Raw genomic sequence first — 70,614 nt, 5'->3', positions numbered from 1 at the left:
ACAAAGGCTGGCTGTTGCTCTGTCCTCCAACATGGAGACTTTCTTTTCCTCCTTTAAAAAGAGACTCATTTCTTCTTTTAGGGCTTGTGTTCACTCTGCAGTATAAAAAGCTCATTCTAAATAGACTTTCAATCTAAACAGTGTCTGCAGATAGAGATATGAAGGAGTGGGCTCTCTTCTTCTAAATATGAATGAAGATGAAATAAAAGCTCTCATATGAACTCATGTGACTGTGTGAGGCTCTTCTTGGATCCTTCAGACTCAGACAGAGGAAAATCCAGCAGAGAAGTGGTCAGCTGTATTTACCTTGATGACACAGGATAGCAGCATGTATATGAAGCTGATGGTGACTGACAGGTCTGCTGCTTGTCTCCCTGAATGTAGCTGTGTCAGTAAACCAGTATATCTGGGCTGATGAAGCTCAATGAATACTGTTTGATCTCATTGTTTAACCCAGTTATGCATACAGTACTTTGAATCCATGTTTCTAACATCTGTGACTTCCTTAGTTCTGTTCATGCTGAGATTCACTTCAATCTATCCTCGTCTTTTTCAGAGTGCAGACTCTGTACAGACCCCTGTGGACAGAAGAGTGTGTGTGTGTGTGTGTGTGTGTGTGTGTGTGTGTGTGTGTGTGTGTGTGTGTGTGTGTGTTTCTGAAGGACCGTGCTGTGTGTACTTTATATCTTCAAAATGTCCTCTGTTCAACGTCTGGTGTTAAACGCCACTTTGAGACCGAGCAGAAGAAATCTTCTGAAGATGAAGACCAGATAGGTGTGTGTGTGTGTGTGTGTGTGTGTGTGTGTGTGTGTGTGTGTGTGTGTGTGTGTGTGTGTGTGTGTGTGTGTGTGTGTGTGTGTGTATGTGTGTGTGTGTGTGTGTGTGTGTGTGTGTGTGTGTGTGTGTGTGTGTGTGTGTGTGTGTAGTTGTGGGTATAGGTGTGGTGTGGGTGTAGGTGTAAGTGTATATGTGTATGGTCGGGTGGTGTAAAAATATTGTCATCTACCAAAGGGGGGCCCTGCAGTAAAAGTTTGTGACCCACTGTCTTAAAGGAATAAGAAATCAAGATGCTTTTTTTAGTAAAAGAGATGTTTTCTTCTGCACACTCAGTGTTTGAGTTCTTGTTGTCTGCTCATACCTCAGTGTTTGCAGTCCGCAGAGTGGATCCTCCAGTCCAGCAGACAGAAGATCCACTCCTGAGTCTCCTGGATGGTTGTAGCTCAGGTCCAGCTCTCTCAGGTGGGAGGGGTTGGAGCTCAGGGCTGAGGCCAGAGAAGCACAGCCTTCCTCTGTGATCAGACATCCTGACAGACTGGAGTTGGAAAACAAATCATGCAGTAATTAAAAGTCTTCTGATTATTACTATTTCTAAAAACCTGAAGCATAATGAGCAGGAAACCGGACCTGAGAGTTTCCAGTTTACAGTGAGGACTCTTCAGTCCAGCAGACAGCTTCTTCACTCCTGAATCCTGCAGGTTGTTGTTACTCAGGTCCAGCTCTCTCAGACTGGAGGACTGGGAGCTGAAGACTGAGGACAGAGCTTCACAGCTTCTCTCTGACAGGTTACATCCACTCAGCCTGAAGAAGATGATGAGAACAAACAAATGGTTTCAGTTGTCATGAACAGAATTAATTCTATTTCAAATGTCTCACTCATGAACTCACACAGCTTTGTTGGAGGCTTTGATCACTGGCAGCAGCCTCAGAAGAGCCTCCTCTGAAGCAGAGTATTCCTTCAGGTCAAACACATCCAGATCTTTCTCTGATGACAGTAAGATGAAGACCAGAGCTGACCACTGAGCAGGAGACAGTTTCTTTGTGGAGAGACGTCCTGATCTCAGGGACTGTTGGATCTGCTCCACTAGAGAACGATCATTCAGTTCATTCAGACAGTGGAACAGGTTGATGCTTCTCTCTGCAGACAGTTTCTTACTGACCACCTTCTTGATGTACTGGACTGTTTTCTGATTGGTCTGTGAACTACTTCCTGTCTGTGTCAGCAGACCTCTCAGGAGGGTCTGATTGGTCTGCAGTGAAAGACCCAGGAGGAAGCGCAGGAACAAGTCCAGGTGTCCGTTTGGACTCTGTAAGGCCTGGTCCACAGCACTCTGATGGAGATGTGTCAGTTCAGGTTTGTCTCTAAAGATTTTAGAGATCAGGGATGTTGGTTCTAGTTCCATCAGGTTGAGTCCAGACTTGGTGAAGGTCAGATGGACATGAAGAGCAGCCAGAAACTCCTGAACGCTCAGGTGGATGAAGCAGAACACCTTGTCCTGATACAGTCCTCTCTCCTCTCTGAAGATCTGTGTGAACACTCCTGAGTACACTGAGGCTTCCTTGATCTTGATGCCACACTCTGTCAGGTCGGACTCATAGAAGATCAGGTTTCCTTTCTGCAGCTGATCAAAAGCCAGTTTTCCCAGAGACTCGATCATCTCCCTGCTCTCTGGACTCCAGAGTGGATCAGTCTCAGCTCCTCCATTGTACTTGATGCTCTTCAGTTTGGACTGGACCACCAGGAAGTGGATGTACATCTCAGTCAGGGTCCTGGGCAGCTCTCCTCCCTCTCTGGTCTTCAGCACATCCTCCAGAACTGTAGCAGTGATCCAGCAGAAGACCGGGATGTGGCACATGATGTGGAGGCTTCGGGATGTCTTGATGTGGGAGATGACTCTGCTGGCCTGCTTCTGGTCTCTGAACCTCTTCCTGAAGTACTCCTCCTTCTGAGGGTCAGTGAACCCTCTGACCTCTGTCACCATGTCAACACACTCAGGAGGGATCTGATTGGCTGCTGCAGGTCGTGTGGTGATCCAGAGGCGTGCAGAGGGGAGCAGGTTCCCCCTGATGAGGTTTGTCAGCAGCACATCCACTGAGGTGGACTCTGTAGCATCAGTCAGGATCTGATTGTTGTGGAAGTCCAGAGGAAGTCGACACTCATCCAGACCGTCAAAGATGAACACAACCTGGAACTCTTCGAACCTGCAGAGTCCTGCTTCTCTGGTCTGAGTAAAGAAGTGATGAACAAGTTCCACCAAGCTGAACTTTCTCTCTCTCAGCACATTCAGCTCTCTGAAAGTGAAGGGGAATGTGAACTGGATGTCCTGGTGGGCTTTGTCTTCAGCCCAGTCCAGAGTGAACTTCTGTGTTAAGACTGTTTTCCCGATGCCAGCCACTCCCTTTGTCAGCACTGCTCTGATTGGTTGATCTCTTCCAGGTGAGCCTTTAAAGATGTCTTCTTGTCTGATGGTGGTCTCTGGTCTGTGTGGTGTCCTGGATGCTGCTTCAATCTGTCTGACCTCATGTTCATCATTGACCTCTCCAGTCCCTCCCTCTGTGATGTAGAGCTCTGTGTAGATCTGGTTCAGAAGGGTTGGGTTTCCTGCTTTAGCGATCCCCTCAAACACACACTGGAACTTCTCCTTCAGGTGAGACTTCAGTTTACGTCTGCACTCTGGAACAACAGTTCCTGAAAGAACCAAAGAGAAATGTGATGAATGATCTGAAGCTACAATCAGTCTGATGAATTTACACTTTCAGACATCAGGATGGATTTGATTTTCCTTCTCTCTGAAATCTCTTCATCAGCTGTGAACAGTTTCTCACAGCTCTTAGATGTGATACAAATGTGTGCATCATATTAACAGCAGAGTTTGAAATGTAAACCTCTCCCATGTTGTCTCCATTTCCTCTCTCCATCATGTTCAATGTGTTCAAATCCTCTTACTGCTCTGCAGACAGTCAGCCAGCTCCTCCTGCTTCATTCTCCTCAGGAAGTGCAGAGTGATCTCCAGAAAGGCCTCTCTGCTCCTCCTCTGCTCTTCATCCTCATCCTCCCTCTGACTCTCTAAGCATTCTGGGTAATCTGGACTCAGAGCTCTCTGGATCTTCTTCAGCTCGGTCTTTACAAAACTGATGATGTTCTCCTGGAGCAGCTGGAGCAGAACAAAATAGAACATCAGATCATCTGTGACAGACAGAGTGCCTGCTGGTCTGCAGAGTCCAGCATGAAGACTGGATCACAATGCTGCTTCAGGACTTAGTCTGTGGGTGGTCCTGTCTTCTAAATTTCAAGTTTCTTATTTTTAAGAATTACAATTGTATTGCTTTTTTCATATTTTGCAACATTCATACATTTACATAATTTCATAAATGCCCAAAACAGAATAACATTGTGTATTTGCTTCAAACAACAAATAGGAAAGAAAGAAAAAACAATAAACAAACAAATAAAATTGCAACAAAATAATAATAATGAAAATAAACAAAAACACAAATAGATAAAAAATAAAAGCATGAAAATACAATTACATACTGTGTCCTTGTAAGTTGATTATAAAGATCTGGTAGCTCTTCCGCTTTAAAAGATAATCATTCCACCTGTTAGTCTGTCTGTAGAAAAGTTGTTTATATGAGGCCACCCTTCCTAGTTCGAGGAACCACTCTCCATATGAGAGGGCTTCTGTATTTTTTCCATCCTCTTAATAGAGTCTGTCTTCCCACTATTATGGCTGTTTGAATCAATTCTGCATTTCTGCAGCCTCTCAGTATAGATGGGTCACCCATTACATATAGCCTAGGACAGAATTCAAAATGGTCTCTTGTGATCTCCTTTATGCAGTCGTGAATTTGTTACCTAAAGTTTTTCATCTGTGGGCACTGCCAGAGAGCATGCAGTAATGTCCCTACTGAATCCTGACATTTCCAGCAATCAGCTGTATTTTTAAGACTGAGGTGACATAACCCCCAGGGTGTCCAATAAAAGCAATTCAATATTTTAAACTGAATTAGTCTTACTTTCATGCCTCTTAACAGTTTCTATGATTTGACAAATCGTTTTCCATTCTGTATCATCAAATGAGTGTTTTAAATCTCTTTCCCAAATAGTTCTTAGTGCTGACGGAAGTGAAGTGGCCCAACCAAGTATTTTAGAGTAATGAGAGGCCTCATGGCCAAGCCCAAGATGGATGTCTATATTATTTGAAGGGGTATGCATAAGACTGACATGACACTGTCATAACCATGACATGACAGCTGTCATATGCAAATGAGAGATGACTGGGTGGGACTTCCTCTCTTTCCACAATTTAGTGGACAAACATGCTAATGGGGTGAGGGGTGAACACACCTCCCTTTCAACGCAAGAGGATGGAGGAGCACCTTCTGGTGGAATGGACCACTGAGCTATGTGTCTGAGGTTAAATGCATGGTGATAAATTAACAATTTAGGAAGTCCTGGACCAGCTCTGTCTACTGGGAGTTGCAATTTTTCTAACCGTATCCTCGGTCGTTTCCGATTCCAAAGATTTTTTTTAAATAAACGATCAAACTGTTCAAAAAACTTTAAAGGAATATTTATTGAGAGAGATTGGAGAAGGTAGTTCATTTAAGGAATACAGTTCATTTTCAGAGTATTAACTTTCCCCCACAAAGACAGAAATAGTGGAGCCCATCTGTCAACATCCAAAATCAAGTTTCTATGTAATGAACTTCCTGTTGGAGAAATCTCCTGGTGTGCTTTCATCCAGAAATAGTCTGCAGTGACTTTAGACCTGATGTGTTTATTAGAATGAAGCTGAAAGCAGCAGCTGTCATTAACATGAAGCAAAGTGTTTCTGTTGTTTAAACCTCAAACTGGATTCACTTTGTGAACTATGCTGCCAAAGTCTGAGTCTGTGTGAGAGCAGCATGACCTCTGACCTCTGACTGTGTGCAGCTCAGAAATGTAAGGCTTCATTCAATCAGTCAAACACTGATTGTGAAGAGAATTCAGGCAGAGATGATGTTTACAGTGTAATCAGGAAACAGAATCATCCAAACAGAATGAGTGTGTGCTCTGATTCTCAGGAGGAGCTGTGTTTGTACATTTACTCACCATCAATATGGAGTCCAGCTGTGTTTGATGCTGCTGGGCAGACTGACCAATGGGAGCCTCTGATCTCTGAACTCTGTGGAACAAATAGAATATCTCTAGTGTATATAATATAATGACACACAGTGTTGATGTGATAGAGTCTATGTAGTGCAGGGGCAGAGCTTATGGGGGGGCTGGGGGGGCGGTGCTCCCCCGGCCCGGGGTGGAGGGGGGCCCGGGGAGGTGGGGCCCGGGGGGCTGGGGGAGGCGGGCCCCTCCCGCGGGCGGGCGGACTCGGAAAATGTGCTATGAGCTCCATTGGTAGAGCTGGATATGTTTTAAAATTTGTGCGTAGTAGTGGTATCAGTGTGTGTGGGCTTATATAGGTTTCCCCAGTCAGGGTGAGTCATGGTTGGTTAAAACCTAACTATAAGACTGACTTGAGTCGTGTAGTTGAGTGTAAAATATTGAATAAAATGTCTGCTAAAACAGTCATCAACCCAAACGTCATCAACCGTCCACCAACGTCATCATCCGTCACTTGTCAACAAAGTGCAAGCTCGGTGGAGCATTTTGATAAACCAAACATGAGTGGCAATTTGTATAAACATAAAAGTGGAGCGACAAAGCGCAAAGAAAAGGAAAAAAGAGAAGAAGGAAAAAGCAAGTTACAAAAACTGGACACATATTTTGTTCGTCCTACTGGAGATGAACCTGGCGTTGTTGGCAGCGGTTCAGGCCCGCCAATACTGGCAGCACAGTCAGGGAGCCAGATTTACAGGTAGCAATCTAACAATCATGACACTACAGTCTAAACAATGTGTGAGTTAGTTGTAAACTGTTGATTGTTATTTAAAACCATTGACACTGTTCTTAATGCCCCACAGCCTGTCAACTTGGAGGCATCTCATGCATCATGCAATAGCTTCCTACACTTTTTTATTGATAAGGTGGCTGCTGCAAGGTCTCTCATCTCAGCTCCTGTTCTTGACCCCTCTGACCCTGTTCCCTGTTCTGCAGCTCTTGATAGGTTTGAGTCTGTGTCTCTGTCATTTTTGGAAGATCTGGTTGACCATCTTCAGCCTTCGGGTTCTCCCTGTGATGCTGTCTCTCCTCGCCTGTTTAAAGAGGTTTTCCCTAGTATAGGGCAGTCAGTCTTGGCTATCATCAATAGCAGTCTGTCCTCTGGTATTGTTCCCCTAAGTTTTAAGCATGCAGTGGTGCAGCCCCTACTTAAGAAACCTGGCCTGGATCGCAGTGTGCTGGCCAACTATAGGCCCATCTCCAAGCTCCCTTTTATCTCAAAAATTTTAGAGAAAGTTATCCATGTCCAGCTGAAGTCATTCCTGGACGAGCATGAAGTCTTGGAAGTTTTTCAATCTGGTTTTAAAACACGCCATAGCACTGAGTCGGCTTTGTTAAGAGTTTGTAATGACATCCTCCTGGCAAATGACTCTGGTGACCATGTCATCCTTGTCCTTTTGGACCTAACTGCAGCTTTTGACACGGTGGACCACAGTATCCTAGTGGCTCGGCTAAGCCATCTAGTGGGCATCTGTGGTACCGCACTTGAATGGTTCAAATCATATTTGTCCAACAGGTCTATGAGTGTACGCATTGGAAACTCTGTTTCTGACTCAGCTCCGCTTCTGTATGGGGTTCCACAGGGGTCCATTTTAGGTCCACTGCTGTTCTCACTGTATCTACTGCCTCTGGGCTCCATCCTGAGAAAGCATGGCATCTCCTTCCACTGCTACGCTGATGACAGTCAAATATATGTGCCGCTGAAAAAGAAAAATGCCTTTTCCCTCTCACCACTTCTTGCGTGCCTTGAAGACATCAAAGCATGGATGGCTTTGAACTTCCTAAACTTCAATGAAAAAAAGACAGAAGTAATGGTGTTTGGTCCCAGTGGCCCTTGTGAACTCCCTCCGGTTGATCTGGGCCCTTTGGCCGTCTATTTTAAGTCGAAAGTCTCAAACTTGGGTTTTAAGCTTGACAGTGATTTTAAGATGGATCAGCAGATCAGCTCTATAGTAAAGTCCACTTTTTTTCACATTAGGCAGCTGGCAAAGGTGAAGCCTTTCCTTGCACGACAGCACTTTGAAACAGTAATCCATGCCTTTGTCACATCCCGGCTGGATTACTGCAATGCACTTTATTTAGGAATCAGTCAGTCCTCCCTCGCACGTCTCCAGTTGGTCCAGAATGCAGCCGCTCGCCTCTTAATTGGAGCACGTAAAAGGGAGCACATAACGCCCATTTTAGCCTCCCTCCACTGGTTGCCTGTGCATTTTAGAGTCCATTTTAAGATTATTTTATTTGTTTTTAAATCTTTAAATGGTCTCGCCCCGCCCTACCTCTCTGAGCTGATCCATCTCTACGCCCCTGCTCGGTGCCTCAGGTCAGCTGATCAGCTGCTCCTGGAGGTACCGAGGTCCAAGCGGAAGCTCAGGGGGGATAGGGCTTTTTCTGTCGCTGCTCCCAAACTGTGGAACGATCTTCCTTTAGCCGTCAGACAAGCCCCCTCACTGTCCACTTTTAAAAGTCGTCTTAAAACCCATTTTTATTCCCTGGCTTTCGACTCAGCATGAGACCCTGCTCTTGTTTCAGTGCCTTTTTATTTGTATTTTTATTTTTCAACTTTATTTTATCTTATTGTTCTTATTGATTTTATGATTTTATTGTTTGTTTTTATCCATTATGTTTCTGTACAGCACTTTGTGTCCAACTGCTGTTGTTCTTAAAGTGCTTTATAAATAAAGTTGAGTTGAGTTGTTATTGTAGTAGCCTAGCCACCTAGCTTATATCCCCTTCTTTCTCTCTCGGCTGTATAGCGGTGATGTTACGGACTCAGCAGTTGCTAGCTGCTCCAGGGTAGAGCCAGACCTAGTAGCTGACCAGCAGCCCCCCTCCTCACTCGCGCTGGACACTGGAAATGAAAGCAGCAGCAGGTCTCCTCCTCACGCTGCAGGTGACACGCAGACCACGGCGGATGAAAACCCTTCTCCGGAGGGTTTTCCGACTGATCGGGCCAATTTTTCTGAAAACATCCTGGACGCCAACATTAAAAGATACATCCTTAAGATGGGCCCATGCAGACCCAAAGGTCCATTTCCCACTGATAAAGACAATCTGTGTTTTTCTGAAAGTTATTACACCTCTACCACTAAAGTTGGGATGAAGCTTCCCCGCAGCTGGATGTGCTATTCCCCCAAATTAGACTGCTGTTACTGTGAGCCTTGCTGGCTTTTTGCAAACGGAAATGCCCCTTACTACAGTAACGCATGGGTAAACGGAATAAGAGACTGGAAACATCTTTCTGCCAAAATTGAGAAGCATGAATCCACGCAAATACATCTTGGTGCATGCATAGTCTATGAGCAGTGGAAACTCAACGGCACGATAGACGCCGAAATGGAGAAGAATGTGCGTAATGCAGCCTTGTTTTGGAGACAGGTCGTGGAGCGCATTGTAAACGTGACTCTTACACTGGCTTCGTGCAACCTGGCATTCAGGGGGCACAGGGAGATTCTTGGCAAGGGTAATGCTGGCAACTTTTTGTCAATAATCGAATTATTAGCTCGCTACGACCCTGTTTTGAAAGAGCTAATCAACCGACCAGAAGGGTCAGTGAAATACCTAAGTCACCAGATTCAAGATGAGATTATTTACATATTATCTCAACGTGTTAAGGGTGGCATAATTAATGAAATAAACGAAGCCCCGTTTTATTCCATCATCATGGACACAACTCAAGATGTGTCAAAGATAGACCAGCTGAGCCAGGTTTACCGTTACGTGACTGTTGTTAAGAATGACAGGGATATCGCAACAGATATAAAAATGAATGAAGTGTTTATGGGTTTTGAAGCGACTGTGGGCTCATCAGCTTCAGAGCTTGAAAACCAAATCCTGGGCTCAATAGAGAAAAACGGAATAGATCTGTCAAAGTGCCGCCGACAGGGCTATGACGGGGCCGCGAATATGAGTGGTGTGTATTCAGGCGTGCAGGCAAGAATAACAGAGAAGGAGCCCCTTGCCCGCTATGTTCATTGTGCTGCTCATAATCTCAATCTAGCTCTCAACGATTCTGTTAAAAACGTCCCTGGAGTGAAGCAGTTCTATGACACCGTAGAGATGCTGTACAACTTTTTTGGTCACAGCATCAAACGATGGGCGCTCCTCGATAAGTTAATGACACCAGAGAGCAGAAATGTCACATTAAAACGCCTCTGTCCCACTCGCTGGTCTTCTCAACATGATGCGCTTTTTGCTTTAAAGCACAGATATGGAGACATTATGAGAGCCCTCGTCAAAATATCCCTGACCAGTGACAAAAAAGATGAGCGTGGTGAAGCAAATGCGCTCAAGAATGCCATAAGCAAATTTTCTTTCATATTTCTGGTCAACATGCAAACCAAGATTCTGGAATGTATAAACGCTGCCTCACAGTTACTGCAAGCTAAGGACGCGGATATTCTGAAAGCATCTACTCTACTGAAAAACGCCATCAGTGTGTTGATGGAGTTTAGAGAGCAATTTGATGAGGCTAAGTCTGCCACTCTTGCTCTAGCTACTAAATGGGGAAGTCAAACGCAGTTTGGAACAACCAGGGCCAGAAAAATTAGGCATCACTTTGATGAACTTTCTGAAGACAGTCGCCTCACTGACGCAGAGAGCAACTTTCGGGTGAACGTCTTTAATGCCTGTCTTGACATCATCATCCAGCAACTGTCCCAAAGATTCATTAGTTTAAATGGAACTGTGAACATGTTTGAGGCAATTCACCCAAACACACTGCTGCAAGCACGAGATGAGGAGTTACATCAAGCTGCCCTGCGGCTTAGTGAGGACTACAGTCGGGACATCGACCCCAGCTTCGCTGGCCAGCTGCTTTCCTTCAGAACATCTTTCAGGGACCAGATACCAATGCAAAAGTCTGTTGCAGATCTGGCAAAAATGCTTATTGTCAACCACCCAGCAGTAACTTCTGCATTCAGCGAGGTTTGCACCGCCCTGCTTTTGTTTTTGACTCTTCCTGTCACAGTTGCAACCTCGGAGCACTCATTCTCCAAGTTAAAACTGATCAAAAACCACTTGAGGAGCACGGTGGGACAGGAGAGAGTAAGTGGACTTGCAATGTTGTCCATTGAGAATGAAAGAGCAAAGAAAATGGACATACAGCACATCGTAGACGAGTTCGCGGAGCGCAAGGCTCGTCGTATACCCTTCAAATAGTGGTAAGTAGGCCTAGTACATATTGATTTTGTGTTTGTAAGTGAACATGTGGGCCGCTGTGCCAATTTCACTAAACTGTATATCTGTTGATACAGAGACCCACTGTGCTCTCATTAGCTGAAAGAGTTAAAGTGGGTGTCAGAATGATGCGGTCGCTATCCGTGGTGCTGAAGTGCTTTGAATTTGTGTTGTTTCATTATTTGGGGCCAGGTAGTCTAATGTTTTTGTTGTTCTCTTGGTTTGTTGGACTTCATGTCCGTTTGATTGACTTCAAAATGACATAACTGTGTGTAAAAAATGTAGAAATGCGTGTAAGCCCCGCTGTTGCGGACATGTATGTTGTAAAGCAATGTTATGATGAGGGTTTTAAGGGCCCGGTCATGTGCCCCGCCCCCGGCCCGGCAATGATATGTTCCGCTAGTGATGTAGTGGATCCTGGTAGAAACACTGCTGGATCCTCCTACAAACACAGGACACACATGAAGATACTACATGCTGAGTACAGTTCTTTCTGCCTCCAATCCTGTTTACTGTGTTGATCCTGATAGAAACACAACCAGTGACTAATGTTCACCTTCACAGAGAAAACACCAACCACAGTTACAAATGTTTCACACACAACAACAGGAAGTTCACTTTGAGAGGCTTACCTTTCATCAGTACTCTTCTCTTCAGATTTCAAATCAATAAATCGATCCAAAGACGCGTCACTCTTTAAGGACACACAGCTGGGTCCAGGTCCAGGAGAGTCTGGTCTCTGATGTTGGACTCTGACAGAATCACAAACACTGATGAACAAACATGAACTCTGAAAATCTTCCAGGTTTGAGTGCTGCTGAAATTTACTACAAACTTTTCTAATGTTTGATTCTGATAAAAACGCTGTGATGGATTATTACTTTGGACCATCAGACTGATGGCCATCTTTGAAGACCATATGTAGATCCTTGGACACATTACTCTTTAAGGACACACAGCTGGGTTCAGGTCCAGGAGAGTCTGGTCTCTCGTGTTTGACTCTGAAAATGATAAGTGCCAAAAAAGTGAAAGAACACTACAAGCCCTTGAAAAAGTTCTGCTGAGTTTTATAGACAAAAGGTGGTTATAGAGATTGTGGTAGAAATGTTGTTCAGAGGTACACTAACTTATTATAACCCTCCTGAGAACAGTTTGTTTACAACGGACACAAACCTTCAACATTCTTACATTTTATCAGCAGACTGTCGTCCATCTTTAAACTTAGAAGAGTCTAACATCGATGTTAGTTTCTTAATAGACGACCGTTTCAGTCCAGGTCCAGCAGAATCTGGTCCATGTTGCTTCTCTTGCCTTACATACACACACACACACACACACACACACACACACACACACACACACACACACACACACACACACACACACACACACACACACACACACACACACACACAGTGATGTGAGTGCTGAGCTCTGACATGGAGCAGAGTCATGGACAGGTAGAGATCCTCATCTCACCTCTGAGCTTCATGTTCCCCACACAGAGTGCTTTTAGAGGGAGGGGCTCCCTCCTCTCCGTCCTCACACTGATTCATAGCAGAGCCTCCACCTTCACACAAACACAACAACATGTTCATCATTACAACAAGCTTTACACCACAGAGACACACACATGAGCTCACATTGCTCTCAGTAACAACACAGATATTCAGGATTGACACAAACCTTGTTGGAGCCCCAAACAGGACCTGATGAGCCCAAACACAGCCCCCACACTCTCCCATAAACACACTGTGGTGACCACAATAATATATTAGATACATTATATTGTCTAAATGTGTTACAGTCCAACCAAAGAGTCTTTGTCTCAATCCTCCAGTGTGTTTTATTGATCTGAAAATCCTTCAGTCTTTGATTTCACTTTGAAATATTCAAATTCTGACAAATATCAAACAGAGACAAAGGACAGGTCTCCTCTTCTGTTCTTTTGGGGCCTCCAGACAGCTGAGGGACCTGTTTAACATTAGAACCCACTTCCACGCTGGTCTGGCTCTGGTCCCCTCTGGCAGGACAGTTCAGACATGGACTGGTCTAAAGGGTCTTTAGTGAAACCGAGTCACTGTCATTGTTGGAAACTATTTGACCTCTGACCTCTTCACCCACGCTCTTCACTTCAGAGTATCAACAGTTAATAAATCTAAGCATCTGAGCCAAGTGGATCCAGGCTGTCAGACCGGTTCACACACTCCCTGTATTTCTCACTGACGGTGTGACTCAGTTTATAATCAAACTGCTGCTGACTCTACTCCACAAACACAAACTATAGAACAGGTCAATCTTTGTCAAATCACTGCTCTTTAACTCACACAGAAACTCTACAACATATTTCAAACAGCCAATCAGCATCCAGAAACATTTCTCCAGTCAAACAGTGATCCAGCAGCGTGTGAGCACAGTGATCCTGATCATCAAACATGTAGAGATTTCTCTGGAAGGATTCTCACCTGTTGAAGTGAGTTCAGGTCAGCTTACAGACACTTTACACCTTCATGTGTGGAGAGAAGAAGCTGCTGGTTTGTCCCTCGTCAGTCCTGGTGTGTCTGTGTGTGTTTGATCTGAGGACGCCGTCACATCCTCATACCTTCAGAGTGACACTAACCTGTGTCAGAAACCCAGTCAGTGTTAGATTACACACTGATCACATGATGTAGTTCTACTATCTGACCTCTAGATGGTGCTACCTAACCTTCTAATGAAAGCAGCACTGACAGATGTGACGAAGCAGCAGTGTGGATCACACTGATACTCTGCTGACAGCGGCTCTGATGGAGACAGAAGCTGAGTCAGAGACTCAAACAACCCCTAACATTGGTTGTTCACACCTGTGCTCTCAACAGGAGACACAGAAGTGTGAACAACCTGGGTTGGGTGTAGGTGTGGTCTTTGATCAGGATTCATTCTGTTCTAAAGTCTCTCTGTGGATATCCTGCAGAAATGATAGGGTCACCTTGAGGATCTTCTAGACTGGTTTTATCTCTGTGTGCAGGTGTCTGCGGCCCACCATGATGCCTTCTCATCCTCTGACAAACCCAAGACTTAGACCTTCTTGTCTAAGCAGTCCAGCTTTGCATCCTTGATAGAATGAAGCTAACATCATCACGTCTAAGCTGATGCTGAAAATATTCAGTCATTGTGTAATCTTCACAGAGATGATGACTTCTCAGTAGCTGGGGTTGAGGAGTTAGACCTCAACAGTCCATCAATCATCTACATCAAACCTCTTCTCATGAACCTTGTTGACATCCTATGATTGTTTTTGTTCTCTGTCTACGCTGGACAGCAGAGGGAACGCACCATTCTTCAGTCTTGGAATAAGGATATCTGCAACCACGTTTGGTTGCAAGACTGCAGATACCTACAAAGAGTTCTTTGTACCTACAAAGATTTATTGAGACTCTATGGACTAGTTGAGGTGTTGGCACGACACCAGCAGATATGTCAGCAGCTCTTTGTTCCTGGCTACTTAAAGGAGGTCAGTAACATTTTTCATTATTTTTTAATTATAATCCTATAATTCCTGTCACTAATTATTTGGGCTTATTATGTATTTTTGGCGACTGCTTTCTGGCTATGGCTTCCTACATGGTCATTTCAGCCTGTGGTGTTTTTGAATTCACATAATACCAGTAAACAATTAATGCAAATCTGCCATGTTCAAACCCTAATGCACCTTGAGTGAAACTGGTTTAATAATTCTCTTTTAGGTGGATGCAGACTTTCTTCTACTTGCTCTATCCCCTCATTTCAGTGAGGAGGGGTCTGTTAGATGACAGCGAGAGGTGCGGGTGATCAACTTTCTGCAGGACTTCCTGCAAACACTGGAAGACAGAGGTGACACATTGCATAGCACCTTTTTTTTTAAATTTCAAAACGTGACAGACAACGACAGACGATCAGAAACCAGCCGTCTGTTCCCACTAGGGCATGCAAATATGAACGAACATATCAGTTACATATCACTTGGTAATGAGTTTAACCACTACTTGGTTTCACAAATTGAATCAACAATACTCTACAGAGCAATCAAACATCAAATTATAAATTAATTTCATGACACAAACGATGAATGTATTCAATGCTTCTAATTTTATCATTATTATTATTATTATTATTATTATTATTATTATTATTATTATTATTATTATTATTATTATCAATAATAATAATAATAATAATAATAATAATAATAATAATAATAATAATGTATTTTATTTATCATGCACTTTACATTTGGTGCAAATCTCAAAGTTCTACAGGGCATAATAAAAGGGCAGTAAGAATAAAAACAGGGTTAAAAAACAAACAAACAGTAGGATGAAGACACTTGTTAAAAACACTGTAGTTGAATAAAAACAAGTAAAAGCAGCAGGGAGGGTCAGACAAAAGCTATGGATAAAACCAGGGAATAAAAACTAGGGAAAAGCCCTCTGAAAGAAGAAAGTTTTTAGTCCTTTTTTAAAAGAGTCAATAGTCTGTGGTGCTCTCAGGTGGTCGGGGAGAGCATTCCACAGTCGCAGGGCAGCGGAGGAAAAAGCCTGGTCTCCCATAGTGCGGAGTCTGGTGCTAGGGCAGTGGAGGCGGTTGTTGCTGGTGGAGCGGAGGGTTCTTGTGGTTGTTTGTGGGTGTAGCAGTTCCTTCAGGTATGTGGGGACGTGTCCGTGGATGCACTGATGTGTGAGCAGAGAGATTATGAATTCGATCCTGTATGAGACCGGGAGCCAGTGGAGTGAATGTAGGATGGGTGTGATGTGGTCGTGTTTGTGCACTCTCATCAGGACCCTGGCTGCGCAGTTCTGGATGCAGCCTTTGAAGGCTTTTGCCAGAGATCCAGATGAGAAGTGCGTTGCAATAGTCAATCCTGGAGGAGACAAAGGCATGGACCAGTTTTTCTGCATCAGGGAGAGAGAGTGAGGGGCAGAGTTTGGAGATGTTTCTGAGGTGGTAGAAGGAGGTTTGACAGATGTTTTCGATGTGGGCCTCAAAAGTGAGGTGAGGGTCAATTTTGACTCCAAGATTTGTGGCTATGGATGAGAGGGGATTGTTGTGGCCTGTAAAGGATATGGTGGTAAATGGAGATGACTGGGTCTGGTGGGGGGTGGAAACTAAGAGGGCTTCGGTTTTGGAACTGTTGAGTTGGAGGAAGTTTTGGTCCATCCATGCCTTTATCTCCTCCAGGCAGGCGGTCAGTGTGGATGTGGATGTGGGTGGAGTGGCTTTAGAGGGGGTGGTGTCTGTCCTGAGATATAACTGTGTGTCATCAGCATACCAATGGAATGATACTCCATGCCGGCTGATGATGTGGCCAAAAGGAAGCATGTACAGGGTGAAGAGGGTGGGACCGAGGACTGACCCTTGTGGAACTCCACAGGTGACAGAGTGGGTACCTGACTTTGTGCTGCCGATGGCGACGTACTCAGCCCTTCCAGTCAGGTAAGACTGGAACCACTCCAGTACAGAGCCAGAGAGAGAGATGGTGTTCTGAAGGCGGTGTAGGAGGATGTGTGGAGAATATTTTCTCATATAATGTAAAGAAAACTACATTTGTAACTGAGTTAATTTTCACAGGAACAGAGAAGCGACTTACCACAGCATAAAACAATTTATCCTGTTAGTGACGTAGGTAAACCCAGCGGCTTTACTACGACACACACTTCTGCTGTGGAATTTCATAATAAGACATACAATAAATGAACTACGGTGTCCGTCCAGAGTTTTACAGGAATTTAACCTATATTGATTATTTATACAATTACATACATCTCTTTTAAATTCTATTAAACTATAGGCAACACTTAAACATCACCAAAACAATGAAAGAGGAAAGAAAGAAAACAAACAATACCAAAAAAAGAAAGTCATAATTTGGGGTTCACACAAAAGTGAAACCAGATAACTGATGCATGGTAAACTCAAAACTAAATTCTCCCATAAGAAGTGTAAAAAGAACAGGGTGGTACTGTGCGCCCTACTAATTAGAGACACAGAGAATATGCCACACCAAAGATCCACACTTTCTCTCCTACAGTGTGTGTGTGTGTGTGTGTGTGTGTGTGTGTGTGTTAAAGGCTGGGTGCGCCAACCTTCGACCCTCGACACAATATGGCCAAGTCCTCCTCCAAAGCATTCCGGGTGCTTGTTCGATACTGGTGTTGTTTTTAGACAAGAAGCTTTTTTCAGCGTTCATCTCAATGGTCCAGGAGCTGGACCTAACCCTGAGAGGAGGACTGGATAAGGCCCAGGCAGCTGTGTCTGGGTCCTGGATCAGTTTTTAGCATGAATGGAGCACTTTTGGAGATCACAGTAAATATGTAGCACTGTAGTTTTGATGAAATCCAGTAGGTGGCGATAATGCACTCCCTTTTCTTGACTAAGCTATAACTCCTCTAAAATGTGAGAGCTGATGATCGCAGTTCATTCTCTGGAGACAAGATCCAAGAAGACACATTCTACAAGTTTGAAGGGATTTTATTCAAGAACAAAACATTTTAACATCATTTTTGGAAATCAACAACAGTATTAAAAAATGTTCACGATTACAAAAGAAAATAGAAATCCTGCAGATAAACAAACAGAAGGACTTCCCTAAAATTTAGACACATCAAACTCTGGACATATATTTAGTCTTCATGCTCTGGCCAACACTAACCGTCTCAGGAACTAGTGACTGAGTTTCTGAGATGTAGAGCTCTCACCAGCGAGAGTACAGAGACCAGAGAGATGTGTGAAGATCAAACCAAAGGGTCTGTGGTGAAAGTCCACTCAGACTCACAAAAATTCTCTGTGACTTCCTTCTATACTATGTTCCACCAAAGTTATACTGGTTCCAGTTCACAATGGAGGAACATGAGCATGACCTCTTACACTCTTTAACTCTTCTGCCGCTGCTAATCTACAATAATGCATTGATGTAAAAACAAATATCTGGATTCAGCAACTTCACAAGTCAATGCACTGATCTAATACCATCTTTTCCTCCCTGCAAAAACACTCAATATGAATGTGAAATAATATCAGTCATCAGTGGGACTCATTCACCACCTGATCTTAGCAGGACATTTGCTCTTAAAGGTGACATATCACGCTTTTTTCATCAATATATATTGGTCTAAGAGGTCCCCAAAACATGTCTTTAAAGTTTATGCTCAAAAAAACACTTTGAAATCAGATTTTGGTCTGCCTGAAAAGCCCTCTTCTTCAGTCCTCCTCAGAACACTCTTTTTTCACACTTTTCTCTCTGACCACGCCCCCTCAGAAAGTGGATGTGCCTCGGCTGTCCAGCACGTTGATCTAATGTTTACATGTTGGCTGAATATACACGGCTGCCCAGAGATCACGTTTCTTCAACCCTCTGAATCTGATCCAGAATCTGATCCTGACGGAGAGGCGCCTGTAGCAGGACCTTTCTGAAGGATTGGTCACAGATTTAGTGTTTCTTGTTGTTTTATTTATCAGTATGTCGATGTGTGTCTTGGTACACAGCTACAGCTACAGCTACAAACATGTAGCTATGTGGCTATGCTAATTAGCGCTAGCACTTATCCATGACAAATAAAAATCATCCACTAGATCTTCAAATCTGCAGACGTGGGGAGTAAAACCGACCTCTGCCAAAAAGGCAGCGGGACCTTTTCTGAAGGATTGGTCACAGATTCTGTGTTTCTTGTTGTTTTATTTGTCAGTATGTAGACGTGTGTCTTGGTACACAGCTACGACATGTAGCTATGTGGCTATGCTAACTAGCGCTAGCACTTATCCATAATAAATAAAAATCATCCACTAGATCTTCAAATCTGCAGACGTGGGGAGTAAAACCGACCTTTGTGTTTATTAAGAGAGCCTACAACTAGCATGCCTCCCTCCTAAGCTCCTTGTTACCACACGTGTGCAGGTAATGAAAAACGGGGGAGGGATTCAGTATTATTTTATACAGTCTATGGGCTGAACAAGCTCCAAGCTCTGACTCCGTGACAGACCGGATATTGTTGTTACGTAACAAAAACACGGAAGTCTGAAACGGCTCGTTTCACACACATTTACAGAAAGGTGGAGAAATCAGAACAGGGGCAGAATGGATTTTTTTCATTCTCGGGGGGTTTGTAGACATGCCAGGGAAACATATTTCAGGTAGAGAACCATTAAAAAGTCAATTTTGCATGATATGTCACCTTTAAGGCTTACTTACACAGTTTTTAAAGAGATTCAAAGTCTTCTTACACTTATAAGTAATAATAAAAACATAAAAACTAGATCAGAATCAGCCTTATGGGCTGGGTATGTAAAACTACAAGCTTGAGACATTACATAGGCACATACATGAGCATTGTCTGGGCAACCCATGCTCGGTTATGTTATCATTATGTGGATTATCAGTGATTATATTTTCTGGAGTGCTGATTCACTCAAGGGTGGAACTGGACACATTATATAAGCGATATTCAACAAAATCTTGTCTTTCTGTCTCTTCAGAAACTGTTGATGTTTAACCACTCCAAATGACATCTCACTGTTGTGTTTTTAGCCGATAGGTCAGAGTGGTCACAAACATGACTGTTCACATCCTCTAGTGATTTAAGTCCTTTACTGCAAACAGAGCAGATGAGCCTTACTCTCCTGTGTGAACCAACATGTGTGATGTCAGATATGCTTTCCGACTAAACCTTTTATCACACTCAGAGCAGCTGAAGGGTTTCTCTCCTGTGTGGACTAAATTGTGAGTAATCAGATGCGGTTTCTGACTAAACCTTTTACCACACTCAGAGCAGCTGAAGGGTTTCTCTCCTGTGTGGACCAACATGTGTCTGATCAGACTCAGTTTCTGACTAAACCTTTTACCACACTCAGAGCAGCTGAAGGGTTTCTCTCCTGTGTGAGTAACCATGTGTATATTCAAACCTGATTTCTGACTAAACCTTTTACCACACTCAGAGCAGCTGCAAGGTTTCTCTCCTGTGTGAACCAACATGTGTGTTCTCAGATATGCTTTCCGACTAAACCTTTTACCACACTCAGAGCAAATGAAGGATTTCTCTACCCTGTGATCAAACAAGTGTTGGATCAGTCTTCCTCTAAACCTAAACCTTTTATCACACTCAGAACAGCTGAAGCGTTTCTCTCCTGCGTGGACTAACTTGTGAGTGATCAGATTCTGTTTCCATTTAAACCTTTTACCACACTCAGAGCAGCTGAAGGGTTTCTCTCCTGTGTGGGCTAACTTGTGAGTGATCAGATCCTGTTTCTGGTTAAACCTTTTACCACACTCAGAGCAGCTGAAGGATTTTTCTCCTGTGTGGACTAACTTGTGAGTGATCAGATTCTGTTTCCATTTAAACCTTTTACCACACTCAGAGCAGCTGAAGGATTTTTCTCCTGTGTGGACTAACTTGTGAGTGATCAGATTCTGTTTCCATTTAAACCTTTTACCACACTCAGAGCAGCTGAAGGGTTTCTCTCCTGTGTGGACTAACTTGTGAGTGATCAGATCCTGTTTCTGGCTAAACCTTTTATCACACTCAGAGCAGCTGAAGGGTTTCTCTCCTGTGTGGACTAACTTGTGAGAAATCAGATTCTGTTTCTGGTTAAACCTTTTACCACACTCAGAGCAGCTGAAGGGTTTCTCTTCGGTGTGAACTAACATGTGATAGACCAGGCCCTGATTGTGTTTATACTGTTTACCACACTCTGGGCAGCTATGCACTGTTTTATCAGTCACTCTCTTGTCTTTAGATTTGTTGGAGTGTAAACCTGACTCATGCTCACTGGTCTTCCTCTGATTACAAATGTCATTTGTTTCAGGCTCAGAGGGGTTTTCAAATTCATTATCACTTCCTGGATCAGAGTTCCAGGCTGTTTCTGGTCCTCCACAGATCTCTCCATCAGCTGCTGTTCCCATTTTTGGAGTGTGTCCCAGATGAAGCTGTAAGAACTGACATGTCTCTCCGTCATCTTCACTCTTCACAGGGAGAACAGTCGGTTGGAACTTGGTGGGATCAGCCTCATCGAGTCCTTGAAGCGGCTCTCCCTCCTGACTGCTCCAGAGTTCCTCCTGTTCCTCTTTAATGTGCGGGGGTTCAGTGTTCTCATGGTCCAGACAGGGGCTCCACCTCTGCTTCACAAGAAGATCTTCTTTACTCTCTGCCAGCTGCTGGACATCTGCAGGAAACACTGATAACAAAAAGACACAACAAGATATGCTGAGTTTATTGTGCAACCTGATTTGACAAAGTGACACTTCAAACCATGACTTTATCCTGATGTATTATTTCAGGACATTTTACAAAGGCAGCAGTTCTGTACTGTTGCACCGAGGGTCTGAGAGAAACTACATTTAAATCCACTGTATGTCGGTACATACAGCAGTATTGACAATAAAGGAGACTTTATCTTTGATCTTAAAGGTGACATATCATGCCCTTTTTCAACCATTTAATACAGTCCCCTGATGTCTAAATGAATCATCCTCGGCATGTTAGTCAAAATATTTTATTAATTTAAGCTCCAGAGGAGGTTTTGTTCTAGCTCTAAACACCCTTTCTTAAAACGCTTCGTTTTCAGTGCATCTTTTTAAATCCACCTGAGCTCCTTTTCTCTTGAGCAAGGTGTGCCAACATGAAAAGAGCGCCATGTTACCATAGCAACTCGTGAGCATGCATCAAAACATTGCTGCAGGGGACAGCATGGTCTGGCCTTATAGGTTTGAACCCGAGTCAGATGTAAATGCAGAATTCACACACAAGTTAGTACGGCATATTGAGATATCATCTGCAAAATGTCCGGTGGAAAAAATACCAAATAAAAATAAACATATTGGTGTGCACTTTTCCATACAGGTTCGTTCACGACCGGGATGTGAAGTACTGGATTTTTTTGCTTTCACCCAAACGCCTCATGTCACGTTTGATTGACAGCTGCACAGAGAAACAGTGAGACCTGACTGCTCGTCAAAACATCAGTGAAACACTTCTCTGATTTTAAAAGAATGAGCAGAGACATAACCTGACTTAAACTTCTGTCTAAGAAGACGTTAAATAAGGAGAGTCCCGTACAGTCACGAGAAGGATCAACCATGAACCAGACTGTAACCGGTACATTGAATCCAAAGAGTGCATGCACAACATCGATCGGCATTACAGTCATCCAAAAGTTTATCAGGATGAAATCTAGAGAAATCTACACCACACTGAATGACAGGAGGGACAGGAGGACTCTGCTGCTTGTGCTGACGTTATAGATTGAAATAAAAAAAACAACACAATGTCTTTTCTCCGGCACATTCTGCATGAAATAAAGAATGAAATGTGCATTTAACAACAAATCAAACCTTTAGTGAAACACAGCTACAAAGCCATACATGTCTGGAAACACTAGTGAAAGATTATATTATATATTTGGGGATAGTGAAACTCTTAAGTATAAGCCATTACATCAGCTCCTCCAAGAACTGCCCCCTTAATGCGGTGGAGGGGCTTGTATGTCCCGGTTAAACCGGAGGCAATGTTGTCAGGGGCATCAGCCCCTGGTAGGGTCTCCCCAGGCAAATTGGTCCCAGGGGAGGGTTCAGACTAAGAGTGATTAAAAAAAAACTCCATTAAACAGCCAAAGGGGAGAGGGCTATCTCGCCCAGAGGAGAGACCTCGGGGCACCCCCTGGAAGCCAGACCGGGGGGGGGGGGGCTAAATGGTGAGCGTCTGTTTTCCAGGCCTTCAGTCATGGGGACTGGTCAGCCCAAAATGCAACATGGTGCCGCTACCCCTGTGGGCCCACCACTCTTGGGGATAGGTATGGGGGTTGGCGGCAGCTAGAAGTTGTCACCTGAAAGCCATCATAGCCTGTCGTGGCAGTAACCTTTAATCCGCTGGTAGAAACTAGCAGTGAAGGAAGTCGTCTGGCTGATGAGGGAGGCCTTTCAGGCTTGGCAAGCCAAAGGGGTCTCTGGAAGCGGCTGACAGGTACCTGGTGGCTAGGTGGGATGCAGTTGGGTGGTCATGGAAACAAAAACCCCGGGTGTGGGAGGAGTTTGTGTAGTGTATGGAGAAGGACTTTCGGCTGGCCTCAAGAAGGTTCTGACAAACAGTCAGGCGGCTCATGAAGAAAACAGGGCTGGACCAAGACTGTTTTCAATGATGATGGAGGACTGCTGGCTCAGACTCAGGATATTGTCAGGGGTTGGAAGGAACACTTTGAGGAAATCCTGCTGAAATACTTCAAGGAGGAGGCAGAGTCTGAAGACCCAGGGGAAGCCTCATCCATATTCTTAGCAAAAGTTGCTGAGGTGGTCAAAAAGCTTCTTAGTGTCAAGATGCGCGGGTTGATGAGATACACCCTGAGATGCTGAAGACCCTGGACATTGTTGGGTTGTCTTGGTTGACACGCCTCTTCAATGTTGCATGGAGGTCTGGGACAGTGCCTGTTGAGTGGCAGATCAGAGTGGTGGGTCCCATTTTTAAAAAGGGGGACTAAACCAGGAGAAGCTTGCAAGGGTTGCCGGGGAAAGGGATTTATGGGTTGATCTGCTTAGACTGCTGCAGCTGCGACCCGGATGGATGGAAGCATCAACCTGACGATCTACTACCAACAACTGTCTACCGTGGAAGTTTTCACAAGCCATGCTGTGACTGTTTACATTCCTCCAGCGGCTGCAGTGGGTAACAAAGTGGGTGATGTCATCCAGTCTGTGCTTGCATCCCAGCGCTCTCATACTGTTCAGTGGGGATTTTAATCATGTCACCTTCTCCCCTGTGCTGACAACCGTTAAACAATATGTGAACTCAGCAGCAAGAGGGAATACAACTCGAGACCTACTGTATGCCTACATGAAGGGGGCTTAAACCACTGTTCTGGTTTTTGTTTTGCTTTGACCTTTGACCTTTGTAAAGCACTTTGAATGGCTCTTGTATTAATAGTGCTTTATAAATAAACCTGCCTTGTCCTGCCTACATCACCAGACCAGTAGAGGGCAGTAAAACAAAGACGAATGCCATTGATCACAGATGACACCATAGAAGCAGACGGACAGGCTGGTTCCATTAAGAGCAACACAACAGTTAGCCTGTTAGCATGAAGAGACTCAGCTGGTGCTGTTTTAGATGGTGCTATATTTCATCACAGATGGATTCACTGAATCAACACGTGAGAGGAGATAACCGCAAGCAGCAACACGGCTTTAAAATATTTTTAAGTCGGGCAATACGCTCCACTCAAAAGGATTTTAAAAGCCATAGCAGAGATCGGCCGGTGTTTTGGTTTAAACAGCGACCCCGTGTGGCGGAAATCTGGAAATGATAGACTCAAACAACAACCGTTTGTCTTTGTGAGCTTTATTCCAGCCTTCAGTGAGCTTTGAAAAGTGGTCAGCTGGCAGAGTGATCTAACAACCGAGACAAGGTCTGCTCAACTGACCCAGAGTGAAGATTCAACACATTACTTATTCTCTTCAGAGAATAATATTAACACATCATTAAACACCTTCAACAAGGGTCAGTAAGGGTCAGTAAGACAAACAAGAGAGCTTTTTTATCACCTCTTGCTTCCTGGTCACCTCCCTGACTTCTCACCCCCTGGTCTGCTCCTCAGCCATGGGAACAGATAACAATATGCAAAAGACAGAAGGTCTGGTATTTGTGAATGTTTCTAACTTCTAATCAACATGAGAACAACATACTATCATGTCTGTATTTTTCCCATCACACCTGATATCTACCAACTTTCAGCCGGATGCATCCCTCATAAACGTCTTTAGACGATCATTAAATATCTGATGAGGATATTTTGAAATCTGAATAAAAAACTAAACTAGTTTGCATTCCCAGGAACTCCCTCTGTGTTTCAACAGCTGTGTAAACTCCACAAACAATGACACGTTCAGCTGAAACGCACATAGTTAAGGGGTAAAGTTCCTGCAAGGGAAAAAAAACTCAAAGAGAGCAGCTCTTGACTCTGTTTTTTAAACGGAAGATTAGATATCGATTTCAATCTCTAACTTGGGCATAGTGAAACTTCTAAATAACTTCTCAATAACTTACAATTGTTGAGCACAGAGAGCAGAAATGCTGATCAAGATTTAAGACTGTTCCTGTGGGGGAAGCCAGAGAAGGAATGTGTTTGTGTGTGTGTGTGTGTGTGTGTGTGTGTGTGTGTGTGTGTGTGTGTGTGTGTGTGTGTGTGTGTGTGTGTGTGTGTGTGTGTGTGTGTGTGTGTGTGTGTGTGTGTGTGTTGAAAACACTTAGAGAGATATAACACAGGAAAGCCAAAAAAAGGTCATTTAGCATCCTTATTACAGATCCTCATTGGTTCCCTTCTGCTTCTTTCTTGTAACATTACAGTCCTCTTTGATGAGAGTGTTTTTCTCTTGTCGGTCACATCTGGTCGAAAAGGGTGGGGGAGGGTGATGACCCCCTCCCTGGACTGTCTCTGAGTTTGATCCCTGGTTTTACCCTTTGGTCTTGCCTTCATCGTGTGTATGAAACCTTTTTTCTTCGTCTTCAGAAATCATTAAAAGATGTTTTTAATTCAAATACAATATGGTGAATTAAATTAAAATGATAAAACAAAAAAACAAAGTGATATTTTCATCAGGAGCCAGCTGCTGCTAACACGCTGTGTGCTGAAGGCTCAGCTCCCTGAAACACTCACAACAAACAAGTTTCCATCAGAAGAACCAAAGACTAACCTGCTCTCTGCAGCTTGATTTCAGGTGTTAAAATCACCTTCAGCAGCTCTCTTTGGTGGTGAAGCTCCTCTTCGTATAAAGATGTTGTGGTTTGTCCTGTGATGTCTTTGATAACCGCAGCGAGCAGCCGCCGGCTGAAGAAATCTTTAAGATCCTGAAACCCGGACATTGAAGCAAACTGTTCTCTAAAGGAAGAAAAGAAGACTGCACGCTGGAGAGATACATTGCACATGGTGCCTCCATGCTCCTCCCATTGAGACGAGTGAAGCCAGGGGCGGAGTCTGACTTTGTGGACTGGGAGGGGGGGGCCAGGACACAGACTTTTACAGGGGGGGCAGAGGTTTTGGCCCTTTTGCTCTATTTTACTTTTGGTATGATGTTCTCCTGGTAGGTGAGGTGGTCACGTTTTGACTACCCTATGGTTAAGAACCAAATTTATGTTTATCAGCATGTTAATCACTAATCACGATGAAGCTAATCACTAATTAACATCATGCTAAGCAGACTTTAGCCATAGGTTTGTAAAAGCTGTATTAGCTTCCAGTATGTATACAGACATGATTTATGTTTCCAAAGCTACACTTCCTACGTTTCCTATCTGTGGTTAAATTAGCTTCACTTCCTTCTTTCATTAAGCGAGTTGTGTGTTTAGTTGTGTTGTGCATTTAATAACTACACATGTCTGTGTAGGCAACTGGACTGGTAGAAATTCTTGAAGACGTTTCACCTCTCCTCCAAAAGGCTTCTTCAGTTCTGACCAGACTGGGGAAGAGCTGGAAGATATAACCCACTAACAGTCGTGGGTGTGTCCAGGAGTCACAAAGGGTCCTACGTAGGGCCGTTAGTCTAGGTCATGGCAATTGTTAGAGTGATTGGTCAGCTGTGGGTCGTTAGAGTCACATGGTCTCTGGTGTGAGTATGGTCTTACTTGTTTTGACAGAGAATTCAAAACAGCATTGTATGTAGGAGACAAATGGTATCGTAGTCCACCACCTCTGTTAAGAGAAGGGTGTTCAAGCTTAACATAGATGGCTTCCTTCACCCCTCTTTCATACTAACACTCTTCTCTGTCCAGGATCTGAAGGAGTGTCCCTTGTCCTTGAGGTGCAGATGTACGGCTGAGTCCTGGCCTGAGGAGCTGGCTCTTCTGTGTTGGGCCATGCGTCTGTGGAGAGGTTGTTTAGTTTCACCAATGTACAGTTCCCTGCAATCTTCGTTACACTGTATGGCATAAACTACAGCACTCTGTTTGTGCTGAGGTGTTTTGTCCTTGGGATGAACCAGTTTTTGTCTCAGTGTGTTGGATGGCTTGAAATGAACAGGGATGTTGTGTTTGTTGAAGATACTCTGAAGTTTCTCCGAGACCCCAGACAGGTATGGGATAACGATGCTTCGTCGTTTGTTGCTGTTCTCCTCTCTGTTGGAAATCCGCTTCTTGGAGGTCTTGATGAAGGCTCAGTTGGGGTAACCGGGGTAAAAGTGCTCCCTTAATGTGCAGTCTCAGCAGATGTGTGTCTCAAGGTCTGACTAAATTTAAATACAAATCTGTGTCAATACCAAGCTAAATGTACTGTGTCATTTCTTAATTTTACAGCAAGGACATCTGACAGTACATCAGTGCAATCTACTCTGACACCCACCAACATTTCAAAGGACAGGAGCATGGACAGCACTTTTCAAGCTCCACCATATCAGAGAAGGAAAAGGTTAGTACATCAACGGCTTTAGCAACAAGTCTACCCTTCCAAATGAATACTACTCTGTAAAAACATGTTTCTGCCTTTTCTTTTCCTTCTATTTAACAACTGTTTGACTGACCTAATGTAAATAAATATTCTTTGCAGACAGCTCTAAAAAGTCTTCTGTCTGGATTCTGGGATGAGGATGAAATTCATCACAGCAGTCCTGAATAAACATATTGTAAAACATGTGACACTCAAACCAAAGAAACCACCATTGGTTTATTTACATCATGGTGTTGCACTAACTGTCAATAAAGATAGATTTGTTTTAATGTATAATTGAGGCATGACTGGTCCTCTAGTGACAGTCTGAAACCAGTCTTTCTCTTTTGAGGCCCCAAACAGACTGGCAGGCCACTGAGGAACGACATATGATGGCAGCTACTCCTACGGCAGGCTGCCAGTCCTGGCATATGCAGCGACATAAGTAAAGGTTTTATTGTTTTATTTTTAGTTTATACTACATTTTTGAAACTCCTAACAAGGGCCAGAACAAAATGATTAGTTTATTGTTTCAAGCCAAACAGGAGGATCAGGTCAACGGAGACTCTTTGGAGGCATAAAAGTTAAATATAATGATAATTGTTAAATTGTAAATAACTTATTTACAATGAACTTAAGACACATGCATACCAGTGTGGTTATAAATGCTGGCTTTTTACTGATGGACAATAAGAAACATTTGTTCAATTGTCAGCTGAAGGTTACGTTGAAGAATCTAAAAAAAGTGCAACAACATAAGTATCAGATTGTTATTTTATAGGATATGCCCTAAACTATGAGGTGTATGCAAAGACAAAGTCAAAGAGAAGTGGGAGATTGGACAAGAATGGAGGTAACACCAATAGAGGGAGACAATCTGACACAACTCATTCAGACTCTAGCATGAGACATGCATGAGTGGGAATGGCTGTGGAAAGTGGAGGACATGCAGGGACGTGTAGGGGAAAGAATCACATCTTTCATAGTTATCATTGAAGCAGAATATCAACATTCGTCGAGGAATGGTTTAAAATACCACACCTTCAGAAGCCCACTGTCTGATAATGTTAACATATTCTCAAACAAAACAACAGAGTCTGGCCTGATGGTCTGAGTCTCCTTTAATGATACAGAACCCTCTGCTTTTAAACACTTCACAACAACGTCACACAATCTCAGCTACAAGATGGTCTCCATGAATATAAGGCAATGTCCTGGTCCATTGGCAACATTGAATAATGTCCTTCAAGAGCATCCTGTGGCTCCCTTTCCAGTTCCACACACACCTTCAGTTTCCTGTGAGATCTGTTATTGTTATGAGCTAAAACAACATGTTTATCTACACCCAACACATGTCTGGTTCCAGGTCAAAGTGACCCAGTACTACTTTTGAACTCATGGGAAGTTCTAATATTTATAATTCTCATAACTTCATAACAGTTACACAATGCCTGAATGTTCCAGCTCATGGCCTTATATTGGTCTGATACCAAACCTCTCGATAATATCAAATCTCTCAATAACTTCCCCCCTCCTGAATCACCTGGTGGCCACCATCAAGCGGGTCCAGAGCTGTACCAATCTGAGCCTGCAAACGTCGGGACAACTAATACCAAGTAGATGGAGGGGCATGAAAGGATGGGGGGGGTGTCTGAATGGTAGACGATGCCACTCAGAAGTTTTGAATGTTTTGGCTCTCACATTTTTAATCAAACAATCCAGTTTTTATACTTTATAATGGTCCTATTTCACCAACAGGTGCTCTTGTGGTCACTGCACTAAACTCTCTCCTAGAGTTTAGTCTACTGCAAGGAAGTGACAAAGGTAACTGCACACCAAGAGGCAAACAAAGCAACATATCTTTGACCCAATATTGTTATCGGCAAGGGTGAACACACATGTACTTGTGTGGTTATAACACAATCATCCATGTATAACAGGACCACAGCATGATTCAGCTTTGTATTTCATGCAGGTTATGCAGTCATTGCCCTAAAACCCTATGTGCTGCATGCCGTGTATGGAACGTGCAGGAACCAGATCTCAGTAGGTCGGTTTTAGGAAATCCAAGTCTGTTTATAAAGGAATAGGAGTATTCAACATTTTGGTATCTAACTTTTATTTTTTTATATATATTTAATTAGACAGTCCATCTATGACACTCTACAAGCTATCAGTAGATATTCATTTTCATGTTAACAAAACAAAGTAGAGGCAGGTTTTGGACCAGGTTATTGTCCTTACACCACCCAGTCAGACTCTCTACCTCGTCCCTGTATGCAGACTCATCCCCCTCCCAGCAGCAGATGTACTGGATATGCTAAATAGTGTGTGAACAATAACTCTTTGGAGGAGCCCATCATTGACTCTCTATCTGAACCAACAGCAGCTGTAGTGAAGCAGGTGTAAGTTGTTCATGTCAAAGGTACTGCATTCAAACATGTCCCCTAAAGTTTCTTGGCTTCATTGTAACATGAAACAAGTCTGAGTGAGGCCTGATGCTTTCACCAGAGAGATGTCAAGAAGTTCAGTGAGGTCAGGTATCCATTGAGTCCTGCTCTTTATTAACATTCATACTGCTGAGACAGAAACAGTCACATGATCAGCTGAAGGGTGTGTGTGTTAGTGCAGAGGGTACACTGTTCTTCAGCAGCTGTGTGTGTGTGTGTGTATGTGTGTGTGTGTGTGTGTGTGTGTGTGTGTGTGTGTGTGTGTGTGTGTGTGTGTGTGTGTGTGTGTGTGTGTGTGTATGTGTGTGTGTGTGTGTGTGTGTGTGTGTGTATGTGTGTGTGTGTGTGTGTGTGTGTGTGTGTGTGTGTGTGTGTGTGTGTGTGTGTGTGTGTGTGTGTGTGTAGTGTTTGTGTAGAGAGAAGGAGACTCTCCCTGCTACACAGAACACACACGCACTGAGGAACCATAATACCACAACCCAAACCCAGGATACAGAGGTTCAGTGAAGGAGGTGCTGAAGGTGTGGAGGTGGATCAAAGAGTCAGAGGAGACTCTGTAGAAGGACAGAGTGCCAGCAGGACAATCTACATACACTGCTACTCTGTGAGAGTCAGAGGACGAGGAGAGAGGGAGGAATGTTCTTATCTTGTTGTGACGGACAGAGTAACCCTCATCATAGCAGAACAGACTCCAAGACTGATCATTATATCCAAATTCACAGTCGTCTCTGACTCCTTTCCTTCTGATTCCTCTGTAACTCACTGATATATAAACCTCTCCTCTCCACTTGACCTCCCAGTAACAGCGACCAGTCAGACCATCTCTACACAGCAGCTGATGATAGGAGTCAAATCTGTCTGGATGATCAGGATATGACTGATCCTTTTCCACACATTTCACCTCCCTGTTGTCTTCAGACAGTCTGAGCTCTCTGTGTGCTGTGTTTGAGTCCAGAGTGAGTTCACAGACATCTGATGGAGAGACAAAGACACAACACAGCAGCAGTTTATCATCAGACACACCTGAAGGCTTTATTCTTTGTTAGCTGACAGTCTGCTGTTTGGTCATCATGAGTCAAACTGATTCCACACTTACACTTCTTCACTCCAGGTTTTAACCTCTGCTCTCCACCATGGTCCACCCTGGAGGAAGAAACACAGTCAGAGTGATGTTCAGTCCAACATGAGTCCTACCTGCTGTTCAACATGAAGCAGTGTTCATGGCATGAGATCGCTGACAAAATTATCGCAGGAACAGACGAGATCCTTGCACGAGAAGAAGTGGAACCTGCACGCAAGTCATAGAGACCATGCAGAAAAATTGTCTTTGTGAGCGCTTACACATCACTCACGTGCAACATTTCTCTGCTCAAGAGAGCAAATTTTCAGCCTGTGAGAGGAAAACTACCTTTAGAGTGCATGCAGAAGTGAACTGAGTGCTTACAGGTTTAATCTGTGCATGCAGCTGATTCCCCTGGGAGCTGTGCCTCTCCTGCTCGCAGGCAACAGAGTTGTCGCACTCGAGTATATTTTAGTCTTGTCAGTCAGGGAGCAGGCAGAGTAGGCAGGCACAGTCACGATGGTGTCTGAGCGTGATTGGCTGCAGGGACAGAGTCCTTGGTTCCACCTCTCCTTGTGCGAGGATCTTGTCTGTTTGCATGATAATTTTGTCAGCAATTTCACGCCATAGTGTTCCTCAGTTTGTCCCTGTGACAGAGAAACAGGCTGAAACTCCTCTGAGCCAGCTGTCTCCATCACTCTGTCTCTTTTTCTGACAGTGTTGAGATACTCGGAGAAAAAGAAGAAGAAGTCAAAGATTCAAAAAGCAAAGGCTGGCTGTTGCTCTGTCCTCCAACATGGAGACTTTCTTTTCCTCCTTTAAAAAGAGACTAACTTCTTCTTTTAGGGCTTGTGTTCACTCTGCAGTATAAAAAGCTCATTCAGATGCAGATAGAGATATGAAGGAGTGTGCTCTCTTCTTCTAAATATGAATGAAGATTAAATGAAAGCTCTCATTTGAACTCAGCCAGAGGAAAAGCCAGCAGAGAAGTGATCAGCTGTAAACCAGTATACAGTGGGGCAAAAAAGTATTTAGTCAGCCACTGATTTTGCAAGTTCTCCCACTTAGAAAGATGAGAGAGGTCTGTAATTTTCATCAGAGATACACTTCAACTATGAGAGACAAAATGAGGAAAAAAAATCCAGGAAATCACATTGTAGGATTTTGAAAGAATTTATTTGTAAATGATGGTGGAAAATAAGTATTTGGTCAATAACAAAAGTTCAACTCAATACTTTGTAACATAACCTTTGTTGGCAATGACAGAGGTCAAGCGTTTCCTGTAAGTCTTCACCAGGTTTGCACACACTGTAGCTGGTATTTTGGCCCATTCCTCCATGCAGATCTCCTCTAGAGCAGTGATGTTTTGGGGCTGTCGCTGGGCAACACGGACTTTCAACTCCCTCCACAAATTTTCTATGGGGTTGAGGTCTGGAGACTGGCTAGGCCACTCCAGGACCTTGAAATGCTTTTTACAGAGCCACTCCTTCGTTGCCCGAGCGGTGTGTTTGGGATCATTGTCATGACCCTGCCACGTTCCATCTTCAATGCTCTCACTGATGGAAGGAGGTTTTGGCTTAAAATCTCACGATACATGGCCCCGTTCATTCTTCCCTTAACACGGATCAGTCGTCCTGACCCCTTTGCAGAAAAACAGCCCCAAAGCATGAGGTTTCCACCCCCATGCTTCACAGTAGGTATGGTGTTCTTGGGATGCAACTCAGCATTCTTCTTCCTCCAAACATGACGAGTTGAGTTTTTACTAAAAAGTTCTATTTTGGTTTCATCTGACCACATGATATTCTCCCAATCCTCTTCTGGATCATCCATATGCTCTCTGGCAAACTTCAGACGGGCCTGGACATGTACTGGTTTAAGCAGGGGGACACGTCTGGTGCAGCAGGATTTGAGTCCCTCTTGGCGTAGTGTGTTACTGATGGTAGTCTTTGTTACTTTGGTCCCAGCTCTCTGTAGGTCATTCATCAGGTCCCTCCGTGTAGTTCTGGGATTTTTGCTCACCGTTCTCATGATCATTTTGACCCCACGGGATGAGATCTTGGGTGGGGCCCCAGATCGAGGGAGATTATCAATGGTCTTGTATGTCTTCCATTTTCTTACAATTGCTCCCACAGTTGATTTAGTCACACCAACCTGCTTGCCTATTGTAGATTCACTCTTCCCAGCCTGGTGCAGGTCCACAACTGTCTTCCTAGTGTCCTTGGACAGCTCTTTGGTCTTGGCCATGGTTGAGTTTGGAGTCTGAGTGTTTGAGGCTGTGGACAGGTGTCTTTTATACAGATAACCAGTTCAAACAGGAGCCATTAATACAGGTAACGAGTGGAGGACAGAAGAGCTTCTTAAAGAAGAAGTTACAGGTCTGTGAGAGCCAGAAATCTTGCTTGTTTGTTATTGACCAAATACTTATTTTCCACCATAAAAAAATCTTTAAAAATCCTACAATGTGATTTCCTGGATTTTTTTGTCTCATTTTGTGTCTCATAGTTGAAGTGTACCTCTGATGAAAATTACAGACCTCTCTCATCTTTCTAAATAGGAGAACTTGCAAAATCAGTGGCTGACTAAATACTTTTTTGCCCCACTGTATCTGGGCTGATGAAGCTCAATGAATACTGTTTGATCTCATTGTTTAACACAGTTATGCATCCAGTACTTTGAATCCATGTTTCTAACATCTGTGACTTCCTTAGTTCTGTTCATGCTGAGATTCACTTTAATCTATCCTCTTCTTTTTCAGAGTGCAGACCCCTGTGGATAGAAGAGCGTGTGTGCGGTGTTAAACACCACTTTGAGAGCGAGCAGGAGAAATCTTCTGAGGAAGAAGACTGGACTGAATCCATCCAACGTGCTGTGTGGAGGTCTAGGAACCAAACTAACAGCCTCACCCTACCAAAGGCAGCCATAGCACTGCTCACTGCAGACCATGGACAGTCGTTCACTGAGGGTGAATATATGAATGAGGCGTGTCTTTGGAGCTCTGAGGGTTTGTTTGATGGCTCACCAAACACAGAGACAATCAAATCAAGAAGAGACGACAGGAACTTCCGGTGATACGGACCGAATGGCAGCGCCCGGCTAGAGCTCTCGCATTTTCAGTGCAAATATCCTGACTTTTTACTTCTGTTGCAGCCCAAACTAACTTTAAACATTGTCGGAAGTTTATGGGATGTCTCTGGAGCAGTCCTGGGGACATTCACTTGTTATAATGGCTTCCAAAACGCTAAGAGGACTCAGGAGAAGAAGCACACTTTGGCTAGCAAGGCTGATAAAGCACAAGATGGCGTAGCGGAGACAACTGAGTTGGAACTGCTGAGCCCTGCAATGGCCAAAGCCATGACCACAATCACGGAAAGCCTTTCCAGCGTGATAGAGGCAAAATTTCGGCCAGAAGGGCGAAAAACATACATTTCGAGGGAAACAGGATCTTCTTCTTCAAGGACTTCTCCAACAGAACCCAGAGAAAGCGTCTGGCTTTTGATGAGGCAAGGAAGAGGCACCACACAGCTATGGCCTTAATTACCCTGCTTCCTTGAGAATCACGGTAAACAAAGCGGCAAAGACTTTTGACAAGCCCGAGGCAGCGATGGCATTTATTAATACTTTGGGGGAGGCAAATACACCTGACGGATAAGTGTGAGTAGTATATGTTTGCAATGTTTATGGACGTTCAGTCAATTTTGTGCTAAAACTGCCACCGGGACACGTGCAGCTGTTAAAAAAATGCTTACATGTAAAATGTTTGTTGGGACTGATGTGTGTCCCTTTTGGCTGTGCCTTCTTTTCCTGTATATTTTGTTACAACTGGAAAACAGCCCGCGGAAAGACATTGGACTTTGCCAGAAATATAAGAGGAGTGTCGTAAATGTCAAAAACGACCAGCAATGAACGGAAAGGGCCGTAGGCGGCCGAAAATGAGTAATAGTGTATTTACAGTCTCACTTGAGAACACCACTAGGTGGCAGTACAGACTACCCAATCATGTCTGTATCTCTTTTTATAAGATTTTAAATATGGGATATATTATCTGTGTTGGAAGAGGCTACTTTTTTATTTATTTATTATTAGTTTGTGATATATTTATTGAAAGAAATGGAAGCCTCTTGCTATTTTGGTTAGATGATTTATTTACTTTTCGTTTCCCTTTTGTAGCTATCCAAATAAATATATTTGTATCATTAGGATGGGAGGTATACAACCAATCTTCTATTACTTAATACATAATGGGACGTAGTGTCAACACTGATGAGAGTCCTCATGTATCTTGATTCATAACCTTTACTGTCCATGCTAACAGAGAAGCTCATTCAGCCGGCCTCTTAATTCTCTCTAAACGTAGTAACTGTCAGAAATATGATGTTTATTAACATCATTTTAAGAAGACAGTGCAGCTGTAGGTTACCTGATCAATCAGCTGATCATCAGAGATTATCAGTTTGTGACATTTAGTGAGTAAGTGTCTGATTCCGACCCAATCACTGCTCTTAAAGCAGTAATTCACGAACTGTGGAGCTGAGCTACTTCAATGATAAACCTTTAATTTCTGACAAACTCTTCACAATAAAAGTCCCCTCATGTTATATTATCAAAAATAACTTTACTCTGTAAGAGCCACATCAGGAAGCAGCATGTTGTCAGCTGTAGTAACTTGACACAACTCAAAGAGTAGAATAAAGTACAGGTAGATGTCTAAATGATATGAACAGGTAAGTAGGAGAGAAAAGGAAATTCAGATCACACAGATTTAATAAGAAGCTACAAAGTACAGAGAACTGAACACAGAGAGGCTTATAAAAACATCCGTCTGTGGTCTCAGGCTCAGACATGAGCTGAGTGTTGCATTGCAGACATGTGAGGGGAGAAGGGGGTCATAGTGACATATTTTCATACATATACAGTATACATGTGCATCTCATGTTTCATCCCTCATCATTTTATAATACTGCAAAATACCATCACCTCAAAAAGTAATTAAGCAAACACATAAATGAACCACCGACAAATGAAGTTGTGTGGTGTGTGTGTGTGGGGGGGGGGGGGATCATAGACACTCTTGTGTGTGTCTATGATCATCTGGGGTGAAAATATATAAATCCACCAAAGGGGGGCCCTGCAGTAAAAGTTTGTGACCCACTGTCTTACAGGAATAAGAAAACAAGATGCTTTTTTTAGTGAATGAGATGTTTTCTTCTGCACATTCAGTGTTTGAGTTCTTGTTATCTGCTCATACCTCAGTGTTTGCAGTCTGCAGAGCGGATCCTCGAGTACAGCAGACAGCAGATTCACTCCTGAGTCTCCTGGATGGTTGTAGCTCAGGTCCAGCTCTCTCAGACTTGAGGGTTTGGACTTTAGAGCAGTGGCCAAAGAGAGACAGCCTTCCGCTGTGATCAGACATCCTGACAGACTGGAGTTAGAAAAGCAATGATGTAGTAATTAAAAGTCTCTGATTATTACTATTTCCATAAACCTTAAGCATAATGAGCAGGAAACCTGACCTGAGAGTTTCCAGTTTACAGTGAGGACTCTTCAGTCCAGCAGACAGCTTCTTCACTCCTGAATCCTGCAGGTCGTTGTTACTCAGGTCCAGCTCTCTCAGGTGGGAGGGATTGGAGTTTAGAGCTGATGCCAGAGAAGCACAGCCATCCTCTTTGATCAGACATCCTGACAGACTGGAGTTAGAAAAGCAATCATGCAGTAATTAAAAGTTTATTGATTATTACTATTTCTAAAAACCTGAAGCATAATGAGCAGGAAACCTGACCTGAGAGTTTCCAGTTTACAGTGAGGACTCTTCAGTGCAGCAGACAGCTTTGTCACTCCTGAATCCTGCAGGTTATTGTTACTCAGGTCCAGCTCTCTCAGACTTGAGGGTTTGGACTTTAGAGCTGAGACCAGAGAAGCACAGCCCTCCTCTGTGATCAGACATCCTGACAGTCTGGAGTTAGAAAATAAATCATGCAGTAATTACAATTCTTCTGATTATTACTATTTCTAAAAATCTGAAGCATAATGAGCAGGAAACCTGACCTGAGAGTTTCCAGTTTACTGTGAGGACTCTTCAGTACAGCAGACAGCTTTGTCACTCCTGAATCCTGCAGGTCGTTGTTACTCAGGTCCAGCTCTCTCATGTGGGAGGGATTGGAGTTTAGAGCTGAGGCCAAAGAAGCACAGTCACCCTTTTTGATCAGACATCCTGACAGACTGGAGATAGAAAGGAAATCATGCAGTAATTACAATTCTTCTGATGATTACTATTTCTAAAAACCTGAAGTATAATGAGCAGGAAACCTGACCTGAGAGTCTCCAGTTTACAGTGAGGACTCTTCAGTCCAGCAGACAGCTTCTTCACTCCTGAATCCTGCAGGTTGTTGTTACTCAGGTCCAGGTCTCTCAGACTGGAGGGATTGGAGCTTAGAGATGGGACCAGAGAAGCACAGCCTTCCTCTGTGATCAGACATCCTGACAGTCTGGAGTTAGAAAAGAAATCATGCAGTAATTACAATTCTTCTGATTATTACTATTTCTAAAAATCTGAAGCATAATGAGCAGGAAACCTGACCTGAGAGTTTCCAGTTTACATTGAGGACTCTTCAGTCCAGCAGACAGCTTCTTCACTCCTGAATCCTGCAGGTTGTTGTTACTCAGGTCCAGGTCTCTCAGACTGGAGGACTGTGAGCTGAGGACTGAGGACAGAGCTTCACAGCTTCTCTCTGACAGGTTACATCCACTCAGCCTGAAGATGATTATGAGAACAAACAAATGGTTTCAGATGTCATGAACAGAATTAATTCTAATTCAAATGTCTCACTCATGAACTCACACAGCTTTGTTGGAGGCTTTGATCACTGGCAGCAGCCTCAGAAGAGCCTCCTCTGAAGCAGAGTATTCCTTCAGGTCAAACACGTCCAGATCTTTCTCTGAGGACAGTAAGATGAAGACCAGAGCTGACCACTGAGCAGGAGACAGTTCCTCTGTGGAGAGACGTCCTGATCTCAGGGACTGTTGGATCTCCTCCACTAGAGATCGATCATTCAGTTCATTCAGACAGTGGAACAGGTTGATGCTTCTCTCTGCAGACAGATCCTCACTGATCCTCTTCTTGATGTAGTGGACTGTTTTCTGATTGGTCTGTGAGTTACTTCCTGTCTGTGTCAGCAGACCTCTCAGGAGGGTCTGATTGGTCTGCAGTGAAAGACCCAGGAGGAAGCGCAGGAACAAGTCCAGGTGTCCGTTTGGACTCTGTAAGACCTGGTCCACAGATCTCTGATGGAGACGTTTCAGTTTAGGTTTGTCTCTAAAGATTTTAGAGGTTGGGGACGTTGGTTGTTCTTCTTCCATCAGGTTGAGTCCAGACCTGGTGAAGGTCAGATGGACATGAAGAGCAGCCAGAAACTCCTGAACGCTCAGGTGGATGAAGCAGAACACCTGGTCCTGGTACAGTCCTCTCTCCTCTCTGAAGATCTGTGTGAACACTCCTGAGTACACTGAGGCTTCCTTGATGTTGATGCCACACTCTGTCAGGTCGGACTCATAGAAGATCAGGTTTCCTTTCTGCAGCTGATCAAAAGCCAGTTTTCCCAGAGACTCGATCATCTTCCTGCTCTCTGGACTCCAGAGTGGATCAGTCTCAGCTCCTCCATCGTACTTGATGCTCTTCAGTCTGGACTGGACCACCAGGAAGTGGATGTACATCTCAGTCAGGGTCCTGGGCAGCTCTCCTCCCTCTCTGGTCTTCAGCACATCCTCCAGAACTGTAGAAGTGATCCAGCAGAAGACTGGGATGTGGCACATGATGTGGAGGCTTCGGGATGTCTTGATGTGGGAGATGACTCTGCTGGCCTGCTCATGGTCTCTGAACCTCTTCCTGAAGTACTCCTCCTTCTGAGGGTCAGTGAACCCTCTGACCTCTGTCACCATGTCAACACACTCAGGAGGGATCTGATTGGCTGCTGCAGGTCTTGTGGTTATCCAGAGGCGGGCAGAGGGGAGCAGGTTCCCCTTGATGAGGTTTGTCAGCAGCACATCCACTAAGGTGGACTCTGTAACATCAGTCAGGATCTGATTGTTGTGGAAGTCCAGAGGAAGTCGACACTCATCCAGACCGTCAAAGATGAACACAACCTGGAACTCTTCAAACCTGCAGAGTCCTGCTTCTCTGGTCTGAGTAAAGAAGTGATGAACAAGTTCCACCAAGCTGAACTTTCTCTCTCTCAGCACATTCAGCTCTCTGAAAGTGAAGGGGAATGTGAACTGGATGTCCTGGTGGGCTTTGTCTTCAGCCCAGTCCAGAGTGAACTTCTGTGTTAAGACTGTTTTCCCGATGCCAGCCACTCCCTTTGTCAGCACTGCTCTGATTGGTTGATCTCTTCCAGGTGAGCCTTTAAAGATGTCTTCTTGTCTGATGGTGGTCTCTGGTCTGTGTGGTGTCCTGGATGCTGCTTCAATCTGTCTGACCTCATGTTCATCATTGACCTCTCCAGTCCCTCCCTCTGTGATGTAGAGCTCTGTGTAGATCTGGTTCAGAAGGGTTGGGTTTCCTGCTTTAGCGATCCCCTCAAACACACACTGGAACTTCTCCTTCAGGTCAGACTTCAGTTTACGTCTGCACTCTGCAGCAACAGTTCCTGAAAGAACCAAAGAGAAATGTGATGAATGATCTGAAGCTACAATCAGTCTGATGAATTTACACTTTCAGACATCAGGATGGATTTGATTTTCCTCCTCTCTGAAATCTCTTCATCAGCTGTGAACACTTTCTCACAGCTCATAGATGTGATACAAATGTGTGCATCATATTAACAGAGTTTGAAATGTAAACCTCTCCCATGTTGTCTCCATTTCCTCTATCCATCATGTTCAATGTGTTTAAATCCTCTTACTGCTCTGCAGACAGTCAGCCAGCTCCTCCTGCTTCATTCTCCTCAGGAAGTGCAGAGTGATCTCCAGAAAGGCCTCTCTGCTCCTCCTCTGCTCTTCATCCTCTTCATCCTCCCTCTGACTCTCTAAGCATTCTGGGTAATCTGGACTCAGAGCTCTCTGGATCTCCTTCAGCTCGGTCTTTACAAAACTGATGATGTTCTCCTGGAGCAGCTGGAGCAGAACAAAATAGAACATCAGATCATCTGTGACAGACGGAGAGCCTGCTGGTCTGCAGAGTCCAGCATGGAGACTGGATCACAATGCTGCTTCAGGACTTAGTCTGTGGATGGTCCTGTCTTCTAAATTTCAAGTTTCTTATTTTTAAGAATTACAATTGTATTGCTTTTTTGATATTTTGCAACATTCATACATTTACATAATTTCTTAATAAATGCACAAAACAGAATAACATTGTGTATTTGCTTCAAACAACAAATAGGAAAGAAAGAAAAAACAATAAACAAACAAATAAAATTGAAACAAAATAATAATAATGAAAATAAACAAAAACACAAATAGATAAAAATAAAAGCATGAAAATACAATTACATACTGTGTCTTTGTTAGTTGATTATAAAGATCTGGTAGCTCTTTCACTTTAAAAGATAATCATTCCACCTGTTAGTCTGTCTGTAGAAAAGTTGTTTATATGAGGCCACCCTTCCTAGTACGAGGAACCACTCTCCATATGAGAGGGCTTCTGTATTTTTTCCATCCTCTTAATAGAGTCTGTCTGCCCACTATTATGGCTGTTTGAATCAATTCTGCATTTCTGCAGCCTCTCAGTATTGGTGGGTCACCCATTACATATAGCCTAGGACAGAATTCAAAATGGTCTCTTGTGATCTCCTTTATGCAGTCGTGAATTTGTTACCTAAAGTTTTTCATCTGTGGGCACTGCCAGAGAGCATGCAGTAATGTCCCTACTGAATCCTGACATTTCCAGCAATCAGCTGTATTTTTAAGACTGAGGTGACATAACCCCCAGGGTGTCCAATAAAAGTGATTCAATATTTTAAACTGAATTAGTCTTACTTTCATGCCTCTTAACAGTTTCTATGATTTGACAAATCGTTTTCCATTCTGTATCATCAAATGAGTGTTTTAAATCTCTTTCCCAAATAGTTCTTAGTGCTGACGGAAGTGAAGTGGCCCAACCAAGTATTTTAGAGTAATGAGAGGCCTCATGGCCAAGCCCAAGATGGATGTCTATATTATTTGAAGGGGTATGCATAAGACTGACATGACACTGTCATAACCATGACATGACAGCTGTCATATGCAAATGAGAGATGACTGGGTGGGACTTCCTCTCTTTCCACAATTTAGTGGACAAACATGCTAATGGGGTGAGGGGTGGAATGGACCACTGAGCTATGTGTCTGAGGTTAAGTCCCAGACCAGCTCTGTCTACTGGGAGTTGCAATTTTTCTAACCGCATCCTCGGTCGTTTCCTATTCCAAAGAATTTTTTTAGATAAACGATCAAACTGTTCAAAAAACTTTAAAGGAATATTTATTGAGAGAGATTGGAGAAGGTAGTTCATTTAAGGAATACAGTTCATTTTCAGAGTATTAACTTTCCCCCACAAAGACAGAAACAGTGGAGCCCATCTGTCAACATCCCAAATCAAGTTTCTATGTAATGAACTTCCTGTTGGAGAAATCTCCTGGTGTGCTTTCATCCAGAAATAGTCTGCAGTGACTTTAGTCCTGATGTGTTTATTAGAATGAAGCTGAAAGCAGCAGCTGTCATTAACATGAAGCAAAGTGTTTCTGTTGTTTAGACCTCAAACTGGACTCACTTTGTGAACTCTGCTGCCAAAGTCTGAGTCTGTGTGAGAGCAGCATGACCTCTGACCTCTGACTGTGTGCAGCTCAGAAAGACTTCATTCAATCAGTTAAACACTGAGTGTGAAGAGAATTCAGGCAGAGATGATGTTTACAGTGTAATCAGGAAACAGAAACATCCAAACAGAATGAGTGTGTGCTCTGATTCTCAGGAGGAGCTGTGTTTGTACATTTACTCACCATCAATATGGAGTCCAGCTGTGTTTGATGCTGCTGGGCAGACTGACCAATGGGAGGCTCTGATCTCTGAACTCTGTGGAACAAATAGAATATCATGTAGTGTATATGATATAATGACACACAGTGTTGATGTGATAGATTCTATGTAGTGGATCCTGGTAGAAACACTGCTGGATCCTCCTACAAACACAGGACACACATGAAGATACTACATGCTGAGTACAGTTCTTTCTGCCTCCAATCCTGTTTACTGTGTTGATCCTGATAGAAACACAACCAGTGACTAATGTTCACCTTCACAGAGAAAACACCAACCACAGTTACAAATGTTTCACACACAACAACAGGAAGTTCACTTTGAGAGGCTTACCTTTCATCAGCACTCTTCTCTACTGATTTGAAATCAAGTGGTTCGTACATAGACCAGTCACTCTTTAAGGACACACAGCTGGGTCCAGGTCCAGGAGAGTCTGGTCTCTGAAGTTGGACTCTGACAGAATCACAAACACTGATGAACAAACATGAACTCTGAAAATCTTCCAGGTTTGAGTGCTGCTGAAATTTACAACAAACTTTTCTAATGTTTGATTCTGATAAAAACGCTGTGATGGATTCTTACTTTGGACCATCAGACTGATGGCCATCTTTGAAGTTCAAAGGTGGACCCATAGACCGGTCACTCTTTAAGGACGCACAGCTGGGTCCAGGTCCAGGAGAGTCTGGTCTCTCGTGTTTGACTCTGAAAATAATAAGTGCCAAAAAAGTGAAAGAACACTACAAGCCCTTGAAAAAGTTCTGCTGAGTTTTATAGACAAAAGGTGGTTATAGAGATTGTGGTAGAAATGTTGTTCAGAGGTACACTTTTTATACTTTTTTTTAACCCTTCTGAGAACAGTTTGATGACAACGGACACAAACCTTCAACATTCTTACATTTTATCAGCAGACTGTCGTCCATCTTTAAACTTAAAAGAGTCTAACATCGATGTTAGTGTCTTAATAGACGACAGTTTCAGTCCAGGTCCAGCAGAATCTGGTCCATGTTGCTTCTCTTGCCTTACACACACACACACACACACACACACACACACACACACACACACACACACACACACACACACACACACACACACACACACACACACACACACACACACAGTTATGTGAGTGCTGAGCTCTGACATGGAGCAGATTCATGGACAGGTAGAGATCCTCATCTCACCTCTGAGCTTCATGTTCCCCACACAGAGTGCTTTTAGAGGGAGGGGCTCCCTCCTCTCCGTCCTCACACTGATTCATAGCAGAGCCTCCACCTTCACACAAACACAACAACATGTTCATCATTACAACAAGCTTTACACCACAGAGACACACATGAGCTCACATTGCTCTCAGTAACAACACAGATATTCAGGATTGACACAAACCTTGTTGGAGCCCCAAACAGGACCTGATGAGCCCAAACACCGCCCCCACACTCTCCCATAAACTCACTGTGGTGACCACAATAATATATTAGATACATTATATTGTCTAAATGTGTTAAAGTCCAACCAAAGAGTATCTGTCTCAATCCTCCAGTGCGTTATATTGATCTGAAAATCCTTCAGTCTTTGATTTCACTTTGAAATATTCAAATTCTGACAAATATCAAACAGAAACAAAGGACAGGTCTCCTCTTCTGTTCTTTTGGGGCCTCCAGACAGCTGAGGGTCCTCCAGACAGCTGAAGGACCTGATTAAACATTAGAAACCACTTCCACCCTGGTCTGGCTCTGGTCCCCTCTGGCAGGACAGTTCAGACATGGACTGGTCTAAAGGGTCTTTAGTGAAACCGAGTCACTGTCATTGTTGGAATATGTTTGACCTCTGACCTCTTCACCCACGCTCTTCACTTCAGAGTATCAACAGTTAATAAATCTAAGCATCTGAGCCAAGTGGATCCAGGCTGTCAGACCGGTTCACACACTCCCTGTATTTCTCACTGACGGTGTGACTCAGTTTATAATCAAACTGCTGCTGACTCTACTCCACAAACACAAACTATAGAACAGGTCAATCTTTGTCAGATCACTGCTCTTTAACTCAGACAGAAACTCTACAACATATTTCAAACAGCCAATCAGCATCCAGAAACATTTCTCCAGTCAAACAGTGATCCAGCAGCGTGTGAGCACAGTGATCCTGATCATCAAACATGTAGAGATTTCTCTGGAAGGATTCTCACCTGTTGAAGTGAGTTCAGGTCAGCTTACAGACACTTTCCACCTTCATGTGTGGAGAGAAGAAGCTGCTGGTTTGTCCCTCATCAGTCCTGGTGTGTCTGTGTGTGTTTGATCTGAGGACGCCGTCACACCCTCATACCTTCAGAGTGACGTCACTCTAACCTGTGTCAGAAACCCAGTCAGTCAGGTTACACACTGATCACATGATGTAGTTCTACTATCTGACCTCTAGATGGTGCTACCTAACCTTCTAATGAAAGCAGCACTGACAGATGTGATGAAGTAGCAGTGAGGATCACACTGATGCTCTGCTGACAGTGGCTCTGATGGAGACAGAAGCTGGTCACAATGTGTGGACTGTTTCAAATACACACTAACATGTCAAATAAAGGTCTTTTGATTCTACTCTAACGCTGCAGTGTGCCTTCATGCTTTTTGAAACAATTGCATATTTATATCAAGTCATCAAGTTCTTCAACAACAGAGACAAGTTTAAAATTCCATTCTAACACATTTGATTATATTTATCAGTACGTGTCTGAGCGTTTGTGTAGTCCACATCAGCACACAGGCTTTGAACGGGACATGTTGCAGCTGTGGTGATGTCTGGTATCTGTGTGTTGTTTTAGTGTGAAGTATCAGTGTCCTCAGCGTTTAAGGCAAAGACCTTTGTCACAGTTTGAGGGAATATGGTTTGTTCATTGTGTGAGCCTTTAAAGCAGGGGTGTCAAACTCAAATACACAGAGGGCCAAAGTAAAAAAAAAATCAGTGCAAGTCAAGGGCCAGACTGGTTTAATGTTTATTGCAAAACTTATTGAAATGAACTTATTGCACATATTGAACATTGAACTAGCAAAGCTTAAGTTATTGCCTATAAACATTAAATAAATGAAAAATATTTTGCATTCATTTCTTATTGCTCAATCTGCAGCTTATCTAATGAATGAGCTTTACTCATTTCTTATGAAAACATTTTCCTACAGGGCAACAACATTAGCAAAAAATATTCTGCAAAGAAAAACCAAAAATGCTCTGTGGTAGCAAGAAAAAGTGCAAAAAGGAAACCTATTAAAGGTGACATATTACGCTCTTTTTCATCAAAATATATTGATCTAAGAGGTCCCCAAAACATGTCTTTAAAGTTTATGCTCAAAAAAACACTTTGAAATCAGATTTTGGCATGTCTGAAGAACCCTCTTCTTCAGCCCTCCTCAGAACACTCTGTTTTCTCTCTGACCACGCCCCCTCAGGAAGTGGATGTGCCTCGGCTCTCCAGCACGTTGATCTAATGTTTACATGTTGGCTGAATATACACGGCTGCTCACAGACCTGCGTTACTTCAACCCTCTGAATCTGATCCAGAATCTGATCCTGACCGAGAGGCGCCTGCAGCAGGACCTTTCTGAACCATTGGTCACAGATTTAGTGTTTCTTGTTGTTTTATTTATCAGTATGTCGACGTGTGTCTTGGTACACAGCTATGAACATGTAGCTATGTGGCTATGCTAACTAGCGCTAGCACTTTTCCATGAAAAATAAAAATCATCCACTAGATCTTCAAATCTACAGACCTTAAAACAGTCACTAAGGGTGCCCTGAAATAGACCTTAAAACGGTCACTAAGGGTGCCCTGAAATAGACCTTAAAACGGTCAATACGGGTGCCTTGAAACAGACCTTAAAACAGTCACTAAGGGTGCCCTGAAACAGACCTTAAAACGGTCACTAAGGGTGCCTTGAAACAGACCTTAAAACAGTCACTAAGGGTGCCCTGAAACAGACCTTAAAACAGTCACTAAGGGTGCCCTGAAACAGACCTTAAGACAGTCACTAAGGGTGCCCTGAAACAGACCTTAAAACAGTCACTAAGGTTGCCTTGAAACAGACATTAAAACGGTCACTAAGGGTGCCCTGAAACAGACCTTAAGACGGTCACTAAGGGTGCCCTGAAACAGACCTTAAAACAGTCACTAAGGGTGCCTTGAAACAGACCTTAAAACAGTCCTAAGGGTGCCATGAAACAGACCTTAAAACAGTCACTAAGGGTGCCCTGAAACAGACCTTAAAACAGTCACTAAGGGTGCCTTGAAACAGACCTTAAAACAGTCACTAAGGGTGCCCTGAAATAGACCTTAAAACGGTCACTACGGGTGCCTTGAAACAGACCTTAAAACAGTCACTAAGGGTGCCCTGAAACAGACCTTAAAACGGTCACTAAGGGTGCCTTGAAACAGACCTTAAAACAGTCACTAAGGGTGCCCTGAAACAGACCTTAAAACAGTCACTAAGGGTGCCCTGAAACAGACCTTAAGACAGTCACTAAGGGTGCCCTGAAACAGACCTTAAAACAGTCACTAAGGTTGCCTTGAAACAGACATTAAAACGGTCACTAAGGGTGCCCTGAAACAGACCTTAAGACGGTCACTAAGGGTGCCCTGAAACAGACCTTAAAACAGTCACTAAGGGTGCCCTGAAACAGACCTTAAAACAGTCCTAAGGGTGCCATGAAACAGACCTTAAAACAGTCACTAAGGGTGCCCTGAAACAGACCTTAAGACAGTCACTAAGGGTGCCCTGAAACAGACCTTAAAACAGTCACTAAGGTTGCCTTGAAACAGACATTAAAACGGTCACTAAGGGTGCCCTGAAACAGACCTTAAGACGGTCACTAAGGGTGCCCTGAAACAGACCTTAAAACAGTCACTAAGGGTGCCCTGAAACAGACCTTAAAACAGTCCTAAGGGTGCCATGAAACAGACCTTAAAACAGTCACTAAGGGTGCCCTGAAACAGACCTTAAAACAGTCACTAAGGGTGCCTTGAAACAGACCTTAAAACAGTCACTAAGGGTGCCCTGAAACAGACCTTAAAACAGTCACTAAGGGTGCCCTGAAACAGACCTTAAAACGGTCTCTAAGGGTGCCTTGAAACAGACCTTAAAACAGTCACTAAGGGTGCCTTGAAACAGACCTTAAAACGGTCACTAAGGGTGCCTTGAAACAGACCTTAAAACAGTCACTAAAAGTTTCCCCACAAACAGACCTTAAAACGGTCACTAAGGGTGCCTTGAAACAGACCTTAAAACAGTCACTAAGGGTGCCCTGAAACAGACCTTAAAACAGTCACTAAGGGTGCCCTGAAACAGACCTTAAGACAGTCACTAAGGGTGCCCTGAAACAGACCTTAAAACAGTCACTAAGGGTGCCTTGAAACAGACATTAAAACGGTCACTAAGGGTGCCCTGAAACAGACCTTAAGACGGTCACTAAGGGTGCCCTGAAACAGACCTTAAAACAGTCACTAAGGGTGCCCTGAAACAGACCTTAAAACAGTCCTAAGGGTGCCATGAAACAGACCTTAAAACAGTCACTAAGGGTGCCCTGAAACAGACCTTAAAACAGTCACTAAGGGTGCCCTGAAACAGACCTTAAAACGGTCACTAAGGGTGCCTTGAAACAGACCTTAAAACAGTCACTAAGGGTGCCCTGAAACAGACCTTAAAACGGTCACTAAGGGTGCCTTGAAACAGACCTTAAAACAGTCACTAAGGGTGCCCTGAAACAGACCTTAAAACGGTCACTAAGGGTGCCCTGAAACAGACCTTAAGACAGTCACTAAGGGTGCCCTGAAACAGACCTTAAAACAGTCACTAAGGGTGCCCTGAAACAGATCATAAACATACGTCGGTTTCTAAACAGTCTGTATTTGATGAGCTGAGATTGAAAAGTGTTTGATGTGAGTTTCAAACACAAATACTGAACATAAAATCATAAATTCAATATAACAGAGGATGGATTATGTTATATCTGATTGTTTTTGTCAGATTCACTGTCTAATGAAATAGAGTAATATAATCTAACATCATTGATAGAATATATAATAATGATCAGTTATTTCTCCTGTTAGTTTCCCTGTTTGTTCTTGTTTTCTTCATGAAGAGAAGTCTGACAGTAAAGTTTGTCTGTTAGTAAAAACACTTGTTATATTTCCTGTCAGGTTAATAAAGTTTCATATGAGGCTGATCATTAATGAGCACAGGGTTTGAAAAGAGTTGCATGGTTTATATTTTCCCTTAAAGTAATAAATAATTTAATAATGAGGCATTTTACTGATGAATCGATCCGCGATGCTTCAGGACAGAATAAACAGAGAGCTGATTCTCTTCATGTGCAAGTGTGTGTTAAACAGGTAAACAAAGAGACAGAGCTCTGTTACTGTTTATATTGATCAGAGTTATTACAGTGAACATGTGTGTTAAACAGGTGTGTGTTAAACAGGTGAGTGTTAAACAGGTGTGTGTTAAACAGGTAAACACAGAGACAGAGCTCTGTTACTGTTTATATTGATCAGAGTTATTACAGTGAACATGTGTGCAGACACAAACAGCTGTTAAAGCCGTCATCACAAACCGACGTCGCTTCGCGTGACGCTCCGGAGGAGAGGACGTCTCATTTCTCTAAATACAAATCTCCTCTCTCCTCTCTCCTCTGGTTTCATTTCCTCGCATCTCTGGTGGGCGGGAAAAAGACGTGAGGAAGAGACGCAAGGAAGAGGCACGAGGATGGACGTTTAGAGCTTTGAGAAGCACCCCTGGACAGCCGATGCCGCATCCACTTCCTGAGGGGGCGTGGTCAGAGAGCTCATTCTCATTTAAAGGCACAGACACAGAAAACAGCCTGTTCTTCGCAGGGCTGAAAAAGAGGGGTTTACAGGCAGACCAAAATCTGATTTCAAAGTGTTTTTTTGAGCATAATAAACTTTAAAGGCATGTTTTTGGGACCTCTTAGACCAACATATTTTGATGAAAAAGAGCGTAATATGTCACCTTTAAGAAAAAGAGGTGGCTCTGCCCCTTCCTGTAGAGTGCATCCGAGTTAAGGGACCAGTCCAACTTGTTGTCCAGGTGTACATCTAGATAATTGTAGGTTGGCACCACCTGGAACTCCACCCCTCGAATGTTAACTAAGTTAACTGATGGAAATCTACTATCATTTCCTTGGTATTTGAGGAGTTCAGTAGGAGGCAGTTTTTGTGACTCCAGTCACTGAAGGCTTTTGTCAGATCCCTGTATTCAGATTCCTGTCCATTCCGGACACATGCTACAATCGCAGTATCATCTGAGTATTTCTGGATGTGGCAGGACTCAGAATTGTATTTGAAGTCTGCTGTGTACAGTGTGAACAGGAATATTTCCTTGAATAAATGTGTTTCTATATTTCTATATTTAAGTGTTGTGTTTGGATAGAGGTTCAAATGCTTCAATACTGACAGGCCATAAAGAGATGCTGATGGTAAACAATCAATAACTATGTGGCAAAAAATAAGTTTGATAAACAAACACAAATCAAAATACTGGGGCTTCAAAGGCTCTTTAAATTTAAGCTCCAGATTGTAAAAAAACAACACTAATCAGGCTTTACAACAGTATGCAATACAACAACATTTGGTAGTATTATTAAAGCAGAGAAACAACTGACTGAAATGATGTTTCCACACTTCTTTGAGGAGTTTATTTTACACCCTATACTCCTCTAGTAATTTTAATTTCTTCAATGTAACAGGACTGAAGATAAAGGATGCTGGTTTCCTTGTACAGAGGGTGCAGCTAGTCAGGTTAGCTTTGTGTTTAACGATGGATACGAGTGGACCGTTCCCCTACAATAAAGTGAAAAAGCTGACTTCACTCGTTTGATGTTTTTGTCTTTATTTATTAAAACTACAAACTTTTCGAAGGTAGAAAACAGCCCAGGTGCTCTGATCTGAACTCTGTTCTTCACAGGACACAACATCCTAAAGAGTTCAACAATGAAGAATAAGAGTGATAGAACATAACACAGAATCAAGTGTGCATTATTTCATACAATATATTATTTGTGTCCCTTTAGTCTTAGATTTAGATGTCAATCCATCTTCCCTTTGTTCTCATCTCTGTTCATCCATCTGCCGTGTTTCATCATCATCACACCGTGTTTCTACGAGTCTTCATTCCTGCTGTGAGGTAGAGGAGCTGAAGCTTCATCCTCGTCTGTAGATTCAACGTCTGGACAGCAAACACAAACGAGGACAGAGTGAACAAGGAAGCAAAGGAATAAAGAAATAAACTGAACACGTTATGAAACTCACACTCACATGAGGTATTCTGTCCATCTTTCTTTGGATCACGCTGTGGTCTGAGTCACTGTAGATGTTCTCATCCTGACCAGGGTCATCTGCCAGCATGTACAACTCTCCAGCGTGGACATCAGAAACATTAACCTAGACATATGATGGAAACATAAGACAAACCCAGATGGATTCATCTCTCCCGTGGACACACAACGTCACAGTGAACAGAAACAGACAATTTTCACGTTGTGAGATACACAGACCTGAAATGTTTGAGGGTTGAATCCCAACCACAAGGTGTACCGATAGTCCCAGGAGCGCAGAGAATACCCCATGACCTTTATGTCTTTAAGATCTGGGAGGTCAGAGTTCACCTAAAAGAAGAATCAGATATGATGAATGTGAAGAGCAGGTGCAGCACTCACCTGAAACAAAGCACAGAGAGGATGTCAACAATGAAACCAGTATGGATTAATTGCTTGTTAAGAACTCACTCAAACACATTTTTTTGTTTTTTGATTTTCTATCCCGTGGAACAAACATCATGTGGTCTCATAATTGGTTCAGCTATCAGGGAGGTGTTTAAAGTTTAAAGTATGTTTGGATGTGAGTCAGCTTACTGAAGGTGTTGCTCACAGCGGAGACATTCAGCTGGGGGCTGCGGCTGAGTGACAGGTCTCCACGAGCGCTTTTTTCCTCTGCCGCCAGACTGATTCTGACCCGGTTGCACTCCCGTACCGAGTACAGAGACTACAGTCCTCATTGCACTGATCGTAGGATTCATTCCCGATCCTGACATCATTTGTTGCATGTCATACCCCCCCCCCCCCCCCCCCCCTCATCCCTCATTGCATTTCTTCACTCTGCATGTGTGGTACCTGTGGTGTATCAGCAGGCCGGGGGTACTGGCTAAAAGATATGTCCTCCTCATTCTCTCCTCTCTCTCTGTGTCTGAAGGTGTAGGCAAGGTTGTCTCCTTCTGTACACAGTTCCTCCTGAAAGCAAAAAAACAAAAGAACATGAATGTTGGGGTCAACAAATCCATATGCATATTATTGTTTTCAGTTTCTACCTCTCAGTTTATTTAGTCTGGCAATGAAAGAAACTTTGGAGGTGGGCCACTTTGTAAGACACTTTTCAGCTATCATCAAATTATTTTTTTTTGTAATGGTGAATTAATCGTTCAACATCAAGCTGTAGTAAGCTTCTCATGAAGAGAATCATTTTCAAAGCCATAGGAGTCAACAGATCCCGCACTACTATGATACATTTTTTAGGAATCAACACAGAGCTTGCAGTAGATGACCTGCTATAAACACTATGTGAGTCTTCCCTTCAGCCACGCACTTAGCGTTGCAAATAGAAAGCCCAAGAGGGGAAACATCCCACCAGGTCTGAGACTAAATCCCCCAAACAGTATTCAGAGTTTTTATCAGAAGTATCAGAAGTCCTACCTGGAAAGAAATATCAGGACACGGTTCAGGTGCTCTGAGGCCAGCCAGGTACGAAGTGGTGGGAAATACATCCACCAGTTCCACTACATTTCTTATAACTTTGTTAGCTGAAAGAGAGAGGGGTCAGCAGTGTAGTAACTCTTACAGCCACACACACAAAACAGTCACAAACACTGAACATCTGCACTTTCATCATCATAACATCAACATTTGTGGTTTAAACTGAGGTATAAACGGGAAGAGGTTCAACACTCTGAGAGACTGCGTGAGCAAACATTTCAACAGTTTCAGATAATGTTCCTCAGAGTAATAAAGAGTTAGTGGATTTCATCATCTATAGTTCATAACATAATTAAAAGATTCAGAGAGTCTGGAGACACCTCTGAACATGAGAGACAAGGACCAAAACCAAGACTGGGAGGACCTGACCTTCAGGCCCTCATGCATTAAAAGCAGACATGGCTCTGTAGTGGAAGTCACTGCATTAAAAACAGACATGGCTCTGTAGTGGAGGTCACTGCATTAAAACAGACATGACTCTGTAGTGGAGGTCACTGCATTAAAAACAGACATGGCTCTGTAGTGGAAGTCACTGCATCAAAAACAGACATGACTCTGCAGTGGAAGTCACTGCATTAAAAACAGACATGACTCTGTAGTGGAAGTCACTGCATTAAAAACAGACATGACTCTGTAGTGGAGATCACTGCATTAAAAACAGACATGACTCTGTAGTGGAGGTCACTGCATTAAAAACAGACATGACTCTGTAGTGGAGGTCACTGCATCAAAAACAGACATGACTCTGCAGTGGAAGTCACTGCATCAAAAACAGACATGACTCTGTAGTGGAGGTCACTGCATTAAAAGCAGACATGACTCTGCAGTGGAAGTCACTGCATCAAAAACAGACATGACTCTGTAGTGGAGGTCACTGCATCAAAAACAGACATGACTCTGTAGTGGAAGTCACTGCATTAAAAACAGACATGACTCTGTAGTGGAGGTCACTGCATCAAAAACAGACATGACTCTGTAGTGGAGGTCACTGCATCAAAAACAGACATGACTCTGTAGTGGAGATCACTGCATCAAAAACAGACATGACTCTGTAGTGGAGGTCACTGCATCAAAAACAGACATGACTCTGTAGTGGAGGTCACTGCATTAAAAACAGACATGACTCTGTAGTGGAGGTCACTGCATCAAAAACAGACATGACTCTGTAGTGGAGGTCACTGCATCAAAAACAGACATGACCCTGTAGTGGAAATCACTGCATTAAAAAAACTGACATTACTGTAGTGGAGATCTGTTTGAACACAGTTTGTTGTTACATCTATAAACGCAGATTAGAACTGTAGTGTGCAAAGACTACCAGGTGCATCGATGTTAAGAAACAAATATAAACATGATCCAGAAATGCAGGCAGCTCCTGTGAGCCTCAGTCTGTTTAAGATGGACTGAGAGGAAGTTGAAAGTCATGTGGCCTGACATTCTTTTTGGCAATCATGGACACCGTGTCCTCTGCTCTAAAGAGGACAGAGTCAGCCCAGTTCATTTTATTATAAAGTATAATTGTAACCAAATACACTTTATGATGTTGACTTTTAGATTTTGTATTCAAATAAATCCTGCACTGTTGTCTGAAACCATGACCCAGCATTCTCATTTTTTCCCCAGAGCTAGCTAGCTGTCTGGCTATAGAACATTCATTTATACACCACACAGAGTACTGTAGATGTTTTATATTTGTGTAATGTATTGGGGTCTTACTCGTGAAGTTGAACTTTGATTGGCTGAAGACATCAATAAAAGGAAAGGTAGGCTGCCCCAGCCAATCACGGATTGTTGTGATGCCAGGAACGTAGTACACAAGAGGGACGCGTGTGGTCACATCAAAGTTTGAATATTTAGCCCATTCACCATGTTCCCCCAAAGACCAACCTGCATTATAGAAGAACAGATTTCACAGCTTGTTGTTAAAAAGACCAAGATGGAGGGGATAAATACAGACAACTACCATCCTAAATCTTTATCACAACAATGCACATTTTAAAAACAGAAAGGTTTGAGGTAGTCTCTGTGTGGACTTAAAAATAAAGACTCTAAAAACACTTAGTTTACAGAATAAGGAGGAAAGAGGAGATCAGTTACAAATGGAAGTACAATGTTTAGTAAGACAGTAAGGCAAAATATACAAACCCAACACCGCCATCTAGTGGTGAACATAAGGAAACGTACACACTAGCATTGTATGCTTACAGAAATATTCCTAGATTATGTGCACCCAAACTTAATAAGAGATATCTGAGTATCACTCACCATGATCTGAAGTAAACACCACCATAGTGCTGTCAGCCAGCCTCAGCTCATCAAGAGTGCTGAGCAGCCGCCCAACTTGAGCGTCCATGTAAGACACCGCAGCATAATAATGCTGACGGATACGAAGCTGAAAGACATGAAACAGAATATTATAGTTGTATATTTCAGGGAGTGGCAACATGTGAACACAATTATTCTTAGTAAACGTGAAGGAGCCTCCAATTCACACCTGGAAGTCCTTGGGGATCGGACCATAGGGGAAGCTAATGTTGAGTTTTTGAACATCGTCTCTCTTTCTCACGTCCGACCAGGGGTTGTAGGCCACAGATGGAAGGAGCTTAGGGACACTGGGATCAGGGGCCAACCTCATTTGGTCTAAAGGATACAGACTAATGAACTCCTGCAATGCACACACACAATAACAATTAACAAGCATGGTTAGTAAAACAAAGTACACATTTTAATCAACAAGCTTCATTTGCATTATTATGACCCTCTTTTCAAAAATGGTGACTCAAAGCCTTCTTGTTCGTTCTAAGACGTGCGCTGCATCTAGTCGTTTGGCTTCTACTGCCATCTGTTGGCTTTATTTTGCACTGCACCATATGCTGTGTCTTTCAAAGCTGTACTCAGTATTTGCTGCCACACTGACTCTGACACATGCGCATCAATGCATGCATTGGCAGAGAGTGCATGATGATGTATTGAGCACGGTCCCATCCCTCAATATCACACCGGTTATCATACTGCACTCTCGAGAGACACGTTTCAGTCCTTCTAAACTCAAAACTTGTAGCGTATTTATTCTTATGACTTTGATTCAGATATTTGTGGTTGTATATTTGGTATAAAGTCACTATGACTATAAATTAATACAAATTAAAACCGCTCTGAGCCACTTAAACCAGCAAGCATTAACACGGTGTCTGAGCCGAGGCCCTGGAGCTTCCTGTGGGCAGTATTAACAAAGGCTTTATGATACATTCTTGTGGACAGTATGATGTAACTATTGTACAGAGGGTCTACAGGTTAAAATGAAGACCTGTACCTGTGGTATCCTGAAAGGTATGTGTGGTTTGTGAAAGCCCACAGCTAAGAAGAAAGGAGCGTCATCGTTGGCCTGGCTCTTCAGTAACCTCACTGCTTCGTCCGTGCTCTCCAGGTCGGGCAAGGTTCCCCCCGGCTGTTCTGTTACGTTCACTGCACAAAGTAAGTTGGTGTGGAGTTCACCATCTTCTCCTTTGCACATCTGTAAACAAAGTTTAATTGGAAAAAAAAAAGAGTTCAAAGTTCATTTTGTTAAAGGTTACCATCAGGTCCATTCACTGACACAACATGCTGCCATATCAGAAAGAATGCTGAAGCTAAATAGATATGTTTCCCTTCCCTTAATTAATCCATCAGGCATGATAACATCAGTACATCTAGAAGTCTCCATATCCTTGATGGTTGGTGCCATCCAAAATCACCCCAAAATTCAACAAACTGACCATCTGGAATATCCCTTAAAATCAAAGAACCTACAAAGTTCTGTGGAATTAAATCACATCTCTATATGGATAGTCTTCTACACGGTTATACACCCTCACTAGTCTAAACCAGAATTACCAGTTAGTTAAAAAAGTTAAAAACACTTTTGACTTAGGCCTGCATGCCAGCCCTATGCTGTATCTGCGCTGCAGTGTATCCCCTGCCACTTGTCGGGACTGTAGCTCTGGTTGATGAGGACTACTATCTGGAGGTAAGCAAGCACAGGTGACAGACGGCGTCTCATAGCGTGGCACAGTTTAGCAGTAGTTGGATTTAGAAAATGGACCGAAGTGCTGCAAACCTCATCTATCATTTACCTTCAGACTGTGTGATCCCATGTTTAGCCGTGCTACATAAATTGAGCTAAATTTAGACATTTCCTGTTTTTTATTCATATTTTTAGACTTGTTGTTATTTCAATTTCTGTTTAAAGAAAGAGGAAATTAGTCACACCTGAACATCCCTATCTCTTTCTGCCACAAAGTCCATGTTCATTATATTCATTCTATGATCCAGTGCTATGTTTCTTAAATAACAGTCAGTTTGTTTGCCATGTAGGTGATTACAAAGTCAAACCTACTGAAACACTGAGGTATGTTTTCCCCAAACATTGTCCCAGACTATATGCAGTTCTGCATTCTGTACCTAACTCTTGTAAAACACCAGATGAAGTCCAAAGGTGTCTTACTGTCAGTATCTTTGCTTTACCTTACCTGTTAAAATGTCAGGTTTTGTGATGTAAAAAATTGAGACCAAGATAAATCATGTCAGAACTTTTTCCACCTATAATGTGACCCATAACATGAACAATTCAACTGAAAAAAATATTTAAATTATTTTAGTGGGAAGAATAAAAAATGAATAAATGAAATAATGTGGTTGTATAAGTGTACACACCCTCTTATAACTGGGGATGTGGCTGTGTTCAGAATTAACCAATCACAATCAAACTCATAACAAATAGTAGTCAGTATCCACCTGTCATAATTTAAAGTGACTGATTAATCCCAATAAAGATCAGCTGTTCTAGGAGGATTTTCATGACATGTCCTCAGTTGCATCTTACAGCAAAAGCCATGGTCCACAGAGAGCTTCCAAAGCAGCAGAGGGATATCATTGTTGAAAAGTATCAGTCAGGAGAAGGGTACAAACATGTTCCAAGGCATAAGATATACCATGGACCACAGTGAAGACCGTCATCATCAACTGGAGAAAATATGGAACAACAGTGACATTACAGAGAACTGGATTTCTGACTAGTACTGGCTGTGTACTACATGTGACAACATCTCTCCTATTCTTCATATGTTTCAGCTATGGGTAGGGGGGCAAGATGGAAGACTTTTCTTATCAAGAAAAACTTCCAAGCCGGGCAACATGTTTCAAAAACATTCACGGAGTCTCCAAAAAGTATCACATGTTTTATGGTCTGATGAAACCAAGGTTGAACTTTTTGGCCATAATTCCAAAATGTGTGTTTGTCATAAAAACAACACTGCACATCACATAAAGAACACCAGACCCACAGAGAAGCATGGTGTGGGCAGCATCATGCTTTGGGCCTGTTTTTCTTCAGATGGAACCAGGGCCTTAGTCAAGGTGGAGGGAAGTATGAACAGTTACAAACACCAGTCAGTTTAACACAGAACCTCCAGGCCTCTGTTAGAAAGATGAAGATGAAGATGAAGAGGAATTTCACCTTTCAACACAACAACGAACCAAAACATACATCCAAATCAACAAAAGCATGGCTTCACCAGAAGAAGATTCAAGTTTTGGAATGGCCCAGCCAGAGTCCAGACCTGAATCCAGTTGAATATCTGTGGGGTGGTCTGAAGAGGGCTGTGCACAAGAGGTGCCCTCACTATCTGATGGATTTGGAGCTTTTTTGTAAAGAATGGTCAAATATCACCACGTCAAGATGTGTCATGCTAATAGACTCCTACAAAAAAAATCAGAGTGCTGTAATAAAATCAAAAGATGCTTAAAAAATAAGGGTTAAAGGGTGTGTGCACTTATACAACCACATTATCGTATATTTTTATTTTTTATTCTTCCCCCTAAAAGATTTTTTTTCAATTGAATAGTTCATGTTATAGGTCACATTAAAGGTGGAAAAGTTTGGACACGATTTACCTTGGTCTCGTTTTTTACATCACAAAACCTGGCACTTTAACAAGGGTGTGTAGACTTTTGATATCCACTGTAGCTGAGTGTGTAATGAGTAAGACATCGTCATGTGCATACCTTTTCTTTCTCGTATCTAAATGAAGCTGGGTGGAAGGCAGGCGTGGACCAGCTGTATGGGTAGTCATCAGTGTGGTTGGAGGCAATACCTTGAAGAAAAGGCAACACCACAATGGTTACTGTGCAAATAGACAGTTGTGAAATGTGAAGACTTTCACTACGTAAGCATAAAACCACGCAGACTGAGTTCTCCTTACTGATGCATGTTAAGCTCTGCATCAACCACAAAGTAAATCTTTGGTTCCCCTTTAGTGTGAAGTGTTCCCTAGCTCTTTGCATCACTTCCCCTTTTTTATGTGTTTATTTTTTACCATATTTCAAAGATCCGTGAATATTCCCTTCATTAGCTCTGTGTTAAAGGTGATTAACCTTACCTGGATGAAACACCTTGCCCACAGACATGGTGTTATATCCCTCAGATTTGAAGTATTGAGGCATCGTCGTGTAGTTTCCAGAGTGAACTCTCCAGTAGGAGTTGAAGTCGTAGAGCCTGGTCGTGTCAGGTCTGCGACTTGTCAACATAGACGTCCGGCTGGGAGCACACACAGCTTGCTGAGAGAAGACAGAGCTGCTCAGGTTAATGATCCAAAGGCTGAATGCAACACACAGCTTCAGCATCCAACAACACACTGACCTGTGCATACGCATTGAGGAACACTTGGCTTTTGGATGCCAGTTGGTCAATGTTGGGGGATTTTACCACAGAGTCACCGTAGCAGCCCAGTGATGTCCGCAAATCATCTGCCATGATGAGAAGGACATTTCTCCTCTCTGAAAGCAAACACACCGTTAGAAGAGTGGGGGTTTTGGATGTTTTTCTAAACTTTGTTTATTGATTTTCATATAGAAAAACTATCACATCCAAAATTAAAGGTTGGTACATTTTCTTTTTTTTTTTTATGGAACAAAGAAACACACAGACGACATACGAAATACAAAACAACAAACAACCCCCCACCCCGACTCCTACAGATTAACTAGATAGAACTCCAAAAAAGGAGAACACAAGACAAAAAGCAAACAACTGCAGTTGACCAAAGTGCTGTACAAGCTTAAAAACACAATCAATAAAAACAAATAGTTAAATTAATATAAAAGAGTAGATACATAAAACACAATAGATAGTACAAGAAAAAGCCACAATAAATAAAAGCAAATGAATCAATCATCTAAACATAGTAAGACACACTATGGTGATGCTCAATCTAAAGACATACAGCAAGCTGAGCTGTCGACATACGATTAAAAAGGATCCCAGATTTTTTGAAAGACATGAGCTTTGCCACTTTCAAGTTTGAGAAAATAAAGCCCAGTCTTAATGCAGCTCGAATGGGTAGGTGGGACAGAGGACTTCCATTTCACAAGAGTGGTTTTAAATGTACCATGCAGAATGACTCCAGGCACTGTTTACATTCTGCTGCCATGAAAAGCTTCAGCAGTATCAAGTCAAACCCTTGTGACATCTTCAAAAAGTGTGCATGCTGAGAGATGTTTCCAAAGTTCAAACACTAACGTTACCTCTTCTTGTTAAAGCAGGGAGAGCCAGAGAGAGCAGAAGCAGGGGAGGAAGCCACGCTCCGACACGTGTGTACATGTTGGATACAGCAAACAGTGACTACTCTAAAGCTTCAGGGGAAGTTTGAGAGGTGGTGATCTCGGACTGCTCTCATCGTACTTGTACCAGCATCAGCAGCTCCAAATAACTTCCTGGTTTTCACATTGGCACAGGGAGAGGCTGTGATTGGTTAACTCAGCGCTCGCCCCGCCCTGGACAGCTGAGCATGATGTCAATCATGTACCCATAGAGCAACCATTGAACACTGATGTTATCAATGTAAAACACTCTGATGAATGGAAAACACTTCTTCTCCATTCATCATAATGACTTCGGCCTTTTTTATGTTCAGTGTTACACTTACTACAGACAGTACATACAGAAGTGTGTTGTAAAATATTTTAGAATATTGTTTTTATACTCAAAACACACAAATACAAGGTAACAAATATATTTTACCCCCACCCCCCCAAAAAAAAAAAACAGTGTACACATATATATATATATGTGTGTGTGTGTATATCTTGGTATAACTACAGTGTACAGCAGGATCGTCATCAGAAGAAGATCCACAAAGAGGGCTGTGCGATTTAGTTAAGTAATTTGTTTGTTTTTATTGTTATTATTTTTGTTATACATTTATTTACTTTGAAAATTATATATTATTATTACTACTACTATTATTACTATTTATTATCTTTATTATTACTTATTAATTTGTATTACTTATTATTTCTTAATATTATTATTACTTGTTAATTATTATCATAATTGTTATTAATTATTATTATTTCATTTGTATTAGTTTTATTATTTATTATTTATTATTACTATGTGTTATTTATTTGTTACTATTATGTGTATATTACTTCATTGCTGAATTGCTTTTATTATTTATTTATTTAGTTATTTTTTTTCATGTCTTCATTCTGTATCACGTAACCTGAACAGTATAACACCCTGTTGTTACACTCCGAGACAGTAGGTGGCGGTATACACCGTTACAATTCTGTTTGCAACCCGCCATTAAAAAAGGAGGAGAAGAAAAAGAAGAAGAAGAAGAAGAACGGCTGTGCGACACGAACATGGCAGACTACACGGCTAAACGTGAAACTGGGGATGGGGCAGAGAGTGAACCAGTATCTCACAGAGTCAAGAGGACGAAGGCTGACGATGGTGCTGGTCGGAAAGACGCAGGGAAGGAACCTGAATGTACAAATATCCTGCAGGGGTTCAAAACATCCAGGGTGCTGAGTGACTCAGCCCGAGAGAAAAACATCTTCATCCATGGAAAGGTAACACTGAGGAGGTCTGAGGTTATTTAGGAGCTGTGCTGTTAGAAGGATCCAGTTAAGTCTAGTACTGTGGTTCTGGGGTCAGCTGAGTCCCTTTTGAGAGTAAAGGTCTTCGATAATCCCATTAAAGACTATCATTTTGAGGAGGAAAGACCCGGGATTTGATTTGGTATTTTCAAAATAATAGTCTCCGTGAAAGTGCAGTAAGCAGAAAAACCAGCTCTGCAGTGCAGTGTCCATGAGACTGGTGCATTGATTAAACACATGATCTCTATATAAAGACTTTAAAACTGTGCTCCACAGCTTGCAGATGAAGAGGCTGTGGTCATCCTGGAGAAGACTCCCATCAGAGAGGACACCCTGGCTGACCTCCTCTCTGCTTCTGTGCTGAAGCTGGAGATGAAGAACGACATCTACAGCACGTACCGATTACAGGCCCCCCCTCAGTTCAATGGTATGGTGGGAATGAATGCATGAACACAGAGCTGTGACTGTGGAGGAGAGGAGGCCAGTTAGGTAACTGTGTCCACTTTGCAGAGATAAAGACGACAGTGGTCTGTCCAGCTACTGAGAAGCACGTGAAGAAGTACCAGCGGCAGGAGAGTTTCCTGGTGGAGGAGACCGGGGAGGACTATCAGTCCATCACGCTGCCCTACCTTCAGCAGCACAACTTCAGTGTGCAGGTGAGTGCACTGTGACCACCCCTCCTGATACACCTGTAGTGTTCATACTGACACCTTCATACTAAATAAACCTTAGCATTACATGTTGCATGTTAATTAAATGTCTGTGGATTATCTAAATGTTGCATTTACGGCTCAGTGGGTCTACAACATCCTGGAGAAGAAGGCAGAGGCTGACCGGATCGTCTATGAAGATCCTGACCCAAATGTTGGCTTTGTCCTACTTCCAGATTTCAAATGGGACCAGAAACAGGTGAGAGACAGTGGATACAGTGTATTACACACACGCACACACACATGCACCGATACAGAGTCCCAGTCCGTCACCCAATCCGATGCTTGCATTGGCCTAGATATTAGAGCTGGATCCATAAACTGGAAAGTGGAGGGATCAATCCGGTGTGCAGCGAGGCTCAGCGATGACGTGGATCAAACGTCAGAGCTCCAGATGTCTGTAAAACTCACAGCAGTCACATCAAGTTTGTTGTCATGTACTTTGCCGTACAGCTCCCTCCAGGATGTTATCCTCCTGTTGGAAGTCCAGAGTTTGTTTCTTACTGTTTTCACTTTGTAGTTGAACATATTTCCACACTGCTGACATTTTAGCCACAGTGTTGCTAATGCTAACAGACTGTCCTGTGTTTGGTATTTGAAGCCGGTCATCATATTGGAAATGCTGACTCAACCTAATGTTCAGTTGACCCAGCGTCCTGCGTCCTACATCCTACATCCTACATCCTACGTCGCTTTCACTCAGCTCCTTATGCCCGCTAGTTTCCTCCTCTCGTCTTCTCTTTTAAAATCCTTACACTGGCTTCCTGTCAATCAGAGGGTAGAGTTTAAAATCCATCTGACCGTCCCAAGAGTCAGAGCAAAGCATGGAGAAGCAGCTTTTTGTCATCCTGCAGCACAGACCTGGAATAACCTCCCAGATAGATTTAGACAAGCCCCGACTCTTACCACTTTTAAGTCCAGACTAAAGACGTTCCTCTCTTTCATGCTGCTTACACTGCTCAATAATGGACTTAAACTCATTTTAAAACCTTTGAACTCATTTTTCTTTCTTTCTTAATCTTATATTTAAAATATTTTATATTTTAATGCTTATGTTTGTTTAATGTCACATTTTAAATTGGATATTTTCTGACATGGTAAGTTGTTATGGAATAAACCTGATATTGGATCTATTAGATGTTGGGCTGTCGGGCACCCTGCAGGGGTTTTCAAGAGGTCTGAGCCAGCTTCAGGCTGCGACTGGAAACAGAAAAGATTCCATGAGTATGTTTAATGTCTTAATACTCAGGAAGAAGTTCTGAGATGAATCGATGATTAAAGGTTCATTTCTGTTAAGACGAGATCAGTTGTGATTCTGTGTCCGGCGGGACAGTAAGACTCTGTACTTTTCACTGTTCTGAAGTCCGTAACTTGCAGAGAGAGGGAGAGGGAGAGAGGGAGAGAGGGGGAGAGGGAGAGGGAGAGGGAGAGGGAGAGAGAGAGGGAGAGAGAGAGAGAGAGAGAGAGAGAGAGAGAGAGAGAGAGAGAGAGAGAGAGAGAGAGAGAGAGAGAGAGAGAGAGAGAGAGAGAGAGAGAGAGATGATAGTAGTGAGACAGACAGCAGATCAAACATAACTGGCAGCATATAAAATGTAAATGTTTGAAGTGTTTGCTGTATGTTTTTGTTGATTCTTACTGTTCTGTTTTTTATTTTTAACTCTGTAAAGCACTTTGAATTGCTTCTTTTATCTTTATCCTTTAACAACAAATCTGAAGTTTAGTGCTCTCCACATAGCCTGAGAGTAATATTAAAAATGCTCTGTTGATTACCAATGCTATCAGAATGATACTGATGTAATTGCGACATTGTCAACAGGAAAAGGTGAAATCATAACCGTTATTAATCTGATGATGTGTGAAGTTCACCGCCTGTCTTCTTCCTCCAGGTGGATGATTTATACCTGATTGCCATCGCACATTGCAGAGATATTAAGAGCCTCAGAGATCTGAAGTCAGAGCATCTTCCACTGCTGAAGAACATCTTCCAGAAAGGAAAGGTAAGGACACAAGATCATCCAGAAGGGATTCTATTTCCCATAATCAACCGCTAACCATACATTATCCAGCTTATTACCCAGCTACTAACTTCCGATAAAAAAATCATTGATTAAAGGTTACTTTATTGATTTAAATGATTTATGTTTACAGTTTTAATAAATAGTCCCAGTGATTCCTCGTCAGTGATCGTTCCATGGTGATGGATTCTTCTCTTCTGTTGTGGTGGATTGAACATGAAACTGTCCTCATTCAGCTCTCCTTCTTCTCTGAGCTCTGTGGTTCACACACCTTTAAAAAGAAACTAATGTCACAACTTTGAACCCTGCTGCTATCATCACCACCGCTCATGGTTTAACTTTCTTTGGAGAGATCACTAACCTAAAGTTTCTCTCACCTGCTCCACTCCTTCATCATATTGATGGACAGGATCCAAGATGTAAACGTCTGTAGCCCGCTGATTTAGCATGCTAACGGAAGCTAGCAGTTTTAGCCACATTGTTGTGATGCTAACGGAAGCTAACAGTTTTACCTCACTTTACGTTCTATGGTGTCAACAAGCAGAAGCTAAATGTGTCTGAACTCTTTTCTGTGGATTGATTTGACATGACGTGTGATCAGTTTGTCTCTGGTGTTGCTCATGTTAGTGAAAGTTAATAACCGTTGTCAAGGGGGTTTGGACCAATCAGAATCAAGCATCTTACACAACCTGAAGATTAGTTAGACAGCCGGATAATAAGCAGTGTTAAACAAACTGAGGCGAGAGCACTGCTTAGGGGAAGACGTAAACTTCTCTGATTGTCCTTCATGGCAGTCAGAAGCACGCTAGAATTTAAATTTGACATTCATACAGGAAGTCCCAGGAACTATTGTTGAAATGAAACAAGTTCCCCTTTGACTTTGTGTTTGCAATGATTTTGTTCATTTTTCAGAGTACTTAATGCTCAAATGTAAGTGTTTGACGCTCAGTCAGCTCTGCAGTGAACGGTGCTCACAGAACACAGCACATCTAATAGTGAGGAGAGCTCCTCCTCTGCCGTGTTTCAGGCAAACCCTTCAAACCTAGAGGGAGGAAAACGTCTAATTGCTTTAAGGTACAACACAACAGTTAGCCTGTTAGCATGAAGAGACTCAGCTGGTGCTGTTTTAGATGGTGCTATATTTCATCACAGATGGATTCACTGAATCAACACGTGAGAGGAGATAAGCGCGAGTAGCAAAGACGTTTCAACACGCCTTTAAAATCCTTTTGAACTCAAAAAGCCGTGGCAGAGATCGGCCGGTGTTTTGGTTTAAACAGCGACCCTGTTAACTGGAGACTCTCAGACGGATACATCCCTCATAAACGTCTTTAGACGATCATTAAATATCTGATGAGGATATTTTGAAATCTTAATAAAAACTAAACTAGTTTGCATTCCCAGGAACTCCCTCTGTGTTTCAACAGCTGTGTAAACTCCACAAACACTGACATGTTCATCTGAAGGTCTCCAGTTTACAGGGTCACTTTTAAAACCGTAACACCGGGAGAGACCCATTCACGGTGGGCTGAGAGAAGACTACTGTTACAAGCTGCTAAATCAAGAGAATCACAGCTTCTTCTTTTGAAAAGTACACACACATACAAAAAAGATAGAACAAATAAAAACTAATGAAAGAAAGAGAAATCAAGTGAATCACAGATGTGTGTGATGTTATTGTGGACGGAGGGCGGAATAAAAACACTGAGGTTAATCTACCAATCAGACACGTTCAGCATTGCAGGCCCTGCCCCCTGAAAGTCCCAGGACCTTTGGAAAGTACTACCCCCTAGCCAGGGCCTTTCAGGGGGGAGATTATCTACCCCTGAACTAAATTTAGACATAGTTCCTGGGTAAAGTTCCTCCTGTCGAAAAATGCCTTTAGATCTCCTTCGACTGCCCCGACTGTTTGTTGTTTTTTGTTAATTTAGCAAATGAAGGAGACATTTTTTCCACTTTACAGAGATTAAGACGTCAGTGACAGAGAGGAGAGGTAGCCTCGAACATGTTTCTACAGTGACGTCTCTAACATAGATAACAACTTTCCCTGTTTGTTGTGATGAAGGAAGCCATCATGCAGCGGTACCACATTCCAGCGAATAAGCTGAGAGTCTACCTGCACTACCAGCCGTCCTACTACCACCTTCACGTCCACTTCACCAAGCTGGGCTACGAGGCACCTGGCTGCAGCGTGGAGCGGGCCCACCTTCTCTCGGACGTGATTCAGAACCTCCAGTGTGACCCCCAGTACTACAGAACCCGGACCCTGTACTTTCCCCTCAAAGCTGAGGACGGGCTCCTCAGAGAGTTCAAAGAAACAGGGAGGTTGTAACAGAAGTTCATAACGCTACAGACATAATGCAGTTCAGTCAGTCATGATGATGTGATGATGTTTAAAGCTGGTCTGTGCTCGACGTGTTGTCACCTTCATGTTTCCATATTCAGATTATAGAGTGAGTTAAAGGAGCGGGGAAAGACTTCTGCTTTGACATTTTAATGTTTTTGTATCTTTTTCTTTTTACGTTTGCTGAATTTTGCCGACTGAATAAAGATATAACTTTTTTTCTACTCAGCCTGATGACATTCTGTTTTTCATCAAACACTGGTGATCAGGTAGAAACATTTCATCTTCACCTTCATGGATGCTTTTAAACATGGATGCATTTCAAACTGTTTTATTTTTAAGATTCATTACTGTGCAAACACTAGATGGCAGCATTTTAGAAAAGAGAAACAAACTCCAGACTTCAGTCATTGTTCTGTTTGTCATCATTTCACAGATTAGCATGACTTGTATGTTATAAGCTACAGCGTTGCATGCCATTTAAGAGATAGGTGTGATTAAAGAATTAAACTACAAACTGACTCCCAAAGTTAAACACTTTACTGTCAATAAGCTTCGTACACAAGCACTTCTTATTCATTCAAATTCAACATTCATTTGTATGATTCTAATGTGACAGGAGAGTGGGTGTTCAGACCACTCCCAATGCCATCATTCCAACAGAAAACACGCCAAAGTGCCCTCTGGGATTCTTCTGTAGTCGAAACATTAAAAATTGCCTTCTCTGGTGTTTGTATCACTTGTGGTAGTAGTTTTTTTGCATGCTTCAAAAAAGGTGCTCAGCTACCTGGCTATTCAATGAGCCCTGAAGTTCAGAGACCAGGTTAATCCTCCTCAAGACTTCCTGAGGGTCTTTGGTGTTGGCTTCATGGAATTCGTCTTACAACACAGTGTTCAGACAATGTCCCTCTTTATCAGGTGTGTTCAGCATTTCAGTTAGCCAGGGTAGCGAGACTTTCAGTTTTCTCTGCTGCCCTGCTGTGATACTCTCTGGGGTGGATGCAGCCAGTCTTCCCTCATGTGGCTGAAAAGGTGGTGATTGTGGGCAACGAAGGTTGGCATGGGTTGCCAATCCCCTGGCAAAATCATACACAGACATTTGGGAGATGCCTCCTAGACAACAGCAGATCTGTGAAATCTCTTGGAAACTTTGCTCTGAGATTAAACTTCAAACTGTACACCACACCATGAGGGCACAGAATCACAGACCAGCCACCTTTAAAAAAAAGAGAGAAGAGGAATACTTATTTGAACATGAATGACAAATGTTATGATAGAAACCTCTTCTGTACCACATGTAATCATTACCAGATGCTCCCCAGATTCTCTGAAGTATCTTGTCATAAGAGTGTCTCAGTCCTATAACAAGATCCATCCTCATGATGGATTAAGGTGGGGTCAGACTGAGTCTTATCCTGTCTTGGTGTTGGGTCTCTGTTCATAGTTTAACATAGAGTGGTCTAGACCTGCTCTGTTTGTAAAAGAGTCTTGAGATAACGTTTGTTGTGATTTGGCGCTATACAAATAAAGATTGATCGGTTGATCCCTTTGAATCTATATTGCAGGCCTTACACAGCTTGTGCACAGTTGACTCCTGTTAAAACAAAGGAGAAAACCTTGAAGGGTATGTCTCCATATAGCTTTTTGTCAGAGAACCACACTTGTTGAGCTAATAAGTGCTTCTTCACAAATACCTGTCTGAATATGATGTAAGTGTTTCTCTGATAAAGCACTGAAAAAAGATTTGTTTCTGTGACAATGTTCAAACAGAGAACATTTTGAAACAAAAATGAAAGCACCTGACATTATCATTTAACACATGTTGAGACAGAAACGTTAGCACTCTTGAAGAAACACATTTTTACCCTGTACCCTGAAATATTACAGGATGATACAAATTTAAATACACTTAAATCTGGGGTTGGTAGTCAGATTTAGATCCACTTTTTGTCATACTGGTTAACATGATCTTTATGTCCTGATGGTAATCAATACATAATGTGTTCATAAAAAAGAGGTAAAAAAAGCTGCTATCTACAGCCGGAGTAAACCTGGGAAAACACCAACCAATCCCTGCCATCAGGAGCCAAATGATGAAACCAATCAGATCCCGTCCTGCCATTCTGCCCGCCTCCTGTAGAGCGTACATTTCATGTTTGTTTGTGTTTTTAACTTTCACTATGAGAATGTTTTGGTGTTTTCTTACCGCTGAGTGAGACATGAGTTGACGTAGTGCAAAACACAAACCATGTGCTGAGGACCGGTTTTGAATCAGTCACCATCATATGGTCGTGAATCAGCGGCGCTCGTGCATGTGAGCGGGGGCGTCGTTTTGGAGGAGCTCCGAGGGGAGGGGGGGAGAGGTTAGACGGAGTCCTGAGGAAATGCTACATTCAAATTCATGCTAGCATTCCGTGACTACCAACCAAGCGGCAACCTCCGGTTTCAAAATATGAGTCCAATGCGGAAGTGCTGAAAACTGCAGTTCATCGAGGATCCGCTTGAGGCTGGCTCCGGAAGTACCAGAAACCACATACACACCCATTCAAAAAAGACGATCCTTACAGCAGAAATAAACATGTTTACAGTCTGGTTCAAAAAACGAGTGTAGTCTGGATAGCTCATTTCTCGATTGGCACACACTGTAGGGGAGGTGAATGTTTTTCCTACGTGGTAATTTAGAAGATATAAAGATTATGAGTCATCCAATGAGAGGCACAGCTGACTTGATTGACAGGCAGGAACACTGTAGCTGTTGGCTAGGAGATTCAAACTCCACCTCTTTACGTCACAATCGCTCGACAGCAGCAATATGTCTGCCGACGACGACTGGCCTCAAAACAGCGCTTCAGAAACAGATGGGTGACATCACGGATACTACGTCCATATTTTATACAGTCTATGCTACCAACCCTAGCTTTAAACATATCCGGCTGTTCCTTCTGCTTCAACCTGCCGGTCTTCTGAAACCATGTTGACTTCTGCTTCAGAGGATGAGTGAGCCAGAGAAACTTTTTCATACTCTGTGTTTGACACAAGCACTGACTTGTGAGTTTTTTTCTCAGTCCATGGGGCCCAGAGATCAAAACTTGGTTTAACTGGAAGGACACTTTTTTGCTCTAACTGAAGGAAAAAGCAAAAAAAAAAAAAAACACAACTGGTAAGATTAAGTTTAAAATTTTAACTTGTGTTATATATAGACAAATCTAGATTAAAAATTTAAAAATGAAAAATCCTCATGCAATCATCTCCTGCTGGACTAAGTCCCAGAATGTTTCTACATCCACTTCACCACAGTAGTCCTCTGGAGCTCCTTTAATTTCACTCACTAGAAGAAACAGGATATTTTGAGAAAAAACATGCAAGTTAAAAAAAATATGTGATTGTGCATATTAAAAAACTCCAATCTACATTAAATGCTAAGCTAACCTGGTAAATTGAATACTCCTTTCTTGTGGAGATCCATCACAGCTACCTGAGGGTGGTATCCACAACACACACAAGAGAAGGAGTAATCATGGCCAATGAGTGCCTCAAAGTGGCAGTAAGCATGAAGGATGGTGTCTCTTGGTGGAAACCTCACATTCCTCAAGCATTCCAGTGAGTTGATCACTTTTGACACTGAGACGCTGTTCTGAAACAAACAATCATATGATAAATATAATTACATAGTGTACTTATATGTCTTACGAACACCCAGACACAAAACACTTCACAACTTTTGCCACCAAAATATTCTACTGTACCTACCTGCAAGTTGTGCCTCAAAAACAAGCACATTTCAAGGCTTAGTACAACATGGTCGTTGAAATTATGGAGACCATCTGTCCACTCCTGGTATCTATACACCATATTGCATTATGGACACTGCTTGAAATATGTCGAGACATCTGGAGGGGAACATAAGAAGTAAATAAAACGGTAATGTTTAAAAGCTATTTCTGTCAAGGGTGAGACAAAGCAATGACTTACTCTCAATGACCCCTTTTGAAGAATTTCCAAGCTGTACTGACCCTGGGCAGACAGTACATGTTGTTTCTTTGGGATGGAGCTCCGTCAAAAAGTCGGTTACAGCTTTTGGTTTTGTGAGGTCTTCTGGGATGTTTTCTGGGAGTCTTTTGTGAAGGTACAAATACTGCACCAGCTGCTTTAACTGTGGATGTGATGGTGGATATGCAGAGCTTGGAGGTTTTTCAGGTGTGTTTGTTTTAAAGATGTTTGGATCAAGTTGAAACAAGTGCCATCTACAAATATTTTTGTGTACACGACACTCTTGGTTTAGCACAAAGACAGTGCCATGTGTTTTCTGTCTGATTGTAAGTAACCATTAATTTTCCAAGGCGACTGTAATGGTTCAGCCTTGGCTCATGGACCGAAAAACCAAACTGCCCCTGGGTTTCCTTCAGACTGACCTGGACGCAGAGAGGCACATGGGAAGCCTGAGCACGACTTTGTCTTTTAAGACAGGCTGCTTTTTTCCCCTCCCTAAAAAACTGTAGCTGCACCACAGCAGTTAAGGTCTCCTCTTTAAGGCACTCCTCCTGTGCCGTGTCTGTGCAGTACTGCAGTGAGCAGATGTGCTCACAGTGCTTTGGTAAGAGGCCACTTCATACTGCCATTAAATGATACTGGCTGCATTCCTCCAGCTCACACTGTACTTTATGAACATGCCCCTACGTTTTATTCTGAACATAAATTGGCACAGAGAAGCCATGCTTTTTCTTTACTGCAGATATGCCATTGGTTGCATCTACACAGACACTCTTTAAATGATCATGAGCTGTTATGTCC

The 70,614-nt window shown here is 42.8% G+C and overlaps 5 protein-coding genes across 6 annotated transcripts in view; 1 reads left to right on the top strand and 4 right to left on the bottom strand.

Annotated features, from left to right (window-relative positions):
• Positions 1-5,917, bottom strand: part of LOC117816841 (NLR family CARD domain-containing protein 3-like) — a 6,906-nt gene extending 989 nt beyond the window's left edge. The window contains exons 1-5 of the mRNA XM_034689209.1: positions 5,873-5,917; positions 3,725-3,932; positions 1,666-3,451; positions 1,405-1,578; positions 1,139-1,312 (exon numbers count right to left, since the gene is read on the bottom strand). Of these exons, the coding sequence (XP_034545100.1) occupies positions 1,139-1,312; positions 1,405-1,578; positions 1,666-3,451; positions 3,725-3,932; positions 5,873-5,875 (2,345 nt within the window). The 5' untranslated portion in view covers positions 5,876-5,917. The remainder of the gene's footprint in view (positions 1-1,138; positions 1,313-1,404; positions 1,579-1,665; positions 3,452-3,724; positions 3,933-5,872) is intronic.
• A 13,393-nt stretch (positions 5,918-19,310) lies between these two features.
• Positions 19,311-26,007, bottom strand: LOC117816844 (zinc finger protein OZF-like). The gene is made up of 3 exons (XM_034689211.1): positions 25,797-26,007; positions 20,461-21,292; positions 19,311-20,208 (listed from the first exon to the last, which is right to left on the bottom strand). The coding sequence occupies exons 1-3, from the start codon at positions 25,963-25,965 to the stop codon at positions 19,734-19,736; spliced, it is 1,476 nt and encodes a 491-aa protein (XP_034545102.1). The 5' UTR covers positions 25,966-26,007; the 3' UTR covers positions 19,311-19,733.
• Positions 26,008-30,375: 4,368 nt separating this feature from the next.
• Positions 30,376-42,033, bottom strand: LOC117816842 (NLR family CARD domain-containing protein 3-like; the record flags this gene model as incomplete). Its single annotated transcript, XM_034689210.1, has 7 exons — positions 30,376-30,942; positions 31,067-31,113; positions 36,807-36,980; positions 37,605-37,778; positions 37,866-39,669; positions 39,925-40,135; positions 41,995-42,033. Coding segments are annotated over 7 exons (2,985 nt in total), but the record flags the coding sequence as incomplete, so codon positions are not given.
• Positions 42,034-49,899: 7,866 nt separating this feature from the next.
• On the bottom strand, positions 49,900-59,590 carry ids (iduronate 2-sulfatase). 2 transcript variants are annotated; one of them, XM_034690750.1, is made up of 13 exons: positions 59,396-59,590; positions 58,512-58,648; positions 58,252-58,429; positions 57,878-57,966; positions 55,149-55,349; positions 54,330-54,500; positions 54,101-54,227; positions 53,552-53,722; positions 51,776-51,882; positions 51,200-51,316; positions 50,585-50,695; positions 50,340-50,471; positions 49,900-50,256 (listed from the first exon to the last, which is right to left on the bottom strand). In XM_034690750.1, exons 1-13 carry the CDS (start codon positions 59,469-59,471, stop codon positions 50,176-50,178), a joined length of 1,698 nt encoding a protein of 565 aa, XP_034546641.1. In that variant the 5' UTR covers positions 59,472-59,590; the 3' UTR covers positions 49,900-50,175. The 2 variants fall into 2 exon arrangements, with proteins under 2 accessions (XP_034546641.1, XP_034546642.1); XM_034690751.1 differs by having other exon boundaries at positions 50,346-50,471; positions 59,396-59,588.
• An 851-nt stretch (positions 59,591-60,441) lies between these two features.
• On the top strand, positions 60,442-66,051 carry dcps (decapping enzyme, scavenger). Its single transcript, XM_034690694.1, has 6 exons — positions 60,442-60,727; positions 61,031-61,181; positions 61,265-61,410; positions 61,550-61,663; positions 63,351-63,461; positions 65,545-66,051. The coding sequence occupies exons 1-6, from the start codon at positions 60,518-60,520 to the stop codon at positions 65,809-65,811; spliced, it is 999 nt and encodes a 332-aa protein (XP_034546585.1). The 5' UTR covers positions 60,442-60,517; the 3' UTR covers positions 65,812-66,051.
• Positions 66,052-70,614: the final 4,563 nt, after the last annotated feature.

Source organism: Notolabrus celidotus, chromosome 8 (assembly GCF_009762535.1).
Source record: "Notolabrus celidotus isolate fNotCel1 chromosome 8, fNotCel1.pri, whole genome shotgun sequence".
Classification (NCBI taxonomy): domain Eukaryota; kingdom Metazoa; phylum Chordata; class Actinopteri; order Labriformes; family Labridae; genus Notolabrus; species Notolabrus celidotus.
The sequence above is the reverse complement of the archived record's forward strand: the minus strand, read 5'-3'. Positions and strand labels throughout refer to the sequence as shown.

What these genes read in the sequence shown, in the direction of transcription:
- LOC117816844 (XM_034689211.1), bottom strand. Translation starts at nt 25,965, where the DNA reads ATGTCCGGGTTTCAGGATCTTAAAGATTTCTTCAGCCGGCGGCTGCTC. An exon ending in AATCAAGCTGCAGAGAGCAG is followed by an intron (nt 21,293 to 25,796) that starts GTTAGTCTTTGG and finishes TTTTGTTATCAG; the next exon opens with TGTTTCCTGCAGATGTCCAG. An exon ending in TGCTCTGAGTGTGGTAAAAG is followed by an intron (nt 20,209 to 20,460) that starts GTTTAAATGGAA and finishes GTGTGATAAAAG; the next exon opens with GTTTAGGTTTAGAGGAAGAC.
- dcps (XM_034690694.1), top strand. Translation starts at nt 60,518, where the DNA reads ATGGCAGACTACACGGCTAAACGTGAAACTGGGGATGGGGCAGAGAGT. An exon ending in ACATCTTCATCCATGGAAAG is followed by an intron (nt 60,728 to 61,030) that starts GTAACACTGAGG and finishes TGTGCTCCACAG; the next exon opens with CTTGCAGATGAAGAGGCTGT. An exon ending in TCAAATGGGACCAGAAACAG is followed by an intron (nt 61,664 to 63,350) that starts GTGAGAGACAGT and finishes TTCTTCCTCCAG; the next exon opens with GTGGATGATTTATACCTGAT.
- ids (XM_034690750.1), bottom strand. Translation starts at nt 59,471, where the DNA reads ATGTACACACGTGTCGGAGCGTGGCTTCCTCCCCTGCTTCTGCTCTCT. An exon ending in TCCTCAATGCGTATGCACAG is followed by an intron (nt 58,430 to 58,511) that starts GTCAGTGTGTTG and finishes GTCTTCTCTCAG; the next exon opens with CAAGCTGTGTGTGCTCCCAG. An exon ending in ATCAAAGTTCAACTTCACGA is followed by an intron (nt 51,883 to 53,551) that starts GTAAGACCCCAA and finishes TCTCTCTTTCAG; the next exon opens with CTAACAAAGTTATAAGAAAT.